Raw genomic sequence first — 72,089 nt, 5'->3', positions numbered from 1 at the left:
CTTCTGGCACCTGCTACAGGCATGGCAGTCCCGTGGTACAGGCATTTCTGAAACGTGCTTCTGACGTGTCAGAATGGTGGTTTGGGTTTGTCTGGAGGCAGTTCGGAAGTGTTTAGCAGGTTCTTCAGGCGTGTGTGGCAGGTGGTCCAGGTAGGTATGGCGGGTGGCTCTGCTGTGTCTAGCATGACCTTCCTGCATATCTGGTCTGTGGTTCCAGCATGTCTGGCTGGTGGTTAAGGGTTGTCCAGCAGGTGGTTCCGGCGTGTCCGGGTGGTGGTTCCCTCCAGTCCAGCGGGTGGTTCCGGCAAGTCCAGCACCTGGTTCTGGCATATCTGGCAGGTGGATCCTGCGTGCCAGGCAGGTGGTTCCAGATTGTCCCTCCAGCGGTTAAGACATATCCAGCAGGAGGTTCCATCTTGTCTGGCTGGTGGCTCCAGAGTGTCCAGCATGTGGCTGGGGCAAGACCGGAAGGTGGTTCTGTCATGTCTGCTGGGCAGTTCTGGTGTTTCCAGTGGATCATTTCACTGTGTCCAGCAGATAGTTCGGGCGTGTCCAGCAGGTTGTTGAGGCATGTCTGTCAGGTAGGCCAGGTGCACCTGGCACTTGTTCCAGACATGGCCATCCCGTGGTCCAGGTGTTTCTGAAACGTGGTTCTGACATGTCCGAAAGGTGGTTTGGCTGTGTCCAGCAGGTGGTTTGGGAGTGTCCAGCACCTGGTTTTGGCATATTCAGAAGGTGGGTTTAGCATATTTGGTACCTGGTTCCAGCATGTCTGGCACCTGGTTCCGGCATATCCAGCTTGTTGTTTCAGTGAACCAGGCACCTGGTTCCAGTGTATCCGACAGGTGGTTCCCATGTGACTGGAATTTGGTTCCTGCGTGTCTGGCAGGTGGTTCCGGTGGGTCCTGCTGTTGGTTCTGGCATGTCTATCGGGTGGATGAAGTGTGTCTGCCTGGTGATTGAGGCATGTCCAGCAGGTGGTTCAGGCTGGTCTGACAGATTTTTCAGGCTTGTGTGGCAGCTGGTTCTGGCATTCCTGCCACCTCATTCTGGTGTAACCAGCAGGTGGTGCCAGCATGTCCCGCAGGTGGTTCCGGCATGTCCGGTGGGTGATGCCTGCATGTCAATAAGGTGGCTCTAGTGTGTCAGTCAGGTGGTTCCAACGTGTCTGGAAGGTGGTTCTGTCATGTCCGGTGGGTGGTTCTGGTGTGTCTGAGGAATGGTTCTGGCATGTCCAGAATGTGGTTCTGTCACGTCCAGAAGGTGATGCTGTCATGTCTGGACTGTGGTTATGGCATGTCTGTTGGGTGGATCAGGGCTGTCTGTCAGCTTTTCCCTTCCTGTTCAGCAGGTGGTTCCGGCGTGCCCAGGACATGGTTCCGGCATGTCTGGCAGGTGGTTCCAGTATGTCCACCACATTGTTCCAGCACGTTTGGATGGTGGTTCTGGCATGTCTGGCAGGTGGCTCAGACCTCTCCATCAGGTGGTTCAAGTTGTCCGGCAGGTGGTTTAGTCGTGTCTGGCACCTGGTGCTGGCTTAGCTGGCAGGTGGTGCTGGTGTGCCTGGCAGGTGGTTCTGGACTGTCTGCCAAGGGATGCAGGTTATTGGGCCCCACCCAGACACGATGGAACCACCTTCTTGACATGCCAGAACCACCTGACTGACATGCCAGAAGAACCTGCCAGACATGACAGAACCACCTTCTGAAAACGCTGGAACCACCCCCAGATATGCTGAAACCAACCACCAGACACGACTGATCCACCTGATGGACAGCACTGATCCACCTGCCAAACACAGCTGAACCACCAGTCAGACACACCAGAACCACCTGCTTGAGACCCTGGAAACACCTGACAGTCACGCCGGAACCTCCTGTCAGATACAGCAGAACCAGGTGCTGGACACCATGAAACCACCCACCAGATACACAAGAACCAGGTGCTGGACATGCCAGAACCACCTGCCAGACACACCAGAACAGCCTGCCAGACAAGCCAAAATCAACTTCTGGATACCCCGGAACCAGGTCCTGAATACACCAGAACCAACTTCCACACAGGGTGGAAAAACCTGCCATACATCCTGAAATCACCTGATGGACATGCCGGAACCACCACCCAAACATGCCAAAGCCACCATCCGACATGACAGAATCAGGTCCCAGACACACTGTACCCACCTGCCGAACACGCTGGAATCACCCACTAGACATGTGGGCACCAACTGACAGACACCCTGGTAGCACCCTCCTGACACGTCAGAACCACCTTCCAGACACACTGGAAACTCATGCCAGACACTCAGGAAACCCCTGCCGGACATGCTGGAACCACCTGAATGATACGCCAGTACCACTGGCAGGACATGCCGGAACCACAAGCCAGAGAAAGCTGAACAACCTGCCAGACAAGACTGAACCACCAGTTGGATATTACTGAACCACTTTACAGACATCTGGAGCCACATGCTGGGCACGCTGGAACCACATGCCAGATATGCCAGAACCAGGTGCCAGACGTGCAGAAACCACCTTCAGGACAGACCTGAACCACCTTTTGCACATGCCTGAACAACCTACTGGGCCACACTGCAACCATCTGCTTGACTCGCCGGAACAACCTGCTGGACACGCCAAAATCACCTGCCAGATACGCTGGAACCTGGCCTCTTATACGCCGGAACAACCCAACAGACATGCCAGAACTACCCACCGGACACACTGGAACCACCACTCAGACATGCCAGAACCACCCTCCAGACATGCCGGAACCAACTGCCAGACACTCTGGATGCACCCACTGGACACCCCAGAACCACCTTACAGACGTACCAGAATCACATGCCAGAAACACCTGAACCACCTGCCTGACACACTGGAACCACCTGTTGGATATGACGGAATGAGGTGCCAAATACACTGAAACCACCTGCCGAATACACCAGAACCAGGTGCCAGACATGGCAGAAACACCTGCCAGACACGTCCAAATCACCTGTCAGATACACCAAAACCATGTGCAGGACATGCCAGAACCACCGGATATACCAGAAACAGGTCCAGCACAGGCCAGAACCAGGTGCCAGACAAGCCTGCAGCTGCTGCATGACTAGCCTCAACCATCTGCTAGACCACCCTGAACCACTTTACGGACATTCCGGAACCACATGCTGGGCAAGGTGGAACCAGCTGCCTGACATGCCAGAGCCACCTGCTGGACACGCTTGAATCACCTGCCAGACTTGCATGAACCAACTGCTGGTCACACCAGAAACGCCAGAAATAGGAGTCACACACGCTGGAACCAGGTGCTGGACACGACTGAACCAACTGCCAAACAAGCCTGAAGCACTTGCTGGACAGGACTGAAATACCTATTGGACATGCCGGAACCACCTTCAGGACATGCTGGGACCATGTGGTGGACAGGCAGGAACCACCTACTGAAAATGCCAGAGCCAGGTGCTGGACACACTGGAATCGCCCGCTGGACGTCCCAGAACCAAAGTCCAGACATTCTAGAAAGACACACTGGACATGCCGGAACCAATGCTGGACACACCTGGACCGCCTGCCAGATACCACCAAAGCACCTCCTGGACAGTCCTGAATCAGATGCTGGACACGCCCAAACCACCTTTTGGACACGTCAGAACCACGTTTCAGAAATGCCTGGACCACGGGACGGCCATGCCAGGACAATGTCTCAGATGCAACTGAACCAGCTGACAGACATGCCTGAACAACCTGCTGGACACACCTGAACTACCTGCTGGACATACCGGAACCATCCCCTGGAAACGCCTGAACCACCTGCCTGACATGCTGGAACCAACTGCTGGACACATCTGAACCACAACGCAGACACTCTGGAACCTTGCACTGGAGACGCCAGAATCAGGTCTTGGACATGTCAGAAGGCCCTGCCTGACACGCTGGAACTACCTGAATGACACGCCAGTACCCCTGGCAGGACATACTGGAACCACCTGCCAGAAAAGACTGAAACACCTGCTGGATACGCCTGAAACACTTGATGGACAATCTGGAATCACATGCTGGGCACGCTGGAACATGTCAGATATGCCAGAACCAGGTGCTGGATGCGCCGAAACCACCTTCCGAACAGGCCTGAACCACCTACTGGACACACCTGAACCACCTGCCTGACACGCTGCAACCACCTACTTGACTCACTGGAACCACCTGCCAGACACGCCAAAATCACCTGCTGGACACACAGGAACCACCACCCAAACATACCGAAACCACCACCCAACTTGATGGATTCAGGTCCTGGACACGCCATAGCCACCTGCTGGATGTGGTGAAATCACCCTCTGGACATGTGGGAAGCAACTGCCGGACACCCCAGAAGCACCCACCGGACACATCAGAACCAGCAAACAGACACGATGGAACCACCAGCCACACATGCTGGAACCAACTGCCAGACACACTGGAATCACCCACCAGACATGCCGGAAGCACCTTCTGAATGTAACAGAACCACTTCCCAGACACACCTGAACCAGCTGCTAGACACGCTGGAACCACCTGTTGGATATGCTGGAACCAGGGGCCAGATACACTGAAACCACCTGCAGGATATGCCAGAACCAAGTGCTGGACACAGCGGAACCTGGTGCCCTAAGGCCAGAACCGCCTGCTGGACACACCCAAAACACCTGCCAAACTAGCGTGAACCACCTGCTGGACATGCTGGAATCACCTGCCGGATACGCTAGAAAAAGTTGTTGCACACACCGTAACCAGGTGCAGGAGATGACTGAACCCCCCACTGGACACGCTGGAGCCACCTGCTAGATATGCCAGAAACAGGTGACGCAAATGCTGGAACCAGGTGCTGGACACTATGGAACCAAGTGACGGACAAGCCTGAACCACCTGCTGGACACGCCATAACCACCTTCAGGATGCACTGGACCCATCTGGTGGACATGCTGGAACCACCTGCCAAGCATGCCGGAGCCAGGTGCCAGACACGCTGGATCTGCCTGCTGTACAAACCGGAACCCCAGACCAGACATACTCGAATGACATGCCGGACATGCTCATGCTCAGTTATTTCCTTTACTTAACATTAAATCTTGAATAAAGTATAATGTCAAGCTGACTCATTTACTCCTTCATTTTAAAAGCTGAAGACTATTTCCTTGGTTTTTAAATGATGAGGTGTAGAGAACGGGGTGAGGTGTTGAAAATAACTTCCACTGAGATTGACAGTAGCAACTGCTCTTGATTTTTTTGAGAGTTGTGGGGTCACCCATCAAAGCAGGAATGCTATTTATGTTCAGAAATTAACAATCTGAATTTTATTAGAAATTTTGACTTTTATACACCCTCAAAAAGTAAAATCAGGAATTTATTTTAATTTTTAGCTCTGTTGAGGTATGAGTAATAGACAAAAAATGCACACGTTTTCTATATGTGTATTGATTAGTTTGGACATATGCATACACCCATGATATCATCCCCACAACCAAGTGCTGAACACATCCATGACCTCCAAAACTTTCCTTGTGATTTTTGTGTGTTCTTTTAAGCTTAGGAATTTCCTGGATTTTAACCTTATGCTCAGATAAAAGAGGGAGAAGATGAGGTGTACATTGTTTCATTATGGTACCTTAAGACATAGACTTTCAACGTACACATGACTTCTGAAAAGCAACATTTATTACTCTCACAATGAAATATTTTCTCCTATTTGCTTCAAATATATGGCCTTCTTATTCTACCCCCCACCCACTTCCTTTTTGAGTAGGGACTCAGGAAAAATTTCCAATGGTACAAACAAACAGGGTCCAAGGGGTGGCTGCCCCTCAGCCCTGCAGGCTTTTCCCCTGTGAGAAGCGCCCACTTCGCACGTGTGTGAGCCAATGTGGAACAGGACAGAGTATGTCTGCAGACTGGTTCAGCCTGCTGAGCCCCTTTGCTGCTTCTAACCTATGGCCACGAAAAAGGCTAAATGGAGGGAAATTAAACTTTGATGTGTTGATGATTGAAAAGGAAAGTGCCTTGCTCTCTAAGGGATAAAGTCATTTGGAGGAAAATCAAATAACTGTCATAGTTATTTTTTCCTGTCTTATTTTTCCACTGAAGGCACTAGATATTTCAATCTTTCTGACTTCCTAACAGAATCCAGTAGTACTTTCCTTTTCTAAGGCCAATGAACTGTTATGTAAGGGGCTTCTATTGCTTTTTCCAAACCCTCCTGGGATTCTGTTTATCTACTGTTCGTTTTTCAACCCCTGCTTTTCAGATTGCTTTGTTCACTGTCCTTGTAAAATAAATGTGGCTCATTAAAATAACCAGCATTAATATGTATCTCTTTCACTGCATTTTATCTAAGAAATATGCTGAAGATTTTCTGTATTCTGCATGTGAATCCTTTGTTGAATATTGGAAGTGGGACAATCTCTTCGCATCCTGTGACTTGCAAATTCCCTCTTGTAATGTGTCTTATGATGAACCGAAAGCCTAAATTTTAATGAATCCCAGTTTACCGATATTTCTTGTATGGAGAGTGTGTGTGTGCGTGTCTTCTTTGAGAAGTTTTTTCTACCCTGTGGTCCCGAGGATGTTTTCTTATGTTGTCTTCTAGAAGTTTCATTATTTTACCTTTCCCCTTTAGGTCAAAGTGTCCAGGAATTGAGTTTTGTGTATTGTGAGGGTAGGGCTCAAGGTTTCTTTTACATCCATATGCTCATCTCTACGAGTAATAACAGGCAGCATTGGGACAGGTGGACACAAGCCTGGGAGTTAGGGGTCCTGTATTCTCAGCCTTACCCTCCCTTTAAAGCACCCTCTGAATGTGGGCAGGTGACTTTCCCAGTTCTCCCTCCTCTCAGACTCCTTCCTTCCTCTCTTCCTTCTATACTTCATTCCTCCCTCCCTCGCTCCCTCCATTCCTTCCTTCCTCCCATCTATCCACCCGAGCATCTGTCCAGGTATCAATCTGTCCAACTGTCCTCCTGCCTGTTGGCCTGTTTGTCCTTCTTCTCTCCTTCCATCCTCTTTCCTCCCATCTCTCAACTTCTCTTCCTTGTCTTTGTTCTTCCTGCTTTCCCTGTGACCCTCCATTTGTCCGCTCTTCCTCTGTCCATCCAGGTATCCCCTCTATCTGTGCCTCTACCTATCTCTTTGTCGCGTCTCTCTCTTCTTCAAGCACACTGTCTCTCTTGGGTTCATCTCACTCACAGGCTCGAACATCCCTCTACTCACACAATCCCTCCTTCTGCCACTCACATTTATGGCTCATCTGTGAATGGTTGTCCTGGGACAGCCACTGTTGGAGTGCAGATGAGCCTGTGGGGCTTCACCCACTGTGTGGGGTCTCTGTGTCTCCCAGACGACAGCCCTTTCCACAGCTCCTGAGCCGGGCAGCATGTTCCTGCCTACTTCCTCATTGCTTGAGCAACCAGAAGACACCACAGGCCTAGGGGGCCCCTGTTCCTTCCCCAGAGGAGCTCTCCAGCCCCACACCTCAACTGACCAATTCTTACTGGGCAGCTGGGAAGCCGAGGTGTGCAATTCTGCTTTGAGGGCAAGCATGCTGATCACAAGGATTATACCAATAATTCAATCTGATGCAGCCCTCAGAGAGCCCCTGGTCTTGTGAAAGTCACAGAAAATTCTAATACAAGGTGGGATGTTTTGAGGAGAAGCACCTGGCATCCTTTGGGTGGGAAGGGCTCTCTGGAGGGAGTTTTGCCCAATTGGGGTCTTTAAGAAGGAGTAGGAGTTATATAGGGAAATAAGGTGTGGAGCGAGTTCCTGGCAGAGGAAATTGCATGAGCAATGGCCCTGTAGTCAAAAACAGCATAGTGTACAGGAGAATTGACAGGAATTTGGTTTGCCTGAAGCACAAAGCCTAACTCAGAGTGAATGCATCAATGAGGCTGAAGAGTCAGCAGGAGCCAGATGTGCAAGGGCTTTGAGTGCCAGGTCAAAAAGTTTGAACTTAACCCTGAAGGCCTTAGGGAGCCATGGGTGATGCTAGAGCAGGAGTGTTCTAGTGAGATCTTCATTTCAGAAAAATGCTTCTAATGTTCAAGGCAGAGAACATCCTTTAGACAATGCATCCAGTGAGCATGTTAGGGTGTTGGTTCCGGTGAGAAAAGATCAGACCTACCTGGGACGTGAATGAACAGAAGGAATGCATTGAGGAGCAATCTGTAGGTGCAATTGGTGTTACCGGCAGGGGAGGGAGGAGGAGCTGAGAGATATGCTGGCTTCAACTTGGATGAGCGCAGCATTGGGTGGTGGTTCCACTGGGAGCAAAGGCAACAGATGATACTGAGTTCACGACTCTGATCTGGTCTCAGGCCAGCTCTCAGTGATGGCCATCTCTCTCCCTCTCTTCTTGCAGCCAAGGGGCACGACCTGAAGGCCCTCACACTCAACTCCACCATCTCCAACATCCAGTATTTGACAGACATGAGCAAGGGCTCAGCCACATTGAACTCCACTGAGAGAGTCCTGCAGCACCTGATGAGACCCTGGTGCCAGCAGCTCCTGGCAGGATGAGTCCCAGCCAGCCGCACCCCACCTGCTGTCTCTCCTGCTCGTCCTCCTCCTGCCTCCTCCCCTGCTTGGATCCTTGTTCAAGAAGAGCAGCCCGGGCCCCTTGTCTTGGGCTGTAGACTGATCTCCCTCAGGGAAGTCCCTTTTCTGAGCATTTGAGAGTCATGAACACTTTCGGTGACCACCCCAGTTTTCACTCTTCCCACTGACTGCCAATTTGCTCCTCCCTCCCTCTGGCCCCCATTATCAGAGGATTCAGGACATCTCTCTAGAGTCCCCACATTCCTCTCTCCCCGGGCCTGTGGAGGAAGGGGCAGCCTCCAGCATGGAAGCTGTCTGCACCTACCACCCTGACCCCATGGCTCATGATGGAGAGTGTGACAGAGACCCCATGTGACAGAGAGCAGCATTCCTGGGTGCTGAACCAGCTGATCCACCATGTGACCCCGAGGGGCCTCTACTCCCTGGTCAGGGACAGCCTTTTTGTCAGTTGTGAGTGTTTGTGCTGAGCTGGATTGACAGTGATTGTTACTTATGCCTGTTCTGCTTTATTTCCTCTCTAACAAGTCAGCCCAGGTTCTGAGTGGGGGACACAGAAACCGCATATGTAAAAAGTTTCAACTTACAAACGGAGACTATGTAAATGGATTTGTTGATCCCAATAAAAAAAAAAGTGAACTATCTCACTATTAATTTTTATATAGATTGCCTGGACAAATGGTAATATCTTGGTTATAATGGGTTTAAATATACCATTAAAATTAGTTTCACTTGTTTATTTTTACTTTTTTGAATGTGAGTATTTAAAAAAAGTTTAAATTTCATTGGATAGAGTGTGAAATTCTACTGTTGGACAGCACTGTTCAAGACTTGAAAATAAAGCCCAGAGAAAGTGGTTAGGGACAATTTTTCCAACGAAAGGAGTCAATCTGACCCACGTGGCAAGATGCAGAAAACAGTCTCATACACACACACACACACACACACTTAGAAAGCAAGACCGACATCATCATAGAGTTGAACCACTACTTCTCAAGTGGCAAGAGGTTGCAGTCCTACATTGTTCTAAGTGGACGAACCTCAGGAAAGGAGCCAGGAGTCAAGAAAATTTACCAATCAGGAAGATCTAAAACCAGAGAGTAAAGGTCAGGATCTTTTGTGAAGTTCCCAGCGGTGGATTCTGTTAGAGACTCAATACGTTAGCGAGAACTTTGCAAGAAGGGTTGTTACAGAACTCACCTATCCTTTCCTATGTAAAAATACACAAGTTTTGTAAAGAATACTAGCTCCTGCCAATCAACGAAAAGATGGTAGAACATGAATATCGCCCTTGTAAATCACTCCTGGATTAGTGAGCCAGTCAGGGAACAGATGACAGTGGATTGAGCTGGACCTCATTAGGCTGATTCTGACTTCATGACCATCCTGTGGATTGTCTCATGCCAGGACCTCTAAAACATGCTGCCCCCACCACTCTTTTGCCACCAAGGTCCACCAACCAGACCTTGCTGACAAATGCCCTGGCTGGGCCCCTTCTGACCACACCTGGAGGACTCTCCCCAAATCCTACTCCGTCACGGCGCTCTTCCACCAGCCACTGGCCAGGGAGGCATTTACTCCAAGGCTGACACTCTGTGTGCCCAGCTCTGGGAATGACACGTCTCCCTCAAGTGAAGAAAAGGATCTGAGTTCAGAGCCTGTGGGCTGCAGCCATTAGGACAAGGCCTGGGGTTTGCTGTCAGAGAGAAGAGAACCTGTGGTGGGTGTGGATCCCAGGGTTCAAGAAGCCCCCGTGATTCCTGGATAGAATCCCAGAAGACGATGCAGGACAGAGGAGGGATGCTTGGGTGTGATTGTGCTTGGGAATGTCCATAGGGAGACGGATGTGCCATTGGTAATGCCTTCAACAGTGTTGTTCATTCATCGATTCGTCCTGTCTCAGGGAGCGCTGTCTACATCCTTCCAGCCCCTAGTCTCCCATCTGGAGCAAACAGACAGCATCAGAAGAACATTTGCATTTCATTCATAATGTGTGCGTACAGGGCATGCAATGTGCTGGACGTTGCAAGTGTTTTGAAACATTAACTCCTTTAGCACTCTCCATCTCCTCACAAATTAGGTATGCTTATCCTTCTTGCCAACAACAGATGAAGAAACTGAGGCACCAATGTGGTAAGTACTTTGCCCTCTACCAATATCTAGGAAGTGATTGAGGTGGAATTTGAACATAAGATGTTGGCTCCATATTCTCTGCTCTTAACCATGTTCTTTGCTCTCTAAGACTTCACACCATGAAGACGATGGCTCAGTGTATCCATTTTCTTCTTACACCCAGTAGCCCCACTCTTTGATCTCTGTCTGAAAAAGATGCTATTCGCATCAAAACTGTTGCACATACACAACCAAAATGACTTCTCCCCATATCCCATGTCCTGGAAAATACATGGAGAACATTTCAAAACATTTCTTGCCCAGGCTGGGAGTGCTTCTGGGAAATCCCACTGTTCCTGTAAGAAGCCAAGGGCAGGCTGGGAGCTGTGTCTTAGGGGAAAGGTGAGCTCAGGAGTTCCCATGGGGTTACGAAATGGATGGGGGACCTCAGCAGGAACTGACTTCAGGATCTGGTGGTGTTTCAAGCTGGGTGCTAATTTTCTGGCTTTGGGTGTAGGGGCTGGTGCCGCATTCCAGGGAGAGGCCAGTCTCCCTGTGTTCTTGGGGAAACCAGACCCTTGAAAGCAAGGGAATGAGAATTTCCTTTCACAATGGACTTGGGAGGGGAAACATTCAGCCCAGAAGAGACAGTCATGATCCTGAGGAAACCAGAAGAAGCTGCCTCCTCGCCCACCAAGCAGAAAGCCCTCCTTCATGGACTCACTTTATCCAGATGAGACCAAGAAGGAGGACATCATGAGATGCTCTTGCAGGTGGGAGACCTGTGGCAGTGGAGCCTGTGCCTGGGAGGCTCTGAAAGGCATCTTAGGGGTGACATTTGCTGTCAGCAGGGTGCAAGATGAGAGGCAAGCCTGCCTGTGTCTGGGAACAGTTTGAGTGTCAGGGAGAAGGCACTGCTGGCGCAGAGGCTCACAGGAAGAAGTGGGTCTGACCAGACAATGTCCGAAAGATGGCAGTGTAGCTGGAAGGAGCCTGAGAAGAGAGAGGAGGGTAGATGGGGACAGGCAGGGCCAGAGGACAGGAACTGGCAGACTGTGCTTTTCCCGTCGCTCTCTGATGACACTGCTCTAAGACATTGCACCTAGAAAATACAAATCCTTAACATCTCACAAATTCTGTGTGCCAGGAATGGGGCACAGCTTAGCTGGGTGCCTCCGCCTCAAGGTCTCTGTGAAGCAGGGGCTGCGGCTCTATTGCGGCTCGACTCGTGGAGGGTTTGCTCCCAAGTTCACTCACATGCATGTTGATAGGGTTTGTTTGGACTGAAATTCTGAGTTCCTGCCTGTCTGTTGGCCGATCATTCCCTCCGTTCTCTCCTATGGAGCATCTTCATAGGACAACTGAAAACATGCACACTTGCTCCCCCAGTTCCAGAGATATAAGATGCAGAGAGAGAGAGAGAGAGATGGAAACAGAAGGAGGGAAAGACGGAGGGGACTAAAGCCAATGAGTAAGAAGGAAGGGCCAGGCTTTTTGTTCTTGACCCTGGGTTGCAGGCCATCCCATCATCTTGGCTGCATTCTATTCAGAAGGCAGTTCCTGACCGCTTGTGGTTCCACAAGGACGTGCACAGCAGACGACAGTGAGCACTGGGAGCCATAGTGGAGGCTGCCCACTACAGAGGCCGACACGAGGCACTTGGGTCTGATTCTAAGTCAAACAGGAGACCTTGCAAGGTTTCATGCCAGTGAATGGAAGTATCTGAATTTCCCCTAATTTCCACCTCTTAAAGGTGCAGACCTGGAAATGAGGCCCAGAGGGGCAGTGACTTTCTCAAGGTCACAGAGCTGGAACCCAGTCCTGTTTTGAGGGGTACTCCACACTACATCCCACCCCTTCTTGTCATTCTTTCATCTCTAAGTGTGTGCATCAGACACATGGTAACCAGACCACAGGTGTTGTCGCTATTGTCTGTTCTACACTTGAGGATGTCCCAAGGGAGATATTTCTGGCCTCGTCCCCATCGTGCAGGTTGGGTGATTGAGGAGGCCCTGGGAGGCCCATTGGCATTTCCAGGACACAGAGCTTGTAGGAAAAAAGAGGTCGGAACTCAGCTGCATGTCCTCAAGCTGGAACCCTGGTTCCATCTCAAGGTCCTGTGTTGGGATCTGTGCTGGCTATTTGTGTACAGTTCTGGAGGTGACATGGGCAAGGAGGGTGAGCAGCCAAGATCCCAGAGAGGTTTTCGGTGGGTGTGATTGAAGGAAGGGGCCCAGGTAAGGGAACCTTGAGGAAGTGACCTCACTTCCTTGGAGACAGACCCCAACAGAACTTAGCACACTGGTCTCCAGGCGCCCACATTCTAGACATAGCATCCTATTGAGCCCACTTGAGTGGCGACACTGAAGACAAGAGGATGCTCTCCTGCTGTCTCCCGAGTTGTGGAGGCTCTGGCTTCAGGAAAGCCAAGAAAAAGAGCCTTTTCAGTCACTATAGACACTGGCTTGGCCCTCACCTGCACCACCTCTGTCCAATTGGCAGGAGGAGCACTCAGGTAACACAGGGAAAGCCAACCGGGTTAGGCCACAGCTGGATGCCACCCGCACACCACTTTGAGGCTCCTTGTGTGTCGGAGGGGAGTGAGAGAGGGACGGCGGTGCTGAGCGGGGACCCACCCTGGGCAGGAGCCATTTGCTCGGTGTTGGAAGCCTGGCAGTGTGTCGTGTTCCCAGCCTAGGTGGTGGCTAGCAGGATGGGAGAGTGGGTGCTGGGGACCAAGCTCCTCTACCCATAGGTTAGTCCCGAGCCCTCCAGGTGTCATCTCATTCCCTCCCTGGCTAGAGGTCTATGCAGATGCTGCTCGGTACCTGATCTGTGCTGGGGTTTCCTCCTGTGGCCAAGTCGAGGCAGGCCCCTGAGACCTCCCGGCCCGGCTCTCGGGCACTGTCTTTGTAGAGCTGCACGCAGGAGGTGGTGGAAGAGCTGGCGGATGGCTTCGGGTACTCCATCTCCCTGGACAGGAACCAGCTGCACCACGCTACCATCAATAACCAGGGCTGCTCTGAGGTGAGAGTGGTCACGGAGGGGTCTTCCCACCCAGGCCCCTGAGATGACCAGGGCAGGCCCAGAATCCAACCTCAAACTGCTGTTCTCCTGGGACCCTAACAGGGCTGTCCCCCATGAGTGTCCCACAGTCCCATTCCCAAAGGAATCTGGACTTCCGCTCCTCCCCACCAGCTGCATAGGAGGGTAGGAGGGCACTCTTTGAATTTTCCTAGGAAGATCAGAGAAAACGTTGATGTCGTTGTCACTTCCCAATAGGCCCTGAGTATCTTTGAATTTTGCCTTTTTTGGAAAATGAAACCTCGATAACGAGGGTCTCCAAACTCCCTTTAATGTAAAAGAAATAACCATCAGCGTGTTTGGAAGTCAAAGGGATTCTCAGAACGTGTCACTGCCCTGTACACTGTTTCCAGACCTGGGAGGGGTGAGGTGGCCGCATAACATTTCCCTCCGGGTCAGGGTCCGATGAAGCCTCAGGCAGTTAGAGGGGCTGGCCCTCAGCCCTCACTTTGGGCGGTTCTCAGTTCTGACCCACAGGACCTAGAGAAGCCACTTGGCATGCCTAAGCCTCTGTTCTCCTCTGTGGAGAGGGGGTGTCTGTTGGGTGTTCACTGGGCTGGTGCTCTGCACAGAGGGAGCTCTGTTGTCCCTCAGTGAGCAAATGGCCTCGAGGGAGATCAATGTGGAGTCCTTTGCAGGACCAAAGTCAGATTGTACTTTGAGAGCCCAGAACCTTGCTGAGTGTGGGAGCTCCTGTCTCTCCTGTCACACACGTCTGGGAGGGGCTAGGAGTTCCTGGGTCAGCTGCAGACCTCGATAACGCTGGTGGTTCGCAGTGGTGGCCCTGACCCTGTGTCCTCCTCGTCCCTCCCAGAGTGAAGATGAGTCCACTCTGTCTGTCACTGAGGCCTGCAGGATGCGTGCCCTCCAGGCAGGCATGATGCAGAGGCTCGCAGAGTCTGTGCTGCCAGCCTTCCCCAGCAGAGTCCTCTGCAGTGTCACCACCTCCCTCTGCAGCTACTCAGGCTCCAGCACAGCCCACCAGGTGCTGGACCAGCTGTTTCCCAGGTGACTGCCCACCTCCTCCTCAGCACAGTGGTGACTCTGCCCACTGCCAGCTGTGTGTCTTGCCTTGGGAATGTCACCGCATCTCTCTGAGGCTGAGTTGGCTCCTCTGAAATGTGGGGTGGGAGAGGATGAACTTGCTAGGCTTCTCCCAGGGATGAACGGGATCAGCCCTCCAGGTGCTGCCCTGGTGCCCGGCTCTGCAGAGAGGGTGGTGGGCCATGCTGTGGTTGCTGGTGGTGATTATTTCTCTGTCCCCCACAGAAAGTAGTCTTCCTCTCCCTTCACTGGCTTGTGGCTTTTTGAGTTTGGAAAAGCACCTGGAGAGCACCCTGTCAAGGAGTTTGAGATGCCATCCAGCTGGTCCTGGTGCTCGTCCTTGGTGTAGCCACTTAGGGATCTCTAGGGCCACAGAGGGGCCACAGGCCCACTCAGACACCTGGGGTGGTTCTGGTTGGAGGTCATTCAACAATGTCTATGAAGGACCTACTCTGAGCTGGACTTCTGGACACACTAAGTGTCACTCAGTGAATGAAGCAGACAGCCTCCCTGGGCCTCCCCTCTATTCTGAGAGTCAGACAGTCACACTTGACATCATTCACAGGTCCCATCTACCCTCCATCCCGGGCGATGCCCTCATCCCCTTTGGGACACATGGAGGCAGCTTGGCCCATTGCGTGCGGGATGCTGGAGGACAGCACCACCTCCCAAAGTGAGTGGTCTTTGGGTGCAGACAGAGGGCCTCCTGTCTCTAGCAAACAGGGTGTGGGGAGAGGATGGAGGCTGTGGCCGCGTCAGGCTTGGGAGAACCCTGCATCTCACCCATCTTGTGATTCCCATGGGAGGGCTGAGTTCTCGTGGCTTCCACTCCAGCAGGACTGGACTCAAAGAGAGCTATCTATGGGTCCCAGGCCCCCTGAGAACCGGAAGGGAGTCTGGGCTGCGTTGTCCCCTAGAGACCCACTCCCAGCAGAGTCCCAGCCCCTCCTGCCTCCCTTTCTCCACATCCACCCCTTGTGAGCGCCACCACCAGGTCCATAGTAGGAGGTGTGTGAGCAAGCTGCTCCCAAATCTGCTGGAGTCTTCATTCCAGTGGCCCATTTGCATGGAGGGCTGGGGTGGTCTGTGTCCAGACCCTTGGGGAGGAGAGTGTCGGTGGGAACAAGAGACTCTCACAGACTCTGTGTTCGGCCTGCTGGATGAGCAGGCCTGCCACTGCCAGGACAGCCAGCCGGGGCTCAGGGCTGGGATGGGGCCCTCCTCTGGAGGGGGAGGGGATGGCACAGGGGCCCAGATGCTAACAAGAGTGCCTTGGGCGGGCAGTGTTTAAGGAGAGGCCGGGCCACTGACTCTCTGGCCCATCTGCCTCCCCGCAGTGCTATCTATTTCCTGCTGGGAACCTGGCTGGGCCAAGGGCAGGATTGCAGGGAGCCCCTACAGTTTCCATGCTGGACCCTGCAGCTGGCCACTCTGCACGTCAGCTTTGGTGGCTCCCATGTGGAGGGCCATGCCTACCTTCTGCCAGGACACCTGGAGCACCTGAAGGCCATTGAGGCCAAACAGAAAGGTGAGGGGACTGGAGTCTGAGAAGACTGTCTGTGTTGAGGTTCATGGTCTAGAGTTCCCTTAAAGGCAGTGGAGTCCTTCCTGTCTTTGGAAAGGCACAGAAACTGTCAGGTGTGTGGGTGAAACTTTCTCCTTATCCTGCTGCAGAGCCAGCTCCAAAGCTCCTGTCACACCCAGAGCCAGAGCCAGAGCCAGAACCAGCCCCTGGGCTAGAGCCATCTCCAGCTCCAGCCCCACCACCCGTGGCAGAGTTGGAGCCAGCGTCACCTGCATCGGACCCTACAGGGCTGGAGGAAGGGGCACCATTAGCTTCAGCCCCAGTGCCAGCTCCTGAACTAGAGCCCACTGGACCCTGGGCTGTGACCACTGAAAACCAGCTGCGGGAGGAGAAGCTGAACATCTTGGACTTCCCTCCCCGGCTGGTGGCAGAGCAGCTGACAAGGATGGAGGCGGTGAGCAGCTGGGCTTGCAGGGCAGGGGGGCCCTGCCTTCCTGTGCCATGAGCTGCCCCACACCTGCCATTCCCTGATCCAAAATCTGATGATCTGGGTCCACATTCCTGCTCCCCTGTTACCAACACTGTGACTTGGGCACTTTCTTAACCCCAAGCACTCGCTGTCCCCACGTGCACAGCAGAGCCGGACACTAAGGGCACCTGCTGCACGGGGTGGCTGTGCCGATGAATGAGGTGGAACAGAGAGGAAGTTGGGCAGGGTCTGGCCCTTTGGTGCAGGAGGGAGCTCACTGAAGTGCTGCCAGGTCCTTGGGCCAATCACGCGTGTGCCCAGGCGGCCTTCAAATCCTCAGCACACATCAGGCATGTGATGTGTACTGACTCCAGCAGAGACAATCACATAAAGCCAGTGCTTCTCCCTGCCTCTGGGGAATGTGCATGGGAATGGGGAGTGGGACCCGAGGGGGACTGCGATGGGTGGAAGACGTACCTTGGGGTGGGCCGGTGAGGGCTGTGTTCCGGAGCTTGGAGGAAGTGAGATTGGGTTGGGAGCAAATGCCCTCCCTTCTGCACAGCACTGTGTCCCGGTCATCTTGTGTTGACACCTTCAGTGGACACAGACAAAACCCAGGGAATCCCACACACCTCAGAGATCACATCCTCTGCTTCCTGAGCTCCCACTCTGTCCTCAACCCGCCTGGGACTGTGGAGGACCATGGATGCCAAGCTGGGGTGAGGCAGTGCTGGCAACACTCTGAATCTTCCTCAGGAGCTGTTCAAGAAATTGGTGCCTGCCCACTGCCTGGGCTCCATCTGGTCCCAGCGAGACCGCAGGGACCACAAATTCCTGGCACCCACCATCCGTGACACTGTGGCACACATGAACACCTTGGCCAACAGTGTCATCGCTACGTGCCTCGGGGCCCTGGGCATGACAGAACAGGACAGGGCCAGGATGGTAGAGCTGTGGATTCATGTGGCCGAGGTAAGTCATGGGAGGCCCATGGAGGCCCAGTCTGGAGTCATGGGAATTGCCTCTTGTTTCTCAGCTGTCGATATTGAAGTCTGTGGTCTGAGTCCCTGCGCTGGCCCTAGACACTCCTGCCAGGGCCACATTGACCTTGACTTGAGGTCCTGGTGGTGGCAAGCTCACTTCCTTCCTGTGCTCCTTCCTTGTGTTCAGCTAAAAATCCTTGTGCCTGGCAGTGTTACTCCTCAGGTTCCAGGTGTGCCCTCCCTGGGTTTCCTGGGCATCTGTCTCATCCAGGACAGGAGAAGTCCATGAGGGGACAGAATCCAGAGCTGGAGAGCTCCAGCCCCCACTCACAGCTCAATCTCTTCCCTTCCCTAGGGGTGCCTAGGCCTCAGAAATTTCGCATCCTTCCACACGATCTTTTCTGCTCTGCAGAGCCCTGCCATTAAGCGTCTCAAACACACCTGGGGACAAGTGTCCAGGTGGGTAGGCTGCCCTCCATCCAAGCACCACGAGGGGGAGGTGGACCCTGCACCCGGCATTGGGTCACCATGGCCCCCGCAGTCAGCTGAGACTACCTGGGAGACAGTGAATGCCTGGGACACGGACTGATCCAGTTCCTGGGTCTCTGAGCCTCTCAGGGCCCTTAGGCCAGCGGTTCTGCCCAGGAACTCATTTCCTTCAATATCAGATCCTGACGAGCCCAGTTGGAGATTCTCAAGTGTTTCCTTTGCAGCAACAGAAATCTCCATCCAACTGAAACCAAGAGTGTACAAAACAGATCTGTGTGGTAGAAATGGGAATGGAGGCCCCAGGTGACAACAGGAGAGGCCCCTCCAAAGTCCCATGGGGACCTCAGGGCTCAGAGCAACCCAGTGAAATCCCTCATCCAGGCCCCAGGCTGTTTGGGTCTTCTGGGATCTCAAACAAACGGGATTTGCCCTTCAACCACCCCATAGTCTTTCTTTCTTTCTTTCTTTCCCCACTGCCCCAGGGAGAGATCCTACACCTTTAAGAAGTGGTGCAGGGGAGAGCAGCACGTGAGCAAGAGACTGTTCCTGAAGGTAACCTGGGGCTGGAGATCTGGGATGAGGGGTGCGCGAGGGGGCCGGGAACATCCTGAGGGCATCCTAGGAACTGAGGCTACGGTAAGGCCATCCTGGGGTTCAGAGACCCCTGTCGGTGGGGTAGGAAGGAGATACCACACAGCCACCACCAACACCCTCTGCCCTCTCCCTCCATGTCTCAGTTTGGCTATTGTTGGGACACACTCTGGGAGTGCAGAGGTCAGGACCGTGGTCAGTGGTGGGGCAGGGCGAGGGGTGAAGGCAGCGGGGACAGGGACTGTGGCAGGGACAGAGAGTGGCCTCTCCTCAGTGGGTCCTTGAGCAAGTCTCTGCCCCTCTGTGGGCCTCGGTCTCCTCCTCTGGGAAATGGAGGGAGATGACATGGTGCAGGCCTCACGGCGGGGTGATACTGTCCAAGGGAGTACAGGAATGGGAGGAGATTTGTGCTGGCTCCTCCTCAAGAGCTGAGGGGAGAGCAGTGATGACAGTCAGATGACAGGGAGTCCTCAGGAGAGCGCTGGAGGCAGGTGGAGTTCTCCCCACTCTTTCCTGATGAGGAAAGAGTCTCAGGGAGGCCTGGGCAGGCCCAAGGTCACACAACAGTGAGTCTTGGAGCCAGGACTGGTCTAGAATCAGAGCACCCTGGAGGTGGGAACAGCATAGGCAGCAGGGAACTGGAACCAGATGGCCAGGGTCTGAGGTCAGGGGCCTTGAGGGACATGTGGAAGGGAGCAGGGCCTCTCTGACCCTGTCCTCGGCACTGACAGGAGGCGACCACCGTGTTGGCCACTGCACAGAGGGGCCGCCATAGAGCCCGGGAGAGGCGGCAGCAGCAGGTGAGGGTGCCTGGGGGGGAGGTGCAGGAGTCAGAGGAGAGGGTGTTCCCCCTTCCAGCTAGAGGCCTGCCCCAGGAAAGGGGCCTTTCTCCTCCAGCGCATCTGCTGTGGCTGCCAAGCCTGAAGTGCCTGCAGTGGCAGTGAGCAGGAGGAGGCCTGGAAGGGCTGGGAGCAGGATGGTTTTGGGGTGGGGAGGGGCAGGGGCCACACCCCCTGGGATTGGCCCACAGCCAGCCCTGGGATGTGACTGGGGGAGTTTGGTGTTCCTGGAGGGGAGGGGAGGAGGGCATTGTGTGTGGTGGGGGCTCCTGAGGGTCCTAGGCTACTGTACATGGGAGCCTGGGGTGGGCAGGTGGCTGGGGTAAGGGGTTTCAGGGGAGGGTTCATGGGGGCACCTGAGTGCTGGAACTCATCACCATCCCCACCTTCCTGGAGCAGGGTGTCATCCCCTCCCTCGAGATGATCTTCAGTTACCTGGAGCTGCTGCATGATGAGACGGATTATTATGTGGAGGTGAGTGAGCCTGGAGGTGGGGCCCTGGGATCAGGCTCCTGAGGGTTTGGGAGGAGAGAGTCCTGCCTGAGCCCTGAGCTCTCACACTTGGAAAGGTCCTCTGCAGAGCCTCCCAGCCTCCTGTGGAAGCCAGGGCATCAGGCCCATCTCAGCAACGAGTGATGGGAGGCTCTGCCTAGGCCGCCATCCAGGCTCCCTGGGCTGCTGAGGCTCAGAGCTGCCTGGCTGTGTGGCCGCAGGAGGTGGTGTCTGAGCTGGACTCAGCCTCTCCCTCTGGCCCTGCCCATGAGGGAAGAGAAGTCGGGCCCCTCCCAGTCAGGAAGCACATCAGTGGCTGAGCTGTCCCTTCCTGCCTGAGGCCTCAGTCTCCCCACGTGTCATCAGAGAGAGTTAGATTACAAGGTCTCAGCTCCTCTGCCCCCAGGTCTGGAGCCCAGAGCCTGGCCCAGGTCCAAGACTGGTCTCTGGAAGGGCCTGCACACTGGCAGCAGTGCAACACTGGAAGAGGTGGGATGGGGGCTAGTTCTGGGCTAAGGGGGCTGTTTCTGATGGACTTCGGCTGTCTGCCTTCCAGGGCAATGTGCTCAGCTGTCGGAATGAGGTAAGGAGCTGCGGCCTCACTGTGGTGAGTGTGGGTGTGTGGGAATCAGAGAGCTCCCCTTTCATAACAAGCCCTCTAGCTCGATCCCTGGGGTCGGACATTTATTTGCAGAGTTCAATATACAGAGCTGGGGATGCTATGGCGTTGGCGGGTAGGGGAAGGGCTGGCATCAATGACCCCTTCCTGGTAGAGGATCTATTTCGGGCCAACTGTGAGAACAGGCAGGTCCTGACTGGAATTGCAGGGAAGGAGAGTTCCCAAGTTGGCAAAGGCCCCACACTGGCTCCTTGTCCCCCTCCTCACCCCCTCCAAGAGCCCTGCAGGGTCCCCCACCCAGGCCATGTCTCCATCCTGTCCTTCCTCTGTCCCAGGAATTCAAATTCATCAAGGACATCGAGCTGGTCCAGAAGGCTGCAAATCTGTACACCGTGCAGCCCGACGAGCACTTTGGAGCCTGGTTCCAGGCCGTGGAGCCCCTGAGCGAGGAGGCGAGGTGAGGCGGGGCCGGAGTTGGGTGAGGGCAGGGCAGACTCTCTCTGCAGACCAGCTCCAGTGTCCATGGCCGTGGCTCCATGGTCAGCCTCAGATCTGGCTGTATGGCGACCCCTGGGGCCCTGGGACTCCAGCTGCTGGGAGGCTCTGGGAGGCACAGCTCAGGCGTGGCTCCTGGGAGCCAACAACTCCACTCTGTCCTGTAGCTACAGCCTGTCCTGTCAGCTGGAGCCACGATACCAGTGGACCAGAAAGATTCGACTCTTCTTCACAGACGGGAAGAGCCACTCATCTTCCCGCCCAGGGCTGAGTGAGTGTCTGGACTGGCAGTGGCTGAATCCAGGGGCTCAGTACAGATTCAGGCCAAGTCTGGGCCAGGGGAGTGGGACAGCTGTGGTGCTGGGGCCCCAGCTCCACCGCTGAGCAGTCCTGCCACGGGTGATTCCCCTCGCATTTCTGGGACTGGTTTGTTCCTCTGTGAAGTGGGTGACACTAAATATCAGCCCCTGTGTCAGAGACATGGGGTGCTGTTGGCTGACTGAGCACTCAGCACTGGGGCTGGGGCACAGGGTACAGTGGGTGTGGGGAGGGGGAGAGTATGCTGTGTTTCTGGGGGATGCCCCCTAGGAAAGTCCTCTCTCTATCCAGACACCAGGCCCCCAAAAAAGAACCCAGTGGTGGTGGCAGATGATGCTCCTGAGACCAGCTGAACTACAGCAGGGACACAGTGGGGACACTCAGGTGCATGGGGCCACCTCTCAGATGCTGATGTGAATGAAAACTTTGTGATCCATTTCCTGGGGTCCCTGAAGGCAACAAGGGAGTGGACGATCCCCTCATCTCCCTCACACATTTTCCCCAGCGCCTATTTCCCTCTTTGGAGGGGCCATGTTTTTGTTGTCAATGATAAATGCTAAGTTTGGGTATTCTATTAAATTTCTGTTTTTTTCTCAGCCTGGGAGTGGACATGTGGTTCTTTCGCTCTCTGTGCTCATGAAAATGAGATCCAGAATCTCACATTCCTCCTTGAATTCAGAAACCTCGCAGAGTCCTCAGCTCAGGGCATGTGGTGAAGGGAGAAGTGCCAGTGCCGCCCCTGGCTGCTGAAGGACAGTCCTGTGTCCCCCTCACTCAGAGGACAGGATCATTGCAGTGTGGTTCACCTGGTCCTGGAGCAGAAGTGGCCCCTCCGATCTCCCGGGGCTGAGACGTTGGAGGGACTTTCTCTGGCAGAACAACAGCCATGGAAACGGGGGTGTCTTTAAAAGTAGCACTTGCTTCGGGCCAGCCCAGTGGTGCAGCGGTTCAGTTCCCATGGTCCCCTTTGGCCGCCTGAGGTACGCTGGTACAGACCCTGAGTGCGGACCTAAGCATCCCTTGTCCAGCCACGCTGTGGCAGGTATCCCGCATATAAAGTAGAGGAAGATGGGCACGGATGTTAGCTCAGGGCCAGTCTTCCTCAGCAAAAATAGGAGGATTGGCTGCAGATGTTAGCTCAGACCTAACCTTCCTCAATAGCCAAAAAGCTGCCCTGGCCTGTTCCTAGCACAATTCCTGCCCAGGACCGTGCCTGCCTTGCTGCACTTGGAGGACGAGAGAACATTTTCCCAGTTCCTCTTGCCCAAATGAGGAACTTGTTTTCTGATTCAGCCCCTGGAATTGCATCCACTGTAAGTGGGGAAAATCCTGTAAAACCTCAAAATGTGCACGTGGAGAGGGCGAGGCTGGAGGAAGGCCCTGTGCAAAGGGACTAAGGGCAGGCAGGACTCTCCCTCTCTGGGCCCTCTAGGGTCTCCCTGTTCACCTTTGACCTGGGCTTGGTCCTCCTGGGATTCGGGTCCTTGACTCTGATTCCCACTTCCTGCTTATTTTTCTCCAAGGGGAAAGATTGGGGAGGCAGCTTTTAGCGCCACAGCCGGGTCTCTCTCCACGAACCTGGTGCTCCCTGTGAACTAGGATTTTCAGTATCCCTGCACTTCCGCATGCAATTCTCTCTTAGGGCAGAAATTCCCTAGATGCCCCTAGCCTTTCTGTGAGGTCCATCGTGGCCACTTCTTCCAGCCTGGACCTGATGGATCCCAGGTGACCTCTGGTTTTCCAGGATAACAGACCATCATCCTGACCAGGAATGACCCCACAGTGTTCCTTGCTGCCCAGGGTGACCTCTAGGCCTGTGTGGTTCTCAGGTCCATGGACTTGGACAATCACCAGTTTACACACTCTGGTGTAATTTGACTGGCTTTTCCTAAAGTGGTAGCTGGGCCTGAGCCCATGAAGCATGTAGCCCCTGGGGTGACTGGAGTCTTTTCCACAGTCTTGTGCTGTGGTTCTGTCATCGAGGTGTGAACCTTTCCTGTTGGGAAGTTGGAAAGATGAGGCCTAAGAAAGGTGTGAGTTGGGGGTCCTGCGGGCAATGCCACCAAACTAACGTTCTGTGGATGTGCATGGACACAGCTTCACCAAGTATAATCCGGAAATGCTCCCCGTGTGGGTGTCCAACAGACACTGGTCTGGCTCAACCGGAGAACCCGCCTGAGAACCAACAGCTAAAGGGTGACCTCCCGGGCTTTTGAGCTTCATCCCCAGGAAACACCATGTAAGCAAGGACCAGATGAATCGCTTGTCACTTCTGAGTTATCCCCTCCTTCCTGATCGCTGCAAGTGTCACTCAGACACTTGGCAGGCCGGACTCTGCCAGGGAGGCCGTCTCAGGACAGCCAGAAGCTGAGGATCAATCCTGGTTCCTGGCAGCCCAGGCCCTTGCTGATGCAGCACAGCCACCCAGGAAAGAGACTTGCCAGAGGAAGGTGGGGAAGGCTGTGCTGTCCCTCCAGGGAGAAAGAGTCATGGCAGGTCCCAGGGCTAGTCCAGGGCCAGGATGAAGGCATGGGTGTCCCACGAGTGTCTCCTCCAGGCCTGGGAGGCTCCTGAGAGCCGACCCGGCAGGTAGCAACATTCAGTAAGTCACGTGGGTACAGCTGTGGCAGAGAAGGGACAATTTATCCCATCTTTGGGTTTCCAAATTGGAAATTGTTTGCTGAAGTCCGTGAGTAAAGCAGTTAGAAAATCTGGATGACAGGTTTATTTTTGAAGGAAAGTATGAGTTACCAAAACTGGCTTCCTAAGAGCTAACTAAAGGGAAGAGAAAATAACAATGTGAATCTCTTGAAATCCCTCAGGTGCATATAGTGTCAGAGAGAAATCGTCAGAATATTTGAGGAACTGGAAAGCAGGGTTCTGTTTAAACTGTTGCAGGTGTAAGGTGGGGATGGGTGCTTGCATCTCGTCTTCCAGTGTAAGTGAAAACAAGATCACATTAGGAGTGAACTCATTCTTTCCAAAGTGGTGTAAGACATGGGATTGTACTCCTCACTCACATCCCTCAAGAATCTCTTGCCACGTGGTCCATTCATTGATGCATCTTCCATTTACAGGAGCTAACAAAAAATCTGTCCCATTGACAGCCATACCATCCAGCTAAATGCCACCTCACCCCACTCACAGTGCCCCGCAAGCCTCTCTTGGTGATCTGTCTCATCACAGTGAGGGATTCATGCCAGAGTATTCCAGAACCCTGGGAACCATATTCATACCATCTCCAATTGTCAAGACAGGAGGGTCTCTGAATGGGAAACCTGACTCTCAAATATTGCCTTTCCCTTGGCTCACCTTAGGATTTCTCCCTGAATGACATGATTGGCCCATTCACCCGACTGCTGCCCCCTCGGTTTTGGTGGCTCTGGAAGAGGTACCAAGATGTACTGGCCTTTCCTTCACCATTGAGGAGACCAATGAGAACCCTTCTTGACTCCTCAACCTGCCCTTAGGTTTTGATGTGTACACTGCCTGTCCCAGTGACCACAAGACCTTGGAGACCACTCTGACTCTCCTTAGGGAATTGAACTCTCTCTAACTACAACCACCAGACTAGAGCAAAACTGGGGCCACTGTTTTAGGAACAACTTCAGCATTTGCAGCTAAGGTTGGAACACTTCTGGAGATCTACCAAAGCCCCTGGGTAAGGGGTCTGGATTCTGGAGAGAGAGATTCTGGTCTTCACCAATCAGTTCTCTCATCCAATCATAGGGAAAGGCAGAAGCTCTGCGTATGTCATCCCAAGGACTTCTCAGTTTGTGAGATTATTAACTGGGTTGGGAAGGAATATGATGGTGAAGGAGAAGTGCCATGGAAACATTGAGACTCAGCGCAGGGTCATGCTCAAGGCCAATGCATCCACCGCACTGCTCCTGGGAACATTGGCTGAGGACAGCTCACAGCTCTTTCCCTCACAGGACATGCCCACAGCATAGGGAACCACCTAATCTTAGGACACAGCCCTCTCAAGGGACAGCCAGAGGCCCATGTCTGGCTGATAAGGGAATAAGAAGCCTGGTCTCAATTTGGGACAACACCAAAGGGCTGTCCCAGCTCCAGAGATCCTTGAGAGTTGGCACAGACTCAGTGGCAACTGTCTTGGCCTTCAGCTTCTCCTTCAACTATCTCCGCCTTGCTAACTTCCCATAGGGATATCTCCCCAGAACGCTTCCCTAAACCTTCCACATGGAATCCTCCCCCTCACAGTCTCTTTCCAGGGCCCCATCTGTGACTAGCAGCAATCAGGAGACATTAATGCTGAACACAGCAGCATGAGATTCGGCAAATGCTGTTCTGGAAGAATGATCTGTTAGACAATCTGAGAGGGTAGGTCATTGTAATCTCCAGGATAACTTAGGTAATGCTCTGGTAATAAATGCAACAATTGAGAAATTCATGACTAAAGATGCATTTCTCCTCAGATTTACATCATACATTGATAGTTGAGGTGAAGGGACCCCTGCTTCCTAAGTCACATGGGGCAAGGCTGATGGAGGCCCCACGATCTTGTTGGTACACCATCTGAAACTGATGCCTTCTTCAGTTGCCCCCAAAGGACAGAAAGAGCACCTAGGGTCTTACACCTCCTCTTTTATTCTTTGGCTTAAAAGTGATGCCATTGGTTGGAAGGTGCCACACATCCTTTCCAAAACCAAGAGGTCTAGGAAACATAGTCTTCTGTGTGCAAGAGTGAAAGCAGAAGTGGATGCTGGCACCACACTCTCTTTCTTTTCACCAAAGGATATGATTGCTCTCCCTCTCACATAGAGAATTCACTCACCCTCTTTCCCAAGGAGGACATCTGAAGACCCGGTAGACTCAGAAACCCTAGCTGACCCTTGGGCTAATGGGACAAAGACTTCAGGGACCACACATGACAAAGAATACAGAACTCACAGGAGTGGATCAGAAAATTCACTAAAGAAATGAACAAGGACTATTGTAATAAGCAGAAACAAGAAACGCTGGGGATGGGGAGAACCTGACATCCTCAATTGTCACATCATCCTATTCCAAATACTCAGTCTCCTGCAAGAAGTTGCAGGGCATACAAAGGGACAAAGAAGGATGGCTCATACAGAGGAAAACTATATGATTAGAAGGGGCCCTTGAGGAAGCACTGAGGGGTTACTGCAGAAACTTTTGTCTGCTTGTTGCTATTCACATTCCTGTGCTGAGCCTATGTCTTCATAAGCTTGTCATGGGGATGCTGAACAGCTCTGTTTCAGGGTAAGACAGAGTCAGAGGTCATGGATACCAGCACCTGATTTGTCTATTCTCTTCTGTCTTTCTCCATGACTATATCTACTGTCTCATCTTGCTTTACAAGCAAAACCTGGAAAACCTACGAAAGCAATTGTTTTTGGGTTTTTCTACCAATAGTACAGAAAATATGGCTGTTACTTTTGGTGCTGAAACTCAATTTTGTGGAGCAAATTTCAACCTGAATTTGAAGTTTGTTTAAAATAGTTAAACATAGGATAACCTGATGACCTGGCACTTCCACTCCTAGATATTTACCCCCTAAAATCAAACACAGGTATACAACCAACAATTTGTCTAGGAATATTCACATCAGCCCTGTGCATAATAGTCCAAGGTGCAAGGTCCATCAACTGATGAAGGGAGAAACAAAAATGGGGACATCCATGCAATGGGATATGAATCAGCCATGGAAAGAAGTGAACTGCTGATGTGTGTATAATCTTTAAAAACACTATGCTAGTGAAAGAAGGCAGACACAAAAGGAGAAACCTTTATGTTTCTATAGATACGAAAAGTCCAGAAAAGGCAGATCAATAGATAGAATGTCCCTTCCTGGTTGCCAGAGGCTGGGCGTAGGGTGGAATGGGGAGCGACTGCTTAATTTGTATGCGGTTTCCTTTAGGATGATGAAATCTTGTGGTCCAGACAGCAGTGATGATTGCACAGCACTGGGAATGTCCTAAACCCCACTGAATTGTGGGTGATTCACCTTTTCACAGTGAATTTTACATGACGTGAATTTTACCTTACTTTAAGAAAAGAATACAGAGTTCATTAGCTCCCACAACAGAGTGTCAAGAGCCCCTGTGGCTCAAGGATGAAAGGGCTCTATCAACAACCTTATGACTACTCCAGGAGTGGTAGATTTTCATTTTCTCTCATAGTGAGAGTGTTCTGTCCATTGTCACAAGACTATTTGATTCTTGGCCCCAAATGTCCAAAGACAGTGAGAGAAAATATGCCCTGTCATACCCCTTTTCACTAGACAGGGCTTTCCTTCCAGAAGCCCCAAGGGAACTTTCTGGGTCAGGGTTGCAATCCAGCCCATCACTAAGCTACACTTTGAGCAGTGACGGAATTGCATTCAATTCCTTCCCCACTGTTCTCAGGTGAGAAGAAAAGGTCATGTCACCTGAGTCCATGAGATGGGAAACACCCAAACCAAACTTAGGTTCTAGCAAGGAGAAAGCCATCAGTACACAAATAACTCCCTGTTCTAGGATTTAATTTTCTTATTAATAGACTTTACTTTTTAGAATAATTTTAAGTTTACACAAAAATTCAGCATGGGGCTGGCTCAGTGGCATAGTGGTTAAGTTTGTATGTTCCAGTTTGGTGGCTCGGGTGTCCCAGGGTTGATCCCGGGTGCAGACCTATGTACCGCTGATGAAGCCGTGCTGTGGTGATGTCCCACATACAAAATACAGGAAGATTGGCACAGATGTTAGCTCAGCAGCAGTCTTCCTCAAGCAAAAAGAGGAAGATTAGCAATACATGTTAGCCCAGGGCCAATCTTCCCCAGCAAAAAAAAAAAAAATATATATATATATATATGTACAGCAGACGGCACAAGTTCCAATATCCTCCCTCATACCCCAGTTCACACACACTTTCCCTTGTCATCAATATCTTGCATTTGTGAGATACATTGGTTATATTTGATGAGCCAACACTGATACAATATAAAGTAAACAGCTTATATTAGGGTTCACTCTGTGTGTTTTATCTTTAATGGGCTTTGAAGAATGTATAAGGACATCTATCCACTGTTACAGTATCATACACCATAATTTCTCTGCTCTAAAATTCCTCTGTGCTCCTCCTATTCATTCCTCCCTCCCTCTGCCCAAGTCCCTGTAACTACTGAAGTTTTTACCATCTCCTTGGTTTTGCCTTCTCCAAAATGGCACATAATTGGAATCATACAGTGTGCAGCCTTTTCCAATTGGCTTCTTTTACTAAGAAATGTGCATTTAAGATTCCTCCATTTTTTTTCTTGGCTTGATAATTCATTTCTTTTCTATTGCTGAATAATATTCCATTGTTTGAATAGACAACAGTTTGTTTATCCATTTACCTCTTGGAGGACATCTTGTTTACTTGCCATTTTTTCCAATAATGAATAAAGCTGACATAAACATTCAACTGTAGGTTTTGTGTGGATATAAGTTTTCAATTCATTCAAGTATATACCAAGGAGTGAAATTGCTGGATCTTAGGGCAAGAATGTCTAGCTTTGTAAGACACTTCCAAACTCTCCTCCAAAGTGGCTGCACTGTCTTGCATTCCCAACAGTGATGGATGAAGTTTCCTGTTGCTCCATGTCCGCCTCAGCATTTGCAGTTGTCAATATTCTGGATTTTGGCCGTTCTAATAGGCCTGTACTTGTATCTGATTGTTATTTCTAATTTGCATTTCCCTGATGGCAAGGATGTTGAGCATCTTTCTGTGTGCTCATTTGCCATCTGTGTATGAAAGGGCAGAAACAGAATGGACTGCAGGAAAAGAGATGGCTGGGATGACAGGAAAGTGGAGGCAGAGATGATCTTCAGGGCTGACTAGGCACTGACTATGCCCTCTGTCAGATAAATTGTGGTCTACCTAACATTGAGTTTTGAGTGAAAACTCCATAGTATCTGGTTGTGCACACATATATCTTACTGAGGCTTGAATTTTTATATATGTTTTTACTGAAAGATGCCGTAAGCCCTATGTATAAATAGGTTGCTGTACAGCAGGTGATGACGGTGTCAGAGATGATGAGAGTCTATCTTGAGTGGATGGTGTCTGCCATGCAAGCGGCATGTGTTGCCTATCACCAGAGGCAGAAACCCAAACACTTCTGCCACTGCGTCTTAGTATTGGAGTCTCCAAGGAAAACACAATGCAGCCAAGCACTGGGTGGAACAATGCTTTACTCACATAGAGGAGACAGAGCAAGATCAGCTTCAGTGGCAGGCATGGGTCCCCCATGGCCAGCGGGTTCCTCCTGGCAGCTGAGGCAGGGCAGCTGGCCTGCACACACCCCTCTCATGCCGTAGAAGAAAGAACCTGACCCCCTCTGCAAGGGACAAGTATAGCAGTGCAGTTGGCCAGCTGCCATGTGACGCCCAAGCTTAAGCAGAACAAAGGAGAACACATTGAGTCTGGAATGGGAAAAGATAGTCCCACAAGAGGTGACAAGTCCAGCACAGGCTGTGCAGACTCCTTACCTCTTGGTGAGGAAGTGTTCCCCGCCCAAGACTCCTTCCTAAGTGGCCCAGTGGGGGTCCACAGACCCTATGCGCTGGATTGCCTCTCCCAGCAGTGTCAGTGGCAGCCAATGCCTCTCGCATTATGCATTTTCATTTTGCATTTGCCACCAGAGAGAGCTCTGAGAGGAGCTACATCTCTTTTATCTCTTGGAGGACACTTCATTCCTGAGAAGTTTCTGTATTCTTGGCTACATTGGGTTCATAATCTAATCATTTTTATATTTGTGTATGTAGCATGCGCAGTATCCCCTCTCTAATGTTCAGTTCACTTGCAACACTGGAGGTGCTTACTATTATATTTCTATTTTAGAGCTGAAGATTCTGAGGTCAGAAGAGATTACATAACATCTATGAAGTTATTACGTTTACTAAGTGCTGAAGCCATGTTACCAGGTCAGACAAGCTTCCTTCAGAGCTGACCTTTTTAACCTCTAATGACTTCTTGTAGAAAAGAGAAGAGTAAATGCAAGTGCTTTCTCAAGATCATTGATTGCAGGAGTTCTTTGAAAAGAAAACAAAAAGCAACGCCTTCGTGTTAGGAAAAAAGCTTTCAGTTCTCCTTTACCTGGTGCCTCATCTTAATTTTCACACGGAACACCTCACTTCACCAAATCTATGCGGGTTTTCCCGACACCAAGCAATTCCGTGGACACCAGCTGGGCGTTCTACAATTTAACCTCATTCTGACACTCTGTAGCTGGAGATAGCGTCAGATCCCACTGGTTGAGGGCTCAGTCCCATGACACTGCCCCCCACTTCAGATGCCAATGGCAAGTGGTAGGTCCCCAGGTTACCCACATTTTCTGTCCAATTTAGCTACAAATCAGAGGTTACCACAACTTCCTCCTCAGGTTCGATTAATTTTCTAGAGCAGTTCACAGAACTCAGGGAATCATTTATATATGTTTACCAGTTTATTGAAGGATATGACGAATGATACAGATGAACAGCCTAATGAAGAGACACACAGGGTCAGGTTGGGGAGGGTCCCGAACATGAGAGCATTTGTCCCTGTGGAGTCGGGATGGATCACCCCCACTGTAGACAGATGTGTTCACCAACCTGGAGGCACCCCAAAGCTCATAGTATTGGGATTTCATGGAGGCTCCCTCACATAAGCATGACAGATTATTAACTCCACTTCCAGCCCCTCCTCTCTCTCTGGAGAAGTTGGAGGAGAAAGGGGGGATGGAAATCCCAAGCTTCTAATCACAGCCTGGTCTTTCTGGTGTCCAGCCTGCATCCAAAAGCCACACAGGAGCCCACCCAGAGTCGCCTAGTTAGAACAAAAGAAGCTTCTATTGTTCTTGGCACTTAGGAATTTACCAGTGTTCCAGGAGCTCTGTCAGGAACTGTGGGCAGAGACCTATCTATATTTCCTATTAGCTCACAACATTTTTTCCATTTCACATTACTGTCTCCAGATACTGACTGTCGATACAGCACGTGTTTGCACCCTTCTCTGCTGTATTAAGCCTGGGTGGGCTTGACTGCTCCCAGAGTCCGCAGACGGGGAGGAGTCCGTAATCTCTAACGCCTGTTCATGAGTATCTGACTACAAATACTCTGCTCCACAGGCATATGCAGACATGGATAAACTGCAGCCAGAGGCTCAAAATCTGGAAAGAAGGGGCTATTAGAAGCTGAATCCCTACGGAGGATAGAGGGGGGAAGAATTTTCCCTCTATTCTTCTAGGTTCTTCTGGCTGTTCTAAGAGTTAAATTGACATAAGACAGAAAAAAGGAGAAAAAGAAAACAAAGTTTAATAACATGTATGCATGGGAGAAACCTAGGAAAACTGAGTAACTCACCAAAATGGCTGAAGCCACCACCTTAATTACCAACTCAAGCTGAAGACACAGGGGATGTTGGCGGTGGGGGTTTGGGACTTCCAGGGGCAATTCATGTGGAGATGGAAAAGTAAATGTTTGGTAAATAATTGTTTGCCGTACCTGGCAGAGACTTTGCATACAGAGAGGACTGTGATCCACCGGGCCTCTCTGGGTTCCTCACTGTCTGTCACACCTCGTTCATGTCACACTGTAGTTTCCATGGTGAGAGCTCCCTCCTGGAACAGGCCTTCCATCCAGAATTCTTTTAGGCAGTTATGGGGAAGGTCAAAGTCTTTTGCTCTTAAAATTGATCAAGCCAAAGAGACACATTTTGGGGTAGCAAATTCTGCTCCCCTACAGTAGTTAGATTCATGAGGAACTGGAGCAAATGGGAAATGTAAAGTTCTCCTCAAAGGAGGCCCACATTTTAGTTATCAGCATTATTACATATTTAAGTATGTATTGCATACATAGCACAACCGTTCAAAAGGCAAAAGGGGTCAGCAAACTTTCCTTCCAAGTGCTCAGACACACAGTAGTTCACTTCAGAGAGAACAGTGCTTTAATTTTGGTGTGTATCCTTGCAGAGAAGTTACTTTCATATACAAATAGGCAGATGCTGAAAATACACACACCTACCTATATGCGTATATAAATATATAGGTCTATACTATGTTAATATGCAATCTCAAATACATATATGCATTTGTAGGTATTTATTTTTTTCTTCACACACATGTGCTTCCAAATCAGTACATTAGATGTGTCGTCATTTCCCACAGCTTCAAGTTAGGTCACAGTATGTGTGGCTGCACCCTAGGTTAAATAACCCGTCTTCTAGTAACACGCGTTAAGGATTTCCCTGTATTCTTACAAGCAGCGCTCCAATTATTAAACCTGCATAAACTACAGTTTTCATCTATGTAGGCTTACATGTAAGCTAAATTTTCAAAAGTGTATTTTCTGGGTGCATTTTCACTTGTGATGAGTTTTCACTTGAGTGTATTTTCACTTGAAAAATTTCTCATGGTGACTGTACCATTTTACGTTTTCACAGCAATGTGTGAGTGTCTGTTTCCCCAGCCCACAGTTCCTACTCTGACTCTCCATTCTTCTTGCGCTAATGCTCTACTTTCTCCTCACCTCAAATATCATTCAAAGAGACGTTTTCCCTCTGTGTCAAGGCTCAGCGAGGATTCCACACTTGTCACTTTAGCCACATTTGTACTACAAACAGGAGAACACTGCAATATTATTCCTTTTGTAGGTTCAGCAAAATAAAATCTCCTTCACACGCATATTTCTAAGATTACTTAGGGTATTTCAATCTCTGACAATGGATAAAAACTAGGCTGAGAACATGATCCAGTACCTCTATAAAGAGTTTAACTGTTTAAAAAAATGTTTTGTGGACACTGAAAGCTCATGGAATAGGAGTGAACATGAGTTGGGAACTGTGAAATAATAAGAAATATATATATTGATGTCTTCCCCTGGTTCCTGACACAGAGCTCCTCAAACCCTTGTAAAAACCTAAGTGGTGAGAGCAGTAGGAGCATCTTTTGTCCCAACAGGTGACTCTGGTGGGACCCCGGATGACTCCAAGATGGGGGCTGGTTACCAGAAAGACCAAGTCTTGGCTAGAAGTTTGGAATTTTGAGCCCCATCCTTCATCCTCCAGAGAGGGAGAGGGGCTGGAAACGGAGTTAATGATTGATCATGCCCACGAGAGAAAGCCTCCAGAAAACCCCAACAGTACAGCGTCTGGGGAGCTTCTGGGTGAACACGTGGAGGTGCTGGGAGAGTAGCATGCCTGAAGAGTGCATGGATCTGTGCCGGTTCCCCATGCCTTGCCTTAGGCATCTCTTCCATTTCGTTGTTTCAGAGTTATATTCTTCTATGATAAACTGGTAATCTTAAAAGTAAAACATATCTCTGAGTTCTTTGAGCTGCTGTAGCAGATTAAATTGAACCCAAGGAGGAGGTCGTGGGAACGTCTGATCTATAGCCTGTCGGTCAGAAGTGCAAGTGACAACCGGGGCTTGGGATTGGCATCTGAAGTTGTGGGGGGAACATTCTGGTAGGACTGAACCCTCAACCTGTGGAATCTGATGCTGTCTCCAGGTAAACAGTGTCAGAATTTGGGTGAATTGAGTTGCATTGTAGGACAGCCAGCTGGTCCAGGGTCCTGGGTCCAGGAACCTCAAAGAGGAACAGAGAAGGAAGTGACATGAAATAGCTGTTCTTTAATAATTCTATCATAAGAATTAATAATATTATCTGAGGAAATGTGGAAATCACACAAGCCAGGAAAGGAGAGACAAATGGCCATAAGATGCTTGTACAATAAAAAGAAATGTGAAAATTTGTTTGTGTGCTATAGAATTTTGCTCGTGTGTGTGCATTTTAAAGTATTATAACTTAATATACAATTATAACCCAGTTTCAGCTATCATTATCATAACAAAATAATTTCCCCATACAGAAAAATAAACACTTAAACATTTTAACGGCTACAAAATTATATTGAGGGTGTTTCGTTACTTACTTAACCATCTCAATCTTTGGGAAATTTAGTTGTTTTCCATAATATGCGATTATAAACGATGCTGGTATTAACATATATTCATACTAAAACATTCTGTATTTTTTTTATTTTCTTACGCTAGGCGTATAAGAGAGCATGAACTGAGAAAAATTTTAATTGCTCCTAATTTATATTTCCACCAGCACTACATAAAGTTTCTTACGTCAACAGCGTTACCATAAGGGATTAGTATTTCTTTAAACAATAATTTTGGAAAGGGAGCCTTGGAATGCAATCACAAAGGTAACCATTGCAGGACAGGAATTCTGAGTTTCCTTCCTATATAGATTTTAAGAACTCTGCCTAAAGCCAAAGAGAAGCCCGATCTTCTTTTCTTTATTTTTTTATTTTTCCCAAGGATTGGCACCTGGGCTAACAACTGTTGCCAATCTTTTTTTTTTCTGCTTTTATCTCCCCAACCCCCCCCCCGTATAGTTGTATATCTTAGTTGCACGTCCTTCTAGTTGTGGGATGTGGGACACCGCCTCAACTTGGCCTGACGAGCAGTGCCATGTCCGCGCCCAGGATCCGAACCCTGGGCCGCCACAGCGGAGTGCACGAACTTAACCATTCGGACACGGAGCCGGTCCCTGGATCTTCTTTTATTTTATATGAATTTTTTTTTTCTTTTTTACCCCTTTTACAAAAGAAAGATCCAATATCAAGTGATGGAGCCATTGGCCTCCCCAAAGATGTTCACAGATCGCTGCATCCTTTGTCTCTCTTTTCTGGGAGGGATACATGTGATCAGGCTGTGTTAAACAACTTGATCACGAATATCATGTTGAGCTAGCTGATTTAATTACTCCTTCCCTGAGACTTCAGTGCCACAGGGACTGCTGGATTTGGAAAAAATGACCCGAGACCAAAAGGGGATATTAGGTATGTTCCAGAACTTTTTAAAAATCTCTACTGCAGCGGAATGAATAAGACAACAGAGAGAAACTTTATTAAGCTGGATTTCAGTGTTTCTCAGCCTAGGCTTCCACTATAGGGATAACGTCCTGAGCAGAGAAATTTTTCTGTTAATCCTGGATCACTTAGAAGAACTATTACTTACTTTTGGAGTGCCAGAACTGACATGTCGAACTAGGACATTGGAAGCGGGAAGAGTTAACAGTGGATGTCTGTGGAGTGTGCTGAGGAAAGCTTTGTCTTGCCATGTCTCCATAATGGACACAAGAAGGTTCATACATATAAGGAAACTCCATTTTCCTGTGAATATGTCCTTGCCTCATTGAATTACAGGAATTTTCTATCATTCAAAGGATGGAATGTATCTTCAAGAAAATTCTGAATGAGAATCAAAGCAAACAATGCTTTATTTAGATAAAAAACAACAATAATAACAAAAACACTGAAGCAGTCATGCAGGTGCCATATCCCTCTGGTGTGCTGGGTTCCCTGCCCTGGTCTGAAGAGGAGAGTCCTCGCTACGACCTCACACAGCATTCCCTTCTGTATGTCTATGACATCTTCCATGTGTTTACTCCTGGAACACAAGGAGAGATCTCCAACTCAGTGACACCACGCCAGTTGATGCACGCGGGCCATCTGGCCACTGAGGGCTCTGACAGTCTTCACTGATGGTCATGACCTCATGATGCATGGCACAGAACAATCTTCTCCACTTTGCCAAGTTTTAATATCCTCCACGATTACAGTGTTTAGACAATGAGTTACACGCTTATACGTTACAGTAGCTGGGAGGGGTTTCTTTCCAACTTCTGGTATTGGAGGAAAAGAAAGGACAACTTTGTGAGTCAGTCAAGCCATAGGAGACACACAAAGGCTGTTCACATTGTAGGAAATAATCAGATCTATTTTTTTTAAAAAAATCAGTCTGTTGAGTGTTGAAGTCATTCTCTCCAACGTTTTGTCACTTGCAGAAATTCTTGTATGAATTCATTATAGGAGAAACCGAGTTTCTTCTGCCTTTCTTATTATAATTAGAAACAGTGAGATGAAGGTGCTTAATAGGATTACTCCAGGGCAAGAGGGGTCCCTCTCTGAAGGGTTCTGTAGATGTGGATTTCCTACATACAATAAGCAGAATGATGGGATTTCATCTTTAGTTTGAGAAGAGGTCTTTTCATTAAACATTGTTCTTGGAAACAAGAGGGCGAGATGTTCACAGTAGCAGGGATAATGAAACTATTTTGAAATAAGCAGAACTTTAAACTGAGGAAACCTAGGGGATTTTTCCAGTGGCAATGAGGAAAGCGGGAACTGGAGAGACTATGCCACCAGCTTGGGGTAACAGGAACCTCACAGCTCCAACGGTGATCTGTCAGCATGAAGGAGGGTCAAGTGGTCTAATCATCAGAATATGAAGAAAAGGACAAAAAGAAGACACCACAAGTCAACTCAGACCTAGGAAGAGACCCAGAGGCTTCACTTTGGGATCCTCCACGGTTAATAAACCTGTGTTCTTTCATAATTGTGAAAGGAGGCTCGCCTCCCCCAACAGTCACATTCAATTTCCATTATTAAGTTGACAAAATTAAGAATTTTTTTCTTTCTCCTCCAAAGCATACTGACAAATAAATACTAGATTTGCTGAGGCAGGATTCCTGTTTTGAGATCCACAGAAAAAAGAGCCTGAGTGAATTGTAGCTCTGTGAAAATAATCTTTGAAAATGTCCAGTTAAGCTTATTTTAAGTACTGAGGCAATCAGATTGTAACCTACGGACTCAGAGGTCAGTGTGAGCTGGTCATTGACTTGAAATACATTTACAAAGAACAGTTACACTTGTCCTGAAAACAGTGTTTGTGCTTTCACTTTTTTAGAATCTGAATTTGGAGAAGAACCTGATTGACCAAAGTTATAACTTTAAGAAGTTTCATGAATAGAGAAATTTCTTTCTTTTCACCTTCCTTTCTTCTATTTCATTTTCATTGTGAAATATACAAACACAAAAATGGATACATATTAGACAAGGAGAACTGATCGGTGGTTACCAGGGGAAAGGGGGTGTAGGGGGAGGGCACAAAGGGTGAAGTGGTGTACCCACAACATGACCAACGATAATGTACAACTGAAATCTCACAAGGTTGTAAACTATCATAATCTTAACAAAAAAAATGGATACATATAGATGGTTATTAAATAAACAACTGTGTGACATCAACCCAGGTCAAGAAATAGAGTACTACTACCACCAGTAGGTCTCCTGCATGCCCCCTACTGTTGCTAGACTCCTCTTGCCCCCAGGGTATCGAATATCCAAATTAGTATAATAACCCTCCCTTGCCTTTCTTTATACTCTTATCATGTCTATTTCTATGCCAAAATCATAGTCTGATTTTTGCCTGTTTTTTTTCCTTGTGTAATTAGGGTAACATATATATACTGTTGCATCTGATTTCTTTCATTCAATGTTAAGTATTTAAGATTCATACTCAGTGTTGCAAGTTAATCCTATTAATACACCATTTTGTTTATTCCTTTGATTGTTGATGGAGGTCTGGATTGGGTTCACTTTGGGCAGTTACAAATGATGCTTCTGAGACGATTCTTCTGTGTGTGTATATATATATACACACATATATATATATCTGGTTACCATTCGCATGGATTTACTTATGGTATTAAGCAGGGATCATAGGGTAACCATATCTTCAGCTTTACTGGGGATATTGTCATTTTTTCCTTCAAAGTCAACAAACCAATTGATAGTCCCACACTGTAATTCCCATATCTTAACATTCTTGCTGACACTTAATACTGTCCAAATTTTAATTTGAGGCTTCTGGTGGGTGTGTGGTGATGATTGTGGTATAAATTTACTCAGCCTTTTCTTTTCTGTAATTCTGTCCCTGGTCAAGATTTGTGTGTGGGGGACAGGGTAGGAGGGAACCCGGGATTCCTACATCATCCTACGTGAAAATGTTTGTGGGGCACTGATATCATTTATTTCTTTTACTTTACTTGGTATTTCAAGTGCACTGTCCAGTAGTGTGGCCAGGACACAGAGTCATTTCTCAAGGACCTATGTGGCATAGGATTTAACATAAAGAACTTGAGGATTGAAGACATCCCTTAGTTTATCAAACCCTCTTATTTTTCTATCCCTTGTGACAATGTCTTTATTTAATTTGGAGTGTTTAGCCCATTTACATTTAATGTAATTATTGATACAGTTAGATTAAGGTCATCCATTTTATTATTTTCTGTCTTTTCCATCTGGCTTTTGTTCCCATATTTCTCTATTTTGTCTTCTTGGGTTAATTATTTATTTATTATTCCATGTTAATTTGCTTCTTTGCTATACTTTGTGATCATTTTTAGTGGTCACGGTCTGTATTATAATATATATTCTTAACTATTCAGAATCTACTTAGAGTTAATATTGAACTCTGCTCTTGCTCGTCAAGTGTAAGAACCTTGCAATTTATAGCCGCATCTTCTATATTGCAGCTGTCGTATATATTACATCTATCTTTATATAAAACTATAATACCATGTTTTTAATAACATCTGTATTGATAGAGAACACAGCACATATTTAAAGTATACACTTGGATTCATTTATTTAAAATTTTGATATAATAGACATATAACATTGAAGGCGATCCGGCCTAAGAACATGAATGTGCTTGCATACAGGACATTTCATGGAGCTGACTTGCGGCTGAGCTTGCTTGCAAACAGGATGTTCTGCCCAGTCCTCTTATGGCCCTTCCGGGGAGAACATTGCCTGCAAACAGGAGTGTTCTCAGATCCTGGAATTCAGCCTAGGGATGGGAAACAAACACAGCATTGTAAGCACGTGAGCGCGCTTGCGTAGAAGCATGTATGATGAGTCTCCGCCTTTGGCTAGTTGCCGGCTTTGTCTAGGGGGATATAAAAATAAACAGCCCGTGCCAGACAGGGCTTTTTTTCTTCCACTGTCGACACCGGTGTCCGTCTCCTTTTTGGGGCCCCAACTTTCTTCATTTCGTCAGCAACATCACATTATATTAGTTTCAGGTGTACAACATAATGATTCAATATTTGTATATATTGAGAACTGATCACACTAAGTCTAATAAATATCCATCGCCACATATGTTACAAATGGATTCATTTTGAAATGTGTATACATCCATGAAACCATGACTACAGTCAAGATAATGAACAAATCCATCACTCCCAAAGCCTTTCTAATCCCTCCCACCTCCCAGCTTCCTCGCCCTCTGCCTCCAGACAACCACTGATCTGCTATCTGTGACCATAAATTAGTTTGCAATTTCTATAAATGTATATAAATGTAATCAAACAGTATGTTTTCTTTTTTGTCTTGTTTCTTCCACTCAGCATAATTACTTTGAGATTCATCCATGTTGTTTCATGTATCAGTTCAATCCAATAGATAGCTGAGTAGTATTCCATTATATGGATATATAATTTATTTGTCCTTTCTCCTGCCAGCAGACATTTGAGTTGTTCCAGTTTGGGGCTATTATGAATAAAGCTGCTATAAACATTTCTGTGAGAGTATCTGAATGGGTCTAAGTTTTTATTTCTCTTAGGTAAATACCTAGGTGTAAAATTGTTAGGAAGTAAGGTAGTTGTATGTTTGACTTTAGGATGAATTGACAAGCTGTTTTCCAGTTTTTAAAACTGTTTTATATTCCCACTATTAATTTATGACTGCTCCATTGACTCCACATCTTTATCATCCTTCTTATTATCAGACTTTTGAATTTTAGCCATTCCCTCTAAACCCATTTTTAACCTGAATGTCACAAATTTTGACATGTTCTATCTTCATTATTATTCAGGTCAACATATTTTAAGTTCCATTTGAAATTTCTTCTTTGACTCATGGGTTATATAAATATGTATTGCCTAATTTCCAAACATTTCCCAGATATTTGTTACTGATTTTAATAATTCCATTTTGGTCTAAGAATACACTCTGTGTGATTGGATATTTCTAATTTATGAGACTAGAGTTTTGTTGCCCAACATATGGTCTGACCTGGTGACTATTCCTCATGCACTTAAGAGAACAGGTGTTCTGTTGTTGTTGGGTGGAGTTTTCTATAATTGATAATTAAGTCTATTTGTTTGGTAGTGTTTTCTTCTTTGCTATTACTGATTTGCTATGTATTTACTGAGAGAAGTGTGTTGAAGCATCTTTACCATTTTATTTTTTTCCTATTACTTTTCACTTCTGTTTGTTTCCTATGTTTTGAAGCTATTATTATGTACATTCACACTTGTGAATGTGGGCTTGAGGAATTGGATACTTTTTCATTATGAAATGGCTTTCTGACTCTGGTAATATTCCTTGTTCTGTAGTCTCCTTTGTCTGGTATTATCACAGCCACTACAGCTTTCTTTGGATTAGTGTTTCCATGATATTCTCTGTCTATCCTTTTACTTTTGACCTATTTTTCTTTAAAATGTATATATTGTGTAAATGTGTATATATATTAAAATGTGTAGTATTGTCCTTTCTTTCTTAAACCCAGCCTGACAATCTCTAAATGTAATCATTAGACAATTTAAAATTGATGTAATTATCTATATCAGCAGTTCTAAAACTTTAACATGTATAAGAGTCACCTGGAGAGCTTGTTAAGCCATACTTTTCTGGACCCATCACCAGTATGTTCGGTGGAGCCCATGAATCTGCAATGCTATCAAGTTCATCGCTCATTCTAATGCTGGTCCAATAACCACATATCTATGTATTTCTGTCTCTATGTACCACTGGTGCCTTTTTTCCTTTCTGCCTATCTGCTGCTTGTTTCCTTTTCCCACTTTCTTGCCTTGTCTTAAATTGAATTTTTTCTTTTGTATTTCCACTTTGACTTATCAGATATACCCCTTTGTTTTATATTTTGAGATTATTCTATGGTTTCCAGTATTTACCCCAGTCCATCCTCAAATAGTCATACTGCCTAGCATATAATGTAAGAATGTTCAACAGTATATTTACCTTTCGCCTGCCTATCCTTTGGATTATTTTCATCATAAGCTCACTTCTGCCTATAATGTACATCATACAATGCATCATTATTATTTTTGCTTTATGCATTTAGTCCTTTTTTAAAGAAATTTTAAAAATTCATTCTTCCACCACTTCCCCTCCAAAATTCTTACACCTGGCAGACACAAACTAAGGAGATCTCTCAGAGCTTCTTTTTATCTATTAATTTAAACCAAGGGGTAAGAGAATTTGATTGGAATACAGCCACACCCATTCGTTTATATATTGTCAATGGCTGCTTTCCAGCTACAACAGCAGAGCTGAGTAACTACAAAAATATTTATTCTCTGGCCCTTTAGGAAAAAACCTGCTGATCCTCAGTTAATGGCTCTAGAGGAATTCCTGAATGAGTGTCACTCAGGGGGATGCACTGCGGTGGTGCTCGAGGCTCTCTGCCCTGGGCTTCTTCCCTCCCCCTTGGCTTTTACTCACCAAGTGGACACAAAGTAGAGAGCAGCTTTGGTCTTCCTAAATATACGTTAGTGACAAGGTAGCTGGCATATTTAGGGGATTGAGAATTCCTTAATAACCAGACACTGAATAGCCAGACAGCTGAGGAGGACAGTGCAATAAAACCACATATAACAATGAATAAAACCGCATATAACACTTGAGGCAGAATATAACATGCTTGGCCATGGCATATTAGTCTCTTGAAAAACTGCTCAGTTTTTCTTGTGAATATTTTATTCATAAGTTTTGTACAAATATTCAAAATTGGTATTAATATTGATTTCATACATTAATACTCAAAATTAAGAATTTAATAGTCTTAAATTTTTGTTATCGCCATTACATGTTCATTAAAAGTTAGAGGTGCAGGCCTGGTGGTTAAGCTCGCATGCTCCACTTTTGTGGCCCAGAATTCACAGGTTCAGACCCTGGGTATGGACGTATACACTGCTCATCACAACATGCTGTGGTGAGCATCCCACATACAAAATAGAGGAAGATTGGCACAGGTATTCGCTCAGCGACAAACTTCCTCAAGCAGAAAGAGGAAGACTGGCAACAGATGATAGCTCAGGGCCAATCTTCCTCACCAAAAAATAAAAAAAAATCTACATTCAACTTGATTGCAAACCCATATGGCTCTGTTTTTTCATTTCATTTCCTTTCTTGCGATTTTAATATTAGTGTTAACTACTTTCCCAAATTCATCTGACAGACTAGTGTTTCCATTTCTACTTTGTTTGAAGCCAACAGATTACCTGGGTACCTGCCCCGGCCCAATTCCTTTGAGCACTTCTCATCCTGGTAGTACCGCTGGGTCCCACATAAAAGGATCATCTCTAAATGAGCCCCTCAGTGAAAATCAGGTATCATGTGTTCTTGGCCAATAGTATGCTGGAGCTCAGGGCCATTCTACAAGAGTATAAAATGCCGTGTGGCTGCTTAGCCGTGTTTCGATACTTACCAGCAAACTTAACAATAGTGCAGATTCTTTAATGTGTGAAGGTTTTAAAGCAGGGTGAGAAATACCCACTAGTGGTTTTATTTGTTTAATGTACCATGCCTAAAGTTATAATTTATCAAATAATTGTGATTTCATTAAACTATCAACATCCCTCTAGATTTGCACTGTCAGATACAATAGCCACTAGCTACTTGTGGCTATTTAAATTTAATTGATTAAAATTAAATAAAAGTAAAAATTGAATCCTTCACGGGTACTAGCCATAACCAAGTGTTCACTAGCCATGTGTATCGGACTTTACAGATAAAGAAGTTTTCTATCATCATAAAACTTTCTATCAGATAGGAATATTCTGAATACCTACATTTTACATAAATAAAGAGAATTTTATGGATTTAACTAATTAAATACTGCCACACATTTAATCATTTGTAAAATTAATTGAGTACTGTAAAGCATATGGTTAAAATCATAAATCTTTGTCAGATATTTGAAAGCATCTTAATTCTTGTCTAGTAGAAACAATATGCAAAAATATTGTTTAAAAATAGTAAGTTGGAAAAAAGTTGACTTCCATTTTGTTATTACCATTTTTATGTTTATACTTACTCATATTCTCATTTCTTACTGTATTTCCCCTGTGATTATGATAACTGGACGATTTTAGATAATTCCTGCAGTTTCCGTGTTTTTGCCTGACACACACACACACAAAGTGTAATCACAAAAAGTGAATGTTTTGGATCTAGCTTATCAACCAAATATTTCTCAGTCAGGGCCTAGGTCTTGGTGACCTTGCGATGGAGGCCCCTAAATATCTCTCCTTTATTTCCTTCTTACAAACACGTGATTGAGATGGGTTAAGTTATAGTTTCAGACCCTTCCTCCCCTATGATGGAGTAACAAGGATAGCAGGCACTCTTTCACCTCAGACAACTTAAAAATATAAAAATATGTGTGAAATGACAGTGTTCAGACATTAGTCAACTGCTCAAGACTAAGATCCCTGACTGCATAAACAGTCAAGGTGAACCCTATTATTTCTCCAAACGTAATGAACCAATAGCCACAGTGGAAAAACTCCATAATATATGGAATATTAGGTAAAGTACGCAAAAGGAGACTGGCTTAATAGAGAGGAAAAATTAGACCTATGACATAAAAAAGCCCTTAACTTTTTAAAAGCTATTCTGGTCTTGCCTAACAAAGCTTAAAAATGCACCTTGAAAGGATCAAACACTTTCCAAGTTATACCACCTGCAAAGAAGCAGGAAAATGTGATACACAATCAGGAGAAAAATCAATATTCAAAACTGACTCAGCTATAGAACTAGTAGACAGGTTATTAAAATAGTTATACCTATGTTTCATATGGTGACAAAGGTAGAGCAAAATATGAGCATGTTAAGAGAGTCATGGGAGATTTTTAAAAACCCAAATTAAACATATGGAAATGAAAACTACAATGCCTGAAATGTAAACTACATTGGGGAAATTAACAACTGATTAGGTACTGCAGAGGAAAGATTGAGGTTGAAGGTATACTAAGCAAAAAGAAACAGAATGAAAAGACTGTAAACTTATCAGTGAGCTGTGAGACAACTTTAAGTGAACTAACATTGTCATTAAAGCTCCCAAAGAATGAAGAAAGAGGAGGGGACTGAAAAATTATTTGAATAATATGGTAAACAATTTTCCAAAATTGATGGAAATTATAGACCTAAAATTAAAACTCAGTGAACTGTAATCATAGGAATGTAGAAATATAAACCAAGGCTGATCATAACGCATGATTTTGAAACAGTGATGAAGTAAAGAGGAAGTCAGCAGAGAAAGGAGACTCATTATATAAAGAACAAAAACAAGAATAAAATCAGGTTTCTATTTGGAAACAAGAAGGTAGAAGGCAATTGAGCAAACTCCTTCTGCAGTGCTGAAAAGAAAAATATTTCCTTGAATTCTATGCAAAGTAAAATATTTTCATAAAAAAGTAAAAATTAGTGTATGTCCAATTTTCTGACATAAATGAAAGAATTGATTTAACAGCATACCTGCACTATAAAAATATTAAAGTCCCCCAGACAGATAGAAAATAAAATCAGATGAAAACTTAGATCTACACGAGACATGATAAAAATGTGTGTAAGTATATTTCTTTCTTATTTTTTAAATTAGTAAAAAGATAACTGATTGGGACCCTCAGAATGGTGTAATGAGGAGCTTGACAATTTTCCCAACAAAGCAACGATGAAACTGCATAACATTATTAAAACAATTACTTTCACTCTATGGAAATTGAGCAAACACATAAATGAATCAAGAAGCATTTATTCAAGCAAAACTACTGAACTCCAGGAAGGGACAATGGGAGTGTCCAGAGTTTTAGTCTAGGGATGCTCCCATCTCCCTCTGGCTTTGTTTTACCAGAGCTGAACAAGCTATGAAAACCAGCAGCTTTGAGCTCTGGGAGACTGACATGAGTTGGAATGGAGTCTGGAAAAACCCCATGCCTGGAGGTGTTGTGCAAAAGGAATGTGAACCTCAGTGCAAACAACTGGGGATGGATAGCTAACACAGACGGTCTGAGGGTGCAGTATCATGAGACTAACCAGAGGTTAATCAAGACAATTCTGGAAATGAGAAAGCCAGAGAAGTTCTTAATAAAATTTGACATATTCGTGGTGGTCCGGAAGGTTGGTTTATGCATAAAGTTGTGAGAACCCTAGCCATCTGTTCATCTCTGGCTGAATACGAGGCCTTGAGTATGCAAAAAGGTGACAGGAGAAGGCCCTGCAGAAAGTAAAAAGCCAAGGATTTGTTTGTTTTATTTTATTGAGGTCATAATAATTTATATCATTGTGAAATGTCAGTTGTACATTATTGTTTGTCAGTCACTATATAAATGTGCCCCTTCACCCCTTGTCCCTACCCCCCAACACCCTTCACCTCTGGTAACACTAAACTGTTCTCTTTGTGTGTTAGTTTATCTTCCACTTATGAGTGAAATCATATGGTGTTTGTCTTTTTCTGTCTGGTAAAAGCCAGGGATTTTAATGTGTTTCCCAGCCAACACTCAGAGCCATTGCCAAGGGGTAGAAGGCGCACCTAATCAAGGGGCTTATGGACAACATCTGAGCATTCATTGGCTGACCACTAAGCTATGCTGACCCAGAAGTGACTCTGTGAAGCCAGGCTTAAAGGAAAAAAAGAATTTAAAAAATAACAATAAACTGGTCAGAGACATCAGCATCTCCACGTTGCAAAGGAGACAGATTCCAGAATTAGTCAAGTCAGTACACAAAAGCAACAATATCAGTTCCTGGGGGAGTAGTAGATCTAAATCCAGAGTTGGTGCAATGTATTATCTAACATGTCCAGGTGTCAACAATAAAAAATGGGAACTGCAAAGAAAGGGGAAAGTGTGAACCGTACATGGGGAAAAGTCAACAGAAACTGTTTCTGGGGGAGGTGAAGATAGAGGAACCAGGAAAAAATACTTAAAAGGAGCTATTATAAATATATTCAAAGATCTAAATGAAACCATATTTGATGAACTAAAATAATGTATACAATGGCTCATCAAATAGAGAATCAATAAAGAGAGATTACTTTTTAAAAAGAAGATAATAGAAATTCAAGACATAAAGTGTTGAATATCTGAAATGAAAAGTTCCAAAGACAAGCTCAACAGCAAATTGAGTTGTCAGAAGGAAGATTTTGTGAACCTGCTGATAGGTCAACGGAGATTATCCAGTCTGAAGAAACAAAGATAAAAGGAATAAAAATTAACAGAATGTCACAAACTGCTGGGAAAACAATCAAGCATAGCAAGCATACACATGACAGAAGTTCCAGGAGTATAACAGTTACTTTGAAGGAGAGTAGAGAAAAGGACAGAAGAGTTCTTTGAAGAAATAATGGCCCCACACTTCCCCAAATGAGGAAAAACCAATCTACAAATCCAAGAAGGTCAACAAACTTCAAGTAGGATAAACAAAAGGAAATTCACATATAAACACATCATAGTCAAGCTACTGAATGCCAAAGACAAGTAGAAAATCTTGCAAGAAGCAAGAGAAAGAGGACTCATTATGTACAAGGGAACCACAAGCAACTGACAGCTGACTTCAGAAACAATGCAGGCCAGATGACATTGAAAATGCATTTTTCTCTTTCTTTCAACTGATTGTAAAGACGATTGCACAAAATGATGAAAAAACTGTAATGTTGGACCTATATAAATATGTAATATATGAAAAGTGCACAAAGACAGGGAGGAATGGAGCTATATCAAAACAGTTTCTAAACCTTACTGGAAGTAAATATTAATCTGAAGAGTATTATGTTAAGATGTATATTGTCTTCCCTTGAGTAACTACTAAGAAAATAATTCAGGCTATTAAGAGAACCAGTAAAATGTTTCTCTAGAAAAAAATATATTTGATGTGAAAAAGCAGTAAAAAAGGCACAAAAACACATAAGACATAGGAAACAGCAAAATGGGAGATAAAAAGTTAACAATATCGATAATTGAATTAAATTTGAAATGTATGAAGTACTCCAATTGAAAGCTGAGATGGTTGGGGCCAGCTCTGTGGCACAGTGGTTAAGTTCATGTGCTCTGCTTCAGTCACCCAAGGTTTGCAGGTTCTGATCTCAGGTGGGACCTATCAGCTCTCATCAGGCCACACTGCAGCAGCATCCCACTAAAGCAGAGCAAGATTGGCACAGATGTTAGCTCTGCAACAATCTTCTTCAAGCAAAAAGAGGAAGATTGGCAACAGATGTTAGCTCAGGGCCAATCGTCCTGGGGGGCGGGGGAAGCAAAGATTGTCAGTCTCAAAACAAAACAATATACAACTGTATGCTGTTTACAAGAGACAAACTTTAAATTCAAATAGACAAATAGGTTCAAGGTAAAATCATAGGAAAGTACACCATGCAAATAGTAACAAAATAGCTGGAGTGGCTATATCAATATTAGGCAAAATACTGTTTGACGCAAAAAATGTCACTAGAGACAAAAAGGAATATTTTATAAGGAGGAAGAGGGAAACTTACATAAATATTTAACAATTATAAACATAAACATTTGACAGCTGAGCAACAAAATATATGAAGCAAGTCTGGCAGAATTAAAGAAGATATAAACAAATTGTCAACAATAGCTGGGGTCTTTAATATGCTATTCTCAGTCTGGGTCCAATGAAGGAAGAGAAACCTCACAGTAATTTGAACAGGAAACTGTTAATATAAATGACTAACTATTAATTAATACTTACATAAGGGGATTAGAATAATGACAGATTAGCAAGTAAGTAAACAGTACGCTACAGAGTATAAGACTACAGATATAAGGAACACTAAACAGGGCTGAGATTGAGAGCCCATGGGAGATCCACTTGACAGGACTGAGATCCAGACCTTGTGGGAGAGGGCAAGGCCTTTACTTACTGAAAGGACTCTGCGAGTAAGCCATGGTAATGGATCTTCAAGAAGCCCACCCCCTAGTGTGCTGCGTAAAGCTGTCCGTGGGGAATCCCACCAGAGATACTTAAGTGCGAAACTGTGCAATGGAGGACACACATGGAAACTGCTGATTACTGTGAGCTGCTGGCACCAGGCACTGGAGAAGCTCTGAGTGACACAGGAGCCAAGGGGATACTCTGCCATAAAATAACCCAAGGATGGGTGTGTGATTAAAGAGCACAGATGTATTTACAGAGCAGCCAGAATGAATGAAACTATAGCTGAGTCAATAATTTTTTAACTGTCACACAGCATTCCCAATAATGGAGAGAAAAACTAGATTAAAAAATGAATATGAACAATCTTATCTGCCAATTTGAATGACATCACATGTGTAGAATAGAGGCAGAGACCATATGCTAGGCTATAAAATGACTCAATATATTTAAAAGAACTGAAATAATGTAAAGTTCTCCTATCACAAGATAATTGAATTAAAAAGCAACAGAAAGAAATGTGGGAAAATCTCAAAGTTTGGAAATTAAACTACATGCTTCTAAACCGCCCATATGTCAAAGAAGAAATCACAATGGAAACTAAAAATAATTTGAATGAATGAAACAAAAACAACATCTCACAACTGATAAGAAGTAAACGAGGATGCAGAGGAAAATTTATAGCCTTAACACCTATATTAGAAAAAATTATTTTAAATAAATACCTAATTGTTCACCTTAAGAAGGTAGAAAAGAGGAGCAAACAAAACCAAAAGCAAGCAGAAGGAAGGAAATGATCAAGAATAGAGCAGAGATGGAAGTCTATTAGAAATAATCAAAAATTACAGCAAAGATACAGGGTACAAAACAAACTTACGAAGATCAGTTGCATTTCTATACTCTAATAATGAACTAAGAGAATTCAAGAATACAATCCCATTTACAATTGCAACAAAAAGAATAAAATATCTAGCAGTAAATTTAATCAAGGAGGTAAAAGACCTATACAATGAAAACTATAAGACATTACTGGAAGAAATTGATGATGACATAAAGAAATGGAAAGATATTCCATGAACTTGGATTGGAAGGATAAACATAGTTAAAATGTCCATACTACCTAAAGTGAGCTACAGATTCAATGCAATCCCAATCAGAATGCCAACGACATTCTTCATGGAAATAGAACAAAGAATCCTAAAATTCATATGGGGGAACAAAAGAACCCAAATAGCTAAAGCAATTCTGAGAAAAAAAAACAAAGCTGGAGGCATCACAATCCCTGACTTCAAAATATACTACAAAGATATAGTAATCAAAACAGCATGGTACTGGTAAGAAAACAGGCACACAAATCAGTGGAACAGAAGAGAAAGCCCAGAAATAAAACCACACATCTACAGACAGCTAATCTTTGACAAGGAGGCTAAGAACATACAATGTAGAAAGGAAAGACTCTTCAATAAATGACATTGGGAAAACTGGACAACCATATGCAAAAGAATGAAAGTAGACCATTATCTTTCACCATAAACAAAAATTAACTCAAAATGGATCAACTACTTGAAGGTAAGACATGAAACTATAAAACTGTTAGAAGAAAATATAGGCAGTAGACTCTTTGACATGGGTCTTACAAAGATCTTTTTGAATACCATGTCTCTTCAGGCAAGGGAAAAAAAGAAATAACTGGGACTTCATCAGACTAAAGAGCTTCTGCAAGGAAAAGGGAACAAGGATCAAAATGAAAAGACAACCAGAGCTGGCCCAGTGGTGCAGTGGTTAAGTTCGCACGTTCCACTTTGGCGGCCCAGGTTTCGCTGGTTCGGATTCAAGGTGTGGATCTGGCACCATGTGGCAAGCCATGCTGTGGCAGGCATCCCACATATAAAGTAGAGGAAGATGGGCACCGATGTTAGCTCAGGGCAAGTCTTCCTCAGCAAAAAGAGGAGGATTGGCAGTAGTTAGCTCAGGGCTAGTCTTCCTCAAAAAAAAAAAAAAAAAAAAAAGAAGAAGAAAAGAAAATATACTAAGGCAGCAAGGCAGAAGAAAATAACTTGCAAAGGAACCCCATCAGGCTTTCAGTGGATTTCTCAGCAGAAACCTGACAGTCTAGGAGAGAGTGGAATGATCTATTCAAAATCCTGAATGACAAAACTTTCAGCCAAGAATACTCTATCCAATGAATATCTCCTTCAGATATGACAGAGAAATAAAAACTTTCCCAGATAAACGAAAGCTAAGGGAGTTCATTGCCACAAGTGCCCCCCTACAAGAAATCCTCAAGAAGGCCCTCATATCTGAAAAAAGAAATAGGAAAGGTGCTACAAAGCCCTGAGCAAGGAGATGAATAGGCAGGCAATAATCAAGAAGTGGCAGATCTCTATCAGATCAGGTTAGTAAACAATTCTAATGTCAAGGATAATATAAACAGAAAATACGAAAACAAAAATGACCTCATCTTTTTATCCATAGACGCACAACACAGGTTGGAAAAAGATATTACAAAGTAACTTAGAAGGAAAATAGTAAAGGGATGGAATCAGTATAGTCTAAGGAAGTAGGAGGCTGTCAGAAAATGGACTATCTCAACTATGAGATTGTTTATATGAACTTAAGGGTAACCAATAACAAATAATCAGAACAGACATCTTTACAATAACCGAGGAGGAAAAGAAGAAAAACAACAGAGAAAACTACCTAATCAAATTGGTAGTCCAAACTACACAGGAAGGAAACAAAGGAAATGCAGAAGAATCAGGAAATGTGTGAGAAGATGGGAGTGTTAAGCCCTATATGTCAATAATCTCTCTAAATGTAAATGGATTGAATTCGCCAATCAAAAGAAACAGAGTGGCAAGATGGATTAAAGAACAAATGCCAACAATATGCTGCCTCCAGGAAACATATCTCAGCTCTAGAGACAAACATAGGCTCAGAGTGAAGAGATAGAAGACAATACTTCAAGTTGATGGCAAACCAAAGAAAGCAGGTGATGCCATACTTATCTCAGACAAAGTAGACTTCAAGATAAAACTGATAAAGAGAGACACAAAGGGGCAGTGTATAATAATAAAAGGGACTCACCACCAAGAAGACGTAACACTTATAAACATGTCTGCACCCAACACAGGAGCACCAAAGTACATAAAGCGACTATTAACAAAGCTAAAAGGAGATATTACCAACAACACAATAATAGTAGGGGACCACAATACTCCACTTACATCACTGGATGGATCATCCAGACAAAAAGCCAACAGATACTGGACTAAATGAAAAACTAGATGAGATGAACGTAGTAGACATACAGAGTCCTCCATCCCAAAACAGCAGAATACACATTCTTCTCAAGAACACATAGAGCATTCTCAGGGATAGAGCAAATATTGGGAAACAAGGCAAACCTTAATAAATTTAGGTAGATTGAAATGATATCTACTATCGTTTCTGACCATAATGCCGTGAAACTAGAAATCAACTACAAGAAAAAAGCTGGGAGAGGAACCAAAAACGTGGAGACTAGACAACATGCTACTGAACAACCAAAGGGTCATCAAAAAAATAAAGGAAGAGATCAAAAGATATTCGGAGGCAAACAAAAATGGGAACACCATGTTGACTCTTATGAGATGCAGTAAAAGCAGTCCTAAGAGGGAAATTTATAGCAATACAGCACCACATTAACAAACAAGAAAAAGCTCAAATAAACTATCTTAATCTACACCTAACAGAATTAGAAAAAGAAGAAGAAACAAAGCCCAAGCTCAGGAGAAGCAGGGAAATAATAAAAATTAAGTGCAGAAATAAATGAAATAGAAACAAAAAAGACTGTGAAAGGATCAATGAAACAAGGAGCTGGTTCTTTGAGAGGATGAACAAAATTGACAAACCCTTAGTGAGACTAAGAAAAAAAGAAAGAAGGCTCAAATAAATAAAATTAGAAATGAAAGAGCAGAAATTTCAATGGATAGCACAGAAATACAAAAGATTATGAGAATACTAATGAAAAACTATATGCTAACACACTGGACAACCTAGAAGAAATGGATAAATTCTTAGACTCTTACAACCTCCCAAAACTGAATCAAGAATAAACAGAGAATCTGAATAGACCAATCACAAGTAAAGAGATTGAAACAGTAATCAAAAACCTCTCCAAAAATAAAAGTCCAGGACCAGATGGCTTCTCAGGAGAATCCTGCCAAACATTCAAAGACAATTTATTACCTATTCTTCTCAAACTATTCCAAAAAGTTGAGAAAGATGGAAATTCCCCTAACACATTCTATGAGGCCAACATCACCCTGATCCCACCACCAGACAAGAACAATATAAAGAAGGCAAATTACAGGTCAATATCGCTGATGAACATAGATGCAAAAATCCTCAACAAAATATTGGCAAACTGAATACAGTAATACATTAAAAAGATCATACACCATGATTAAGTAGTATTCATACCAGGGACACAGGGATGTTTCAACATCCACAAATCAGTAAATGTGATATACCATATAAACACAAAAGGAGGAAGAAAAACCACATGATCATCTCTATAGAAGCAGAGAAAGCATTTGACAAGATCCAGCATCCGTTCATGATAAAAATTCTCAATCAAATGGGTATAGAAGGAAAATATCCCCACACAATAAAGGTCATATATGACAAACCCACAGCCAACATCATACTCAGTGGGGGAAACTGAAAGCCATCCCACTGATAACAGGAACAAGACAAGGATGCCCACTCTCTCCACTCTTATTCAACATAGTACCAGAGGTTTTGGCCAGAGCAATTAGGCAGGAAAAAGAAATAAAAAGAATCCAAATAGGCACTGAAGAAGTGAAACTTTCACTCTTTGCAGATGACATGATTTCTATATATAAAATGTATAGAAAACTCTAAAGAATCCATCGGAAAACTCTTAGAAAAAATCAACAACTACAGCAAAGTTGTAGCATACACAGTCAACGTACAAAAATCAGTGGCATTTCTATACTCTAATAACGAACTAATAGAGCAAGAACTCAAGAATACAACCCAATTTACAATTTCAACAAAAAGATTAAAATATCTAGGAATAAATTTAACCAAAGATGTGTAAAACCTATACAAGGAAAACTATAGGACATTACTGAAAGAAATCGATAATGACATAAAGAAATGGAAAGATAGTCCATGTACATGGATTGGAAAAATAAACATAGTTAAAATGGCCATACTACCTAAAGCAATCCACAGATTCAATGCAATCACAATCAGAATCCCAATGACAATCTTCACAGAAATAGAACAAAGAATCTTAAAATTCGTATGGGGCAACAAAAAACCCAGAATAGCCAAAGCAGTCCTGAGAAACAAGAAAACTGATGGCATCGAAATCCCTGATTTCAAAACATATTACAAAACTGTAGTAATCAGAACAGCATGGTACCAGTACAAAAACAGGCACAAGGGTCAGTGAAGCAGAACTGAAAGCCCTGAAATAAAACCACACATACATGGACAGCTAATCCTCAATAAAGGAAGCAAGAGGGGCTGGCCTGGTGGTGCTGTGGTTAAGTTTGCACATTCCTCTTTGGTGGTGCAGGGTTGGCCAGTTTGGATCCTGGGTGTGCACATGGCACCACTTGGCAAGCCATGCTGTGGTAGACATCCCACATATAAAGTAGAGGAGGATGGGCACAGACGTTAGCTCAGGGCCAGCCTTCCTCAGCAAAAAGAGGAGAATTGGCAGCAGACGTTAGCGCAGGGCTAATTTTCCTCAAAAACAAATAAATAAATAAAAAATAAAGGAACCAAGAACATAGAATGGAGTAAGGAAAGCCTCTTCAATAAGTGGTGCTGAGAAAACTAAAGAGCCACATCTAAAATATGAAAGTAGACCATTATCTTTCTCCATAGACAAAAATAGACCCAAAATGGATCAAAGACTTGAATGTAAGACCAGAAACTATAAAACTTCTGGAAGAAAATATAGGCAGTACACTCTTTGTCATCAGCCTTAAAAGGATCTTTACAAACATAGTGTCCACTCAGACAAGGGAAACAAAATAAACAATAAACAAGCAGGACTTCATCAGACTAAAGAGCTTCTGGAAGGCAAAAGAAACCAAAATGAAAAGACAACCCAGGAACTGAGAGAAAATATTTGCAAATCATATATACGATAAGGGATTAATCTCTGCAATATATAAAGAGCTCACACAACTGAACTATGAAAGAATAAATGACCCAATCAATAAGTGGGCAGAGGATATGAACAGGCATTTTTCCAAAGAAGATATACAGATGGTCAACAGGCAGACGACAAGGTGTTAAACATCATTAATCATCAGGGAGATACAAATCAATGCTACAGTTAGATATCATCTTATGCCTGTTAGAACAGTTACAATCACCAAGACAAAAAAATAACAAATGTTGGAAAGGTTGTGGAGAAAAGGGAACCCTCATCTACTGCTGGTGGGAACGCAAACTTGTGCAGCCACTTTGGAAAACAGTATGGAGATTTCTCAAAAATTTAAAAATAGAATTACCATATGACCAGGCTATCCCACTACTGGGTATTTATCCAAAGATCTTGAAATCAACAATAAGAGACGTATGCACCTCTGTGTTCATTGCAGCATTATTCACAATAGCCAAGATGTGGAAGCAACCCAAGTGCCCAACGACTGATGATTGGATAAAGATGATGTGGTATATATATACAATGGAATACTACTCCACATAATCGTCCCGTTCACAACCACATTGGTGGAACTTGAGGGCATCATGTTGAGAGAAATAAGCCACACAGAGAGAGAAAAGAACATATGATTTCACTCATATGTGGAATATAAACAAACTTATGGATGAAGAGAACAATTTAGTGGTTACTGTGGCAGCAGGAGAGTGGGTACAAGGGGTGCGGTGGCACATTGATATGGTGTTTGATAAATACTGATGTACAACTGAAATTTCACAATGTTATAAACTAGTTAGACCACAATAGTTTTTTTTAAACTGGTTTCTTGGAAAGTTCAAAAAAGGTGAGACAACATGAGTGACATCAGCCTCATGGTGGAATTTTCCCCCTTGTCACGCCCCTCTAAGTTACAGCCAAATGGACATGCACTGACCAACATAGGATTTCCTATACAGCAGTAGAGGATGCCTAAGAGATCCATGCGTCTATACATCTGAAGGTGGGTGGACTCAACCCCCAGTAAGCAGTGGAACTAGGGGAGAAGCCCCCACCACCCTCCCTGAGTGGCAGCAATCCAGGTTGTGGATCCTCACACAGTGGCTTGCACAAGTGGTGAGGACAGCCCAGCTCACCTGACTGCCAGTGGAGCATGGATGGTGGCAGCCTGGCCTGTGTGACTGCTGGCACAGTGGAGGTGGCCTGGCCCACACAACTGTGAGCAAACGGGGTGGGGGCAGAAGAAATAGCCCCTTTGCCCCAGCACTGGCAGGTGGAACCTGTGACCAGAGGCTTCAGGAAACACAGCAGATCTGGTGACCTAGCCCCCACTGGTGGCACCCCCCAACACCAGCTCAGCAGCAGCAGGAGATACATATAGTTCTCCAGGTCCCTGGCAGGGATAGTGACACCTGTGAACCCAGGACCCCTGGCAGCAGTGCAACCAGCACCTTCAGACAACCCAGGACAAGCATCACCGGTCATGCATGGGGCAGCAGCACCCACGCCTATGGGAGCCAACAGAAAGCCAGTGGGGTCTCAGATAGACCAGCCTCACTATACCTGGAAGACCTAGAAAAAGAACAAACAAAGCCCAACGTCAGGAGAAGGAAGGAAATAATGGAATCAGAGCAGAAATAAATGAAACAGGAAGTGGAAAAACAATAGAAAGGATCAATGAAACTAAGAAGCGGTTCTTTGAGAAGATAAACAAAATTGACAATATCTCAGCCAGATTCAGAAAAAAGAGAGACGACTCGAATAAATACAATCAGAAATTACAGAGCAGTAACTACAATGGACACTGCAGAAACACATTGGATTACAGAAGAATACTATGAAACACTATATGTCAACAGACTGAATAGCCTGGAAGAAATGGATAAATTCTTAGAACCATATGACCTCCGAAAACTGAATCACAAAGAAATAAAGAATCTGAATACACCAATCACAAGCAGAGATTGAAACTGTTATCAAAAGCCTCCCAAAGAAAAAGTCCAGGACCATACACTTCTCTGGTGAATTCTACCAAACATTCAAAGAAGATTTAATTCCTATGCTTCTCAAACTATTCTGAAAAATTGGGAGGATGGGACACTTCTGAATTCATTTTCTGAGGCAAACATTATCCTGATATGAAAACCAGACAAGGATGACACAAAAAAGGAAAATTACAGGCCAATATCAGTGATGAACATAGACACAAAAGTACTCAACAAAATATTAGGAAATTGAATACAACAATACATTAATTGGATCATAGACCACGATCAGGTGGGATTTACTGTAGGGGTGCTGAAATGGTTCAACATTAGCATATCCATCAATGTGATGTACCACATTAACAAAATGAAGAATGAAAATCACATGATCATCTCAATAGATGGAGAGAAAACATCTGACAATTTCCAATATCCATTTATGATAAAAACTCTCAATAAAATGGGTATAGAGGGAAAGTACCTCAACATTACAAAGGCCATATATGACCAACCCACCACCAACATCACACACAATGGTCAAAAAGTGAAAGCCATTCCTCTGAGAACAGGAACAAGACAAGGGTGCCCACTCTTGCCACTCTTCTTCAACATAGTACTGGGAATTTTAGCCAAACAAGTAAGGCAAGAAAAAGAAATAATAGGTATCCAAAAAGGAAAGGAAGAATTGAAACTGTCACTATTTGTGGTTGACATGATTCTATATTCAGAAAACTGTAAAGAATCCAACAAAAAACTATTAGAAATAATCAACGAATACAGTAAAGCTGCAGAGTACAAAATCAACATTCAAAAATCATTTGCATTTCACTCCATAACGGGGGCCTGCAGTTTGCCAGTTGGGATCCTGGGCATGGACCTACACACCGCTCATCAGGCCATGCTGTGGTGGCATCCCAAATAGATGAACTAGAACGATTTACAACTAGGATATACAACTATGTACTGGGGCTTTGGGGAGAAAATAAAAGAGGAAGATTGGCAAAATACGTTATCTCAAGGCCAGTCTTCCTCACACACACAAAATCAGTTGCATTCCTATACACTAGTAATGTACCAGCAGAAAGAGGAGTCAAGACTATAATCCCATTTACAACTGCAACAAAAAAGAATAAAATACTTGGAATAAATTTAACCAAGGAGGTGAATGCCATATACTCCAAAAACTATGACATTAATGAAATAAAGAAGACAAAGAAATGGAAAGATATTCCATTCCCATGTATTGGAAGAATAAACACAGTTAAAATGTCCATATTACCTAAATCAATCTACAGATTGATCTACAGATCAACCTACAGACTTAATGCAAACCCGAATGGAATACCAATGACATTCTTCATGAAAAGAGAAAAAAGAATCTTAAAATTTATATGGAAAAACAAATGACACTGAATAGCCAAAGCAATTCTGAGGGGGGAAAAAACAATACTTGGATGTATCATGCTCCCTGAACTCAAAATATACTACAAAGCTGTAGTAGTCAAAACAGCATGGGACTGGCATAAAAAACCCGGATATACAGATCAATGGAACAGAATTGAAAGCCCAGAAGTAAAACCACACATCAAGGGACAGCTAATCTTCAACAAAGAAGCCAAGAACACACAATGAAGAAAGGAAAGTCTCTTCAATTAATAGTGTTGGGAAAATTGGACAGCCACATGCAAAAGAATGAATGTAGACCATTGTCTCACATGATACACAAAAATTAACTCTAAATTGATTAAAGACTTGAATGTAAGACCTGAAACCATAAAACTCTTAGAAGAACATATAGGCAGTACAGATTTGATGTAGGTCTTAGTAGTATCTTTCTGAATACCATGTCTCCACAGGCAAGGGAATCAAAAGACAAAATAAAGAAATGGGACTACATCAGACTAAAGAGCTGCAAGGCAAAGAAAACCATCAGCAAAACGAAAAGACAACCTACCAATGGGAAGAAAACATTTGCAAATCATACATCTGACAAGGCGTTACTTTCCAAAATATATAAAGAGCTCATACAACTCATTAACAAGAAAAAAGAATAATCCAATAAAAAAAATGGACAGAGGATACGAACAGACATTTTTCAAAGATGATATCCAGATGGCCAACAGGCACACAAAAAGATGTTCGACATCACTAATCATCAGGGAAATGCAAATCAAAACGACAATGAGATATCACCTCAGACCAGTCAAATGGCTATAATTACCAAGACAAAAAATAACAAATGTTGGAGAGGATGTGGGGTAAAGGGAATGCTCATAAACTGGTGGTGGGAATGCAAACCGGTGCGACCACTATGGAAAACAGTATGCAAATTTCTCAAAAACTTAAAAACGGAAATACTGTATGATCCAGCCATTCTGCTACTGGGTATTTATCAAAAGAACATGAAATCACTAATTCAAAAAGATATATGCACCCGTATGCTCACCACAGCATTATTCACAATAGGCAAGATGTGGAAGCAACCTAGGTGCCCATCAAGAGACAAATGGATAAGAAGGTGTTGTATATGTATACAATGGAATACTACTCACCCGTAAAAACAGACAAACTCATCCCATGTGAGACAACATGGATGGATCTTGAGCAAAACAAGTCAGATGGAGAAAGAAACACTGTATGATTTCACTCCTATGTGGAATATAAGCAAACACATAGATGAGACTAGATTAGTGGTTACCAGAGGAAAAAGGGATGAGGGAGGATGAAATGGTAAAGCCACATATGTATGGTGACAGATAAAAACTGAATTATTGGTGATGAACACAATGCAGTCTAAAGAGAAACTGAAATATAATGATAGACACTTGAAATGCATACAAGGTTGAAAGCCAATATGACCCAATAAAATAATTATATATATATAAAAATACATATATATATACATATATATATTTAAATACAGACAGTAACCACTAAAAATAGGCACATATAGAAAAAGCAAGTTAAAATGGAATTTTAAATAAATATTATTAACCCCAAAGAAGAAAAAAAGAGAAAGGGGAACAAAAGCCAAATGGAAAAAAAGAAAACATGTAGTAAAATGGATGACCTAAATCTAACTGTCAATAATTACATTAAATGTAAAAGGATAAAATTATCCAATTGAAACTTAGAGTTTGTCATAACAGATAGAAAAACAGCATTTAAAAAGAAACAAAAGAATATCTTAAATACTCAAATTCTTTGTTAAATTCTATTATATGTAGTATCATTATTTTGACAAATATTTTGAATGGCTGCATAGCACTCTAACTTATGGTATAATAGAATTAATCATGTTTAGATGATTATGATTTTATACATTAAGTTGGACAACATATCTAAGGTCTTTTCCGCTCTTGCTCTCTGTTAATTTAAGACATGATTTTACTCTCTCTTATGGCCACTAGCAATCCCTGACTTAGTACTTCTGTGGTTCATGAGTTAGAGGATACTAATGTAGGATGATCCAGAATTATATCAAAGTCATTAAAATTCATCGCATCCTAGTCAGCAATAAAATAGTCATATTTATCATTCAGGAATCCCTTACCAAGAACCATGATCCATATATTTTCAAGTCTTAAATCATATTGCTATTCAATTCCAAAAACCTCACAGAGCATTGGATCTCAGCCTTCAGAGACCGTTCATTGCTGGGCTTTATCACGTGTATCTAGAGAACTCACATCTGTGAGAATGTCAGAGTCTTTCCCTGCTTGGCCAAATGGGATCTCCATCTCTCATGCAACTACAGTCCTGACACAGGAAGCTCAAATCATTTCTTGACAGGACTTAATTTCTTCATTCCTCCATTATAGCTCTTAACATTACTAAGTTGAACACATAGGAGAGAATAATCTGGTCAGTGAATATATAAACACTGGCTAGAAGAGACTGGGCCACATAAGGAGGATTAGGTTATTTGGAACCATTGTTCAGTTCACTGGAATGGGAGGAACTGGGAAGCACATAATAACATGGGGTTCTTTTGGGTAGGAAGCTTCAGAACAATTAATGAAAACATTTACGTCTCACTATTTCAACGAGAAGGAAACACTAACTTACACATACCATGGTTTTGCACCTGCCAAAACAGATCACTCCTCCTTGGGATTCCTCTACTGGGAATGAACAAAGAGAATCCAGAGCTGGGAAAGGAAAAAGAGACCATGAGAGCAAGCATAATTTAGGGTTACCATGAGAGGAAGTAACATTTGGCTCCTCCATTCCATTTTGCATAACACCTCTAACTGTACAAACATAACAATATGAAAAAATTAGAAGGACTGTAGACAAACCCAAACTCTTCCCCTAATGCCCAGGAAACCCAAACACTTCAACAGACAGTTTTCTGGCCAGACCTCCACTTTGGGGAAGCTGCTCTGCACCTGAGACTAGGCTGCTCAGCCCAGCCCTGAACAGGTCTTCCTCCCTCCATTCACACCTTCCAGGACTGAAAAGGAGCCACGCCATCCAGCCACACCTTACCTCATGGCCTTGGGGTCATGTGAGGTTGAAGAGGTTAGAAAAGACATAGAATTGGTCAGGAAATATTCAGTATTCCAATTCCAGAAAAATGAATGGTTAAACACATTACAACATATCCACGTAATAAACGTGAAGTCAGGAAAAATATCGTGAACATGGAAAGCATTCCAGAAACACTGTCAGTAGAAAAATCAGGTTATAAAACTATAGGTACAATATGATACCATTTGAAGAACACATGTGTATCTCAATATCAAATGACTGAAAAATCATCAGACTTCAATAGACAGAAAAAATCTAGAAAGTTTTACATTTACATGTTGACAGTGCTTATCTTTTGCCCCCGATGGGGGATTTTGTTTGTTTAAGTATATCTTAACTTGCTGATTGTCCATTTCTTAAAATATCTATGCATGTGAAGATTTGTTGTGTGTTAAGTGGAAGCTGTTTTCCAAAATGTGGAAAGTTCATTCTTCTAAACAGAGGTTAGTTGGTCTTGGGGAAATGTACTAAATTTGGGTTGTTTTATTAAATGGTTTTTGATTCCTTCAGTTACCAGTGACACAATCTCCTCTCAGGTTTTTAGGCATGCTCATTGTTGGATGACTGTCTAGACAGATGGCTGAAGTCCCTGAGTATAGCTAATATGTATTGTTGCTGGTCTCGGGGCTACATCCTTTTGCAAGTTCTCTGTATGGAACCCTTTCCCATCCTGTTAGCCACGTCCTCCAGAAAGCTGCTCAATTTTCTTATCCTATCAGTCTCACTCAGCAACCATCATCATCAGAATAAAAAATGTAAAGTAGGAGTTACCGTGTGACCCAGCACTTCTGTCCTCAGCTATATACCGAAGAGAATGGAAATATGCATTCACACAAAAACTAGTACACAAATGTTCACATTTGTCACAGCCAAAAAGTGGAAGCAACCCAAATGTCCATCAACAGATGGATGAAGAAAATGCCATTTATGGATATAAGGGAATATTACGCAGTCAGAAAAATAAGGCTATTTTGATACCTACTCCTCGTGGATGACCTTGAGGACACTGTGCTAAGTAAAATGAGCCTGTCATGAAAGTATAAATTTTGCACGATTGCTCTACTATGAGGGTCCTAGAGAAGTCAAATTCATAGAGACAGAAAGGAGAACGGTGGCTGCCAGGGCTGGGAGGAGAGGGGAATGGGGAGTTAGTGTTTAATGGGACAGAGTTTCAGTCGAAGATGAAAAAGTCCTGGAAGTGGATGGTGCTGATGGTCGCACAACAATGTGAATGCACTTACTGTCACAGAACTGTACACTGAAAAGTGGTTAAAATGGCAAATGTAATGCCATGTATACTTTACAAAATAAAGTAAAAGAATGATGTGCTTATCTACCACATGGACGAACTTTGAAAACCTCATGCTAAGTGAAAGGAGCTAGACATAAAAGGACACATACTGCATGATTCCATGTAGACTGAATTTCAAGAGTCAGCAAATCCATGGAGACAGAAGCTGGGTTAGTGGTCTCCAGAGTATGGGAGGACGATGGAATAGGAAGTGACAGCTAACAAGGCCAGGGTTTCTTACTAAGGTGATCAAATATTTTGGAATTAGATAGTGGTACTGATTTGTACAACCTTGTGAATATAGTAAAAAGTTTTCTTTTGAGTAGATTTTTACAAGGTGAATTTGGGGCTGGCCCAGTGGCGTAGTGGTCAAGTTCAGCACATTTTGCTTTGGTGGCCCGGGTTCACAGGTTTGGGTCCCAGGCATGGACCTACACCACTCATCAAGCCATGCTGTGGTGGCACCCCACATACACAATAGAGGAAGATGGGCACAGATGTTAGCTCGGGGCCACTCTTCCTCAAGCAAAAAGAGGAAGATTGGCCACAGGTGTTAGCACAGGGCCAAACTACCTCACCGAAAAAAAAAAAAGGGAGGAATTTTATGATCATGTATATATCTCAACTGAAAAAGTAAGGTAAAAATTTACAACATAAATTCCTTACCATCACGGTGCTCTCATAGGTCATCAGAGTTTGATCACAACCCGACAGTGGTGGCTGCAGTCAGAATGACATCACTGCCTTATCAAACACCAAGTCACATTATCTGAATCTCCCCAGTGGCCTTCGATGCATCTATTCCTATTCAGGGTTTACTTTACCTACCAGAAGGAACATAAGAGTATCAACAGTGTCATTTGAGTCTTTCTATCACCCCAAATACTAAGATGGCATGGTCTGGCATATGATAAGCATTTACTAAAAATCTGATTATTTTACCCCAAATTCTAGTTCTAGACATTTCTTAAGAAAATATTGAGATAAAGAAATGCATGTACGAGTATCTTCAATACAGAGTTTTTGACAGCCAAAAACTAGAAACACAAAAATCTAAGAGGGAACAGGTTAATTAATTTGGTTCTGCTATGTGATGGCATGTACAGGATTATTAATCAGGATGATACTGGTCCAAGTGTAAAATACGCACTCATAACTGGGGAACGGTATCCAGTTGAAACTTAAGACATAGATTCTGTTCTCAGATTTTCTAAACGTAACTGCTCTTAGAGTTCATGACATTTTAGTGTCTTGGGTTTTTCATCAGTAAAGGCAAGAGTACGAAGATCACTTACTAAGCATGAATATGTTGGAGAAATATAATCTACATTGAAACTTAGTAATATGTTGTAATCCCATATAAATATGTTAGCTATTTTTATTGAAGAACATTGCATGTCCCCTAATCGGGTATTATAAAAGAAACGATTCTCCTTCCTAGAGTAAAATTGTGCTTATCAGCCCTGCTCTGATAATGCTCACAAAAATAATGGGCAAAATTAGATCTTTTGCTTGAGAATGCATTTTTAATTCATACATCAAGAGTTTCTAGAAAAGAGGAAATTTCCCTCCTGCCGAAATGCAGCAGAAACAAAGAGACATTTGTGAATCACAACCTGCGCAAAGAAGATGATGTGATCAAGGGTCTCAAAGTGAGAACATCAGTAAGACTCTCAGTGCCCTGAAGCAGCAACAAAAGGCATGTTGGTAAACAAAACGATTCCTTATTTTCTTGTATTTCAATCAGTATTTGGAAATCTTTTTGGGAAGACAACTAAAAATCAGATATCATTGCAAAGTTTTGTTAAATTTTTCTTATATCAATAATTTAAAATCAGTGAATTTATGAAAGAAAGAAACAACTATCCTCAATGTTGATTTTTGCATGAAAACAATTCTTTCCCCTCCCCAAGATTCTTCTTTGGGGGATGGCAGGACTGAGGAGGAAGTCAGGAGGCACCTGGCTGTTCTTGGGGCACAGAATGACTTCCTTACATGTAGGACACTCTCCAGGTCCACACCCGCCCTGCTCATACACATAAACAGATGGAAAGGAGGACAGAGCCTGGACTACGGGTATAGGTTTACAGCACGTTCCTGGGGTCCGAGCTCTGGGAACCCCGAGGCTCTGAGACAGTAGCTGCCCCTCAGAGCTCCCAAGTAGAGAACTTTCTAGGCTTTCCCAAACTAACCTCGGTGCCCCGTGGCTGGAAATCTCCCTTTAGGGCTCAATATCCTACTTCCCTCTTGCAGCCAAGCAGCTGTGAGGAGAGAAGAGGAGGAACACCAGGGAGCCCAGAGCCACCAGACAGTGACTCCACAGAGCCACAGCCATCACACCCGCACAGGTGAAGGACATGCAACCAAATCCCCGTCACCCCAGCACAGCCACGCACCTGTCAGCCTCGCAGCCACACCTACGGCACGGAGGCGCATCCCACCGCTCACTCGCGTGTCTCACACACACACCCGGCCACACGCTGCCCGTCTGTCCCCACAGACACACACCGTCCTCTGCCGTTCAGGCCCGAGAGTCCCGTGAGGACTGGCGTCCCTACTACGGGCCTCCACGCTGTGAGCGCTTCCGCCGCCACCCCACCTGGTTCACGTCGGGCTCCGAAGTGACTCGCTTCACAGGATTCCCGCATCCTGTGCTAACACATCCACAAATGAGCTCAATTCACCCTGCAAAGAGGGAGAACCGCGCGAAAACGGAATGGAAGCCGAAGATCTGGAGTGACCCCTGCTCTCTGAGAAGTGTCGCTCCAACCTGAATATCTCTGGGCGCGGCGGCTCGTCAGAAAGGCCGCCGAAGCGCGGAAGTCCCGGTGGAACGGCACCACGAGAACCGCCCGGAGCCCGGCCCGAGCGCAGGTCTCTCAGCCAGGAGCGCGACGCGAGGGCGCGTGCGCGGGCACGGAGCCTGCGCGGAGGCCGCTGGTGCGCGTGCTCGGTCCAGAGGCGGCGCTGCGCCCAGGAGGCCGAGCAGGGCGGCCCGGCGCCGGCTCCGAGCGTCCGGCCTGTGCGCGCAGAGCCGCGCGGGAGGGTCGGCGGGGCGGACCCGGGGCGAGAGCGCACGGCGGGTGTGAGCTCTGAGGGCGGGGCCCCGGGCGAGTCCCCCGAGGCGGCTGCAGCCTGGGGACAGCATATGGGGCAAGCAACTCCTGATCCCGCCAGGGATGGGCCGGTTTATTCAGTGTCTGTTAGCTGCGTTTAAACGGTGTGTAGGAGTGAAGTAATACATGTTTACTTAATTCTCTAGGCTAAGCTATAATAATAAAAATGGAATGAATATTTAATTGTAAAAGTGCTGTGGTGAATATTTTGTATATACTTTGTAATATTGACAGATTTTCCAAGCATGCCCAAAGAGAGGAATGTTAGTAAAATTTTGAGAGTCCACTGGATAATTATTGTAATCATCCTAATCACTTGAATGCAAATCAATTAATAAAAGTAAATCCTAGACAAAGATTTGATAGACTTATTTTAACAAATATAATGAGACCGCATTACAGCCTGCTTAATTAGAATCTCTAGAAAGCTTTTGTTTATGTCTGTGGAGGATTTTCACACAGCCAGTGCATGGACTAAGATTTGAGAGTCAGTGCCTAATAACCAGTATAATAATGCAAATAATAACTAATGGATACTTAATCCATGCCATAAGCCATGCACCAGGCCAAGCACTTCAGATTAATTATCTCCTTTCACATTCATAACAATCCAATGGTGTAGGTACTGTTACTATTCCTGTTTTATATGTGAGGGAACGGACGTTTAGATAGGTCAAGTTACGTGCTCAAGGTCACATGGTAGGACTTGAGCTCACGAAACAGACAAACAGCTTTTCAGCCTCTAGCTGTAACCATCAATTATATACAGAGGGCCAAGGAACATGTTAAATGGCACCATGGGGATTCAATCAGAAAACTCCAGAATGTGGGAAATTCCATGACATAAATGACTTGGGGTTTTTTTGACAATCAAAATGAATGAAACAGAGAGGGAAGAGAGACTTGTAGATCAGCACTGTGCTATAACACTTTGTGCAGTCGTGGAAATGTTCCATATCTGCACTATCCATGCGACTATTTGGCACTTGAAATGTGGCTGTTGCAACGGAGGAACTGAATTTTTAATTTTATTTAATTTGAATTAATTTGTGTTTAAATTTAAATGGATACATGTGGCTAGTGGCTACCATGTTGAACAGTGTAGTTATAGATTAGACTAAAGAGGTCAGTCAAATGCTATGTGTAGACCTTATTTAAATCCTGAGTCAAACAAAATAATTCTAAAAAGATTTTATGAGACAACTGGGAAATGGCCACTGACTAGGTATGTGTTAAAATTTTTAAGTAGGATAATGGCTTTATGGTTATGCTTTTAAAAAAGAGACTTTACCTTTTAGAGATACACACTAAAATATGTAAGCATGGGGATGATATGACATCTGGAATTTGCTGTATAAGATTCCTTTGGGGGCAAGAGAGAGTACTGGTTGGAGTATAGATGAATATCACTGACCGTGAATGGATGATTGTTGAAGCTGGGTGATGGGCACATGAGGGTACAACTGTCTTCTCTCAACCTTAGAATAGGTTTGAAATTTTCAACAATTAAAAATTGTAAAAGATATTTGCGTAGTGCTTTTCCATGTATTATCTCATTTAATCATCAGAATTTAGGAAGCGACTGGAACGACTGTTTACAGATGGAGAATCCGAGGCTCAGAGAGATTAGGTAACGTGCCCGAGGTCACACAGCTAGTTGAAGGCCTAGACTCAAATCCAAGCAATCTACCTCCAAATGTTGTGATTCCATCTCCTCATACTCTGTGTGACAAGCTGTGTCATTGTCATGGGTTGCTTAACGGTGAATGAAGCAGGAAGGGTGAGGGAAACAGAGTAAACACCATTGCTCTCATTCAGAATGATGGCTTTGCAGCACGTGCTCCTCTAATTAGGAAGAGATGAACGTCAGCCACCAGCTGCATGAGCTGATTAGTGAGCACAGAGAGAGAATGCTGCTGAACAGGATTAATTTGTAAGTTCCAGCTGTGAAAGAGGCTTTATAACCTTTTTCTATATACCACCAATGATGATACTAAAAGCCATTTAAGACATTAAGTCCATTGACTGCAATTGCTCTTCTCAGGACTCAAAGGTTATATTATGCTCCTTTTCCTTCAAAATATAGTCAATATGTGCTGAGGAAAATTTTCTCAGGGTAGTATCTGAAACAAAAGACAAGTAACTCGTATTTGATCTTGTTAATGCATCTATTCTCAAATTAAATGATTTTGGTCTTTAATTTCTTATGCCTTCCTCAAAGGCCTTGGTGCCTATTGGCATATGATGACACGTTAACGTTTCCTACATAAAAGATTTCACAGCAGAGGCACAGCTCGGCCAATGCTTTTAGGGAATATTTTCACTCCTTGACAATTATGATACAGTGAAGTATCTTTCTTAAGCTAATAAATTAACCACTTAGTATCTGTGGGAACTACAAACAAGAGAGATGAATATACTGATTATTACCCTTCGTATCCGGATCTTTGTCTAGGCTTCACTGCTTACTGGTTGTAGCCTATGATAGTAGTCACTCAGCACTCGAGTGAAGAGTCACATGTAGCTTCATCTCTAAAATTATTGGCAAATATTTGCCTAGATCTGTTGGAATGTAATAAAAGGGACAAAATATTAATGGCCTAATAATGACGGGATGCAGGAAAAAGGGTTATGAATTGAATCTTGAAGCAATTAAACTGTGTCCCATAGAATTTTATTCCTGGGCTGAGAGTAACGGCCTTGAAGCACTGAACCTTCTTGCTCAGAACAACTGCCTGCTTCCCAAGCAGCTGCTCTGAATCCATCTCCATCATCTCAAGCAGCCGTCATTCCCTCCTCAGGTCTGAGCTGACCCATCTCACCTGAGAGCTGGAGTTGCAGGAAGGCACGAGGCAGGAATTGGGAGTCAGAAGGCAAATGGCAAGCGCAGATTTATGGAATGGTGAGTTCCAATAATTAAGTAACCAAAATGTCATACAGAAATGAGAGGTGCTGCCACACAAATTGTAACCATGAGTGCCTTGGAGTTTGCTGAGGAGAGAATAGGATTACGAAGACTTTACCCTAATGGTCTAAGAAGGCTTTGTAAACTACAGATGTCTTTCCACATGCTTTGAGTCGAGACTTGTTTTCTTCACGTTCTTATTAAAAAATCCACCTCTGGCCAAAAGGGTTTAAAGACTTTAGCACCTTCTAAAGATCGTGAAAATTGAAAATCAAAATGACTTTCCTTATGTAGGCTCCAAACTTTTCTAAAGTATTTGAGTTCTCTTCAAAGGAAATTTCACACATAATTTGGAGGAATGCACGTGTTGAGGTAAAGATTCTTCTTTTAGGGACATTTAGATGGTGAAAGAAAGTAAGCCCTACCCTCACCCCCACAGATAGTGCAATAAACCATTATTAGATCTTATACTGTTATTAAATAATATGTTTTACAAAAAAGATTGAACACCTAAAATAAGAACATACCTCTGATTGTTCCAGAAGTAAAAATATCATCAATTTGTATCAAAAAGCTCTTCCTGATTGACCACACCTGCTATGTTCCTTGTTCACTGTGTAGTTTATTGCTTATTGCTACAGGACGGCTCTGCAGATGTCACGTCTGGTTATGCGACAGGTTTGGAGTTTTAGTTTACTTTTGGCTGGGATGGCATGACAAAGTTTAATGTCTTGCATAAGCTTAACATTTCAAAAATTTTTAGCCTGAACTTTGTTACATCTAGGACTTTCCTGAAACTTTGACCTGATAATGAGGAGAAAGTGAACATTATTCAAAAGAAGTAGGACAAGGAAGATAGGGAGAAAGGAGCATCAGTACTAAAGCCTCCAGATCAATCTTCACCCTCGACCTGATACGGTTATTAATGCTGCATTAGACAACCCGGCTCTGGGCAGTGAGCAGAAGCCTTTCAACGAAGACGTCTGGCTGCTACACACACTGTTTAGCATGGTTTCCCAATCGCAGGTTTCTGAATTTAATTTAACCTCACTGTTAGCCTCCCTTAATATCTGGCAGAGAAAGTGTTGCACAGTCTGGATAGAATCCTGCTGCAGGATTACCAGATTTCTGGACTATTAGTACTATTCTCCTTTAATGTCATCGTTGTGAAACAAAATGAACAACCTCAAAACTATATTTGCAAGTTAAGCTACAGTAACCATTTACTGCCAAAACTAAACGTGACCAAAAACCTCTAAACATGACAAAACACACACACACACACACACACACACACACACACGGGCTAGGAGCCATAAGGCAATAGTTTGATAAATTATACTACTATCAAAATCATACAACTCCCAAACACAAAGGATACACACAAGAGACAGAAAGGATGTGGGTAAGAGGAATCCTCACTTACTACTAGGGAAAAGTATGAACTCTATGAGACAACCACGCTGAAGAACACTTCACAATAGCCAGTAAGGAGGGTGCAGGACTCACAAACCAACAGCCTCCCTTGTAGACAGACACACTAGGGAAATCCTAGGACACGTGCACAAGGAGATATGTCAATGCAGCATTGTTTTTACTAAAGGAAAAAGGAATAATCTAAATGTTTATTAATTTTAAAATAGAAAAATATATTCACAAAAGGGACTGCTATTCGTGGGTTAAAAGGAATACTCTCAATCTATATGCATCCACATGGATAAATTTTGAAGTCATAGTGAATAACCATGCTGAATTGCAGAATGATATGCACAGTCTGGTGCAATTTATAGAAACTTTATAATTTTAAAAAATTATATATATACATTTTTAAAGAAACAGATCTATGAAAAAGTATAAAACCATGGGAGTGTACTGTTTAAGGTGTTGTCAAAATCACAGGTGACTCCCTTGTTTAGGCCAAGCCCAATTTGGGTTCTTTTAAAAATAAGCAATGAGGTAGAAGTTTCAGAATATCAAAAGACTACAGAGTATTCAGAAGTTTTTTTTACTGTCCTTTAATTCTTTCTGCAAAAACGTTCAGACATGAGCACATTGGTTCCATCACCCTCCTCAGGAAATGTCTTCATTTGTCATGTGCCTGAGCAGATAGGAATGCCCCAGCCCACCTGCTTGCAACCTTTCATAGAGGCTGACGTTAGGGCTTTGACCCCAGCTAAAGTCTGCTCCAAAGTGGGCAGAAAGAGGTATTATGGCCTTTTTCAAATGAACCTCTCCTAGGGTCAAAATAAATTATTGTATAATATATAATATATCCAATCACAACTCAACGACCTCCTTTGAGGCAAGTTTAATGGGCAGATTCTTCTCTGTTCTTTATCAGCAACATCAGTCAGAAGGTGGCACAGTTTGTGAACAGCTTCTCATGGGAGCTTTGCGAGCCTCACTGTTGCAACGATGTGAACCTGGTCTCTCTTGGAAAGATGCTTGCAGATCCCGGGAAGGCTTACTTGAGAACAACTGTCCACAGACAATTCATTATTGCTGTCTTTTTTTCTTCTGAAAGACACAGGAAAATATTTAAACCTTTGGTGCATGTGAGGGGGTTTTCAGGTGAACAAAGGGTCTCCACAAACGATGCATGTCACCTTTGAGGTGGTGGTCACCTGTGGGGAGACATGGAGAAGAACGGCATCAGTGAGAGTGGAAAGAAGCTTCAACTGTACCTGTAACATTTTATTCTTTAAAAGACAAAGCTGAAGCAAATATTGCAAAATTACGGTAACATTTTAAAACTGGATGGTGGACATATAGGTGCTATTATATAATTCTCTCCTGCTTTCTGTACACTTGAAATGTTATACTTAAAAAAATGATAAAGAAACAAAGCAATGCTGAAGGGTGAACAACAAACTTGGAAAAATATATTCAGAACATGTATGGGTGAGGGCCCTGTGGCCGAGAGGTTAAGTTCATGTGCTCATCTTTGGCAGCCTGGGGTTTGCTGGTTCGGATCCTGGGTGTGGACCTACACACTGCTCACCAGGCCATGCTGCGGTAGCATCCCACATAGAAGAACTAGAATGACTTGGAACTAGGATATACAATTACGTACTGGGGCTTTGGGGAGAAAAAAAATACAGGAAGATTGGTAACAGGTGTTAGCTTAGGGCCACTCTTGCTCACCAAAAGAAAAGGAAAAGCATACTTAAAAAAAAAAGAACATGTATGAGAAAAGGGTCTATTTTCCTGATATGTAAAGACAAATCAATAAGGACAAGATAAATGACCCAAGAGAAAAATCTGTGGAGGATATGAATGGGGAATTTATAGAAAAATAGCTAATGAATTTATAAAATATATAGCCTAAATATATATGAATCTCTCTCCATGTGTGTCTATCTGTGTGTATACACTCATCAAACAAATGCAAATTGAGAAAACAATACTGCTTTTCACTATCATATTGGCAAAATTTCTTATATTTGGCAAAACACAGTGTTACTAATGGTGGAGAAGAAACATTCTCATGTGTTTTTGAGAAGACTGTATTGGTATAATCATTCTGGAAGGCAACATTTTTTACATTCCCTTTGAAAGACCAATTCCATTTCTAGGGTTTTTTTCCTTTGGATATAAT

General features: G+C 44.4%; 2 long non-coding RNA genes across 4 annotated transcripts; one reads left to right on the top strand and one right to left on the bottom strand.

Annotated features, from left to right (window-relative positions):
- Positions 1-17,752: 17,752 nt before the first annotated feature.
- On the top strand, positions 17,753-18,833 carry LOC138918445 (uncharacterized). The gene is made up of 3 exons (XR_011427854.1): positions 17,753-17,794; positions 18,161-18,264; positions 18,777-18,833. It is a non-coding gene; the product is annotated as an uncharacterized lncRNA (long non-coding RNA).
- Positions 18,834-39,113: 20,280 nt separating this feature from the next.
- Positions 39,114-65,495, bottom strand: LOC102148411 (uncharacterized). 3 transcript variants are annotated; one of them, XR_011427629.1, is made up of 5 exons: positions 65,070-65,495; positions 63,137-63,294; positions 60,721-60,797; positions 59,199-59,295; positions 39,114-39,343 (listed from the first exon to the last, which is right to left on the bottom strand). It is a non-coding gene; the product is annotated as an uncharacterized lncRNA (long non-coding RNA). The 3 variants fall into 3 exon arrangements; XR_011427630.1 differs by having other exon boundaries at positions 64,979-65,393; XR_011427631.1 differs by having other exon boundaries at positions 65,155-65,393.
- Positions 65,496-72,089: the final 6,594 nt, after the last annotated feature.

The sequence above is a fragment of the Equus caballus genome, chromosome 17 (assembly GCF_041296265.1).
Source record: "Equus caballus isolate H_3958 breed thoroughbred chromosome 17, TB-T2T, whole genome shotgun sequence".
NCBI classification, from domain to species: Eukaryota; Metazoa; Chordata; class Mammalia; order Perissodactyla; family Equidae; genus Equus; species Equus caballus.
This window is presented reverse-complemented; position numbering and strand designations above follow the sequence as displayed.